General features: G+C 45.9%; 1 protein-coding gene across 1 annotated transcript; it reads left to right on the forward strand.

Moving 5' to 3' along the window:
- The first annotated feature begins 9,306 nt into the window (after window positions 1–9,306).
- On the forward strand, window positions 9,307–60,110 carry LOC139266246 (serpin I2-like). Its single transcript, XM_070884075.1, has 9 exons — window positions 9,307–9,814; window positions 17,400–17,660; window positions 17,835–18,065; window positions 31,387–31,581; window positions 33,834–34,026; window positions 52,171–52,268; window positions 54,030–54,116; window positions 59,382–59,468; window positions 60,003–60,110. The coding sequence occupies exons 1-9, from the start codon at window positions 9,307–9,309 to the stop codon at window positions 60,077–60,079; spliced, it is 1,737 nt and encodes a 578-aa protein (XP_070740176.1). The 3' UTR covers window positions 60,080–60,110.
- The last annotated feature ends 11,979 nt before the right edge of the window (window positions 60,111–72,089 follow it).

The following is a 72,089-nucleotide window of genomic DNA, read 5'->3' on the forward strand; positions in this document are numbered from 1 at the left end:
GCTTGCCCTCAACAATGTCTGACAGGACTGGATAAATGAGAGACAGCCGAGTTTTAAGTGTACGTTTCATGAGTAGTTCAGCTGGCGGGACTCCCGTGAGCGAATGCGGTCGGGACCTATAGGCCAGCAGGAGGCGCGATAGGCGGCATTGAAGGGAGGGTCCTTGAATCCAGTGCATGCCTTGTTTTATGATTTGGACCACATGTTCCACCTGGCCAATGGAAGCCGACTTGAACGGTGCTGTCCTGACATGTTTGATGCCATTACCCAACATGAATTCTTGGAATTCATAGCTAGTGAAACACGGGCCGTTGTCACTAACCAGGATGTCTGGCAAGCCGTGGGTCGCAAAGAGCGCATGCAGACTTTCCACAGTGGTGGATGTTGTGCACGAATTCAATATGATGCACTCGATCCATTTTGAATACGCATCAACAACAATGAGGAACATTTTTTCCCATGAACGAGCCCGTGTAGTCTACGTGAATACGTGACCATGGCTTGATGGGCCAGGGCCACGGGCTGAGAAGGGCCTCTCTGGGGGCATTGCTAAGCTGGGCACACGTCATGCATCTGCGAACAATGTTCCAGGTCTCAGTCAATTCCCGGCCACCATTCAGCTGACTGGGTAATGGCCTTCCTTAGCACGATACCTGGGTGTCGCTGTGGAGTTCCCTGATGAATGCTTCCCTTCCCTTCTGGGGCATGACTACCTGGCTGCCCCATAACATGCAGTTGGCTTGGATGCAGAGTTCATCCATCTGTCCGTAAAACGGTCTGACCTCCTCAGGGCATGCTCCGTGTGCGGGCGCCCAATCCCCAGTCAGGACACATTTCTTAATCATGGATAGGAGGGGTTCTGTTTGTCCAGGTTTTGATCTGGTGGGCTGTGATGGGGGAAAGCATCGACAGCCATGACCATCTCAGCGCTTTGCTCCGCTGCCCCCTCAGTGGTGGCCAGTGGAAGCCTGCTGAGCGCAATTTTCGTTGCCTGGCCAGTGCCGTATGGTGTAGTCATACGCAGCCAGCGTGAGAGCCCATCGCTGTATGTGAGCTGACGCATTGGCATTGACAGCTTTGCTGTCGGACAACTGGGATGTTAACGGCTTGTGGTCCGTTTCTAACTTGAACCTTCTGCCAAAAAGGTACTGGTGCATCTTTTTCACCCCGTAGACACATGCGAGTGCTTCCTTTTCAACCATCCCATATCCCCTTTCTGCTTGGGAGAGCGACCTGGAAGTATAAGCTACAGGTTGGAGTTGGCCCTCATCATTACTCTGCTGCAACACGCACCCAACTCTATAGGACGATGCATCACATGTCAAAACCAATTTCTTACAGGGGTTGAACAGAGTCAACAGCTTGTTAGAACAAAGCAGGTTCCGCGCCCGATTGAAAGCCCGTTCCTGACAGTCCCCCCAAAACCAATCGCAACTCTTATGCAGGAGCACGTGTAGCGGCTCCAACAATGTGCTTCAGTTCGGCAGAAAGTTCCCAAAATAGTTCAAGAGTCCCAGAAATGAACACAAGTCCGATGTGTTGCCGGGCCTGGGCGCGCGATGGATCGCCTCAGTTTTGGATTTGGGAGGCCGGATCCCGTCTGCAGCAAACTTCCTGCCCAAAAACTTGACCTCTGGGGCCAAAAACACACACTTAGACGTCTTCAGTCGCAGGCCTACCCGGTCCAGTCGGCGTAGCACCTCCTCCAGGTTGTGGAGGTGTTCCTCAGTGTCTCGACCCGTGATAAGGATGTCGTCCTGAAACACGATTGTTCCAGGGATGGATTTGAGCAGGCTTTCCATGTTCCTTTGAAAGATAGCGGCTGCTGAACGAATGCCAAACGGACAGTAGGCAAACAGCCCCTTATGCGTGGTGATGGTGGTCAGTAGCTTGGATTCTTCGGCCAGTTCTTGTGTCATGTAGGCCGAGGTGAGGTCCAACTTGGTGAACAGCTTACCGCCTGCCAGCGTGGCAAAAAGATCCTCCGCTGTTGCAAGCGGGTATTGGTCTTGTAGTGACACTCGGTTGATGGTGGCCTTGTAGTCACCACAAATCCTGACCGAGCCATCCGTTTTTAGGACAGGGACGATGGGGCTTGCCCAGTCGCTGAATTCAATGGGCAAAATTATGCCCTCTTTTAGCAACCTGTCCAACTCACTCTCAATGTTCTCCCGCAGGACATACGGCACAGCTCTGGCTTTGTGGTGCACTGGTCTGGCGTCTGGGGTGATGCGTATCACTACTTTGGTACCTTTGAAAGTACCGACACCAGGTTGAAATAGCGACTTAAACTTTTGTAGGACCTGTGAGTATGAACTTCGCTCCACAGATGAAGTGGCGTGCACATCTCCCCATTTCCAGTTCATCTCGGCTAGCCAGCTCCTCCGCAAAAGTGCGGGACCATTTCCGGGGACAATACAGAGTGGCAGCCGGTTCTCTGATCCATTATGTGTGACCATCAACATTGCACTGCCTAGCACTGGGATGATCTCTTTGGTGTACGTCCGTAAATGCATGTCAATGCGTTCTAGTTTGGGTCTGCTAGCTCTGATTGGCCATAATTTCTCGAATTGTTGGACACTCATAAGTGACTGGATGGCTCCTGTGTCCAGCTCCATGTGTACTGGGATGCCATTTAACAGTACTCTCATCATCATAGGTGGCGTCTTTGTGTATGAGCTGTGGATGTTTGCCACCTAAACCTGCTGAACTTCAGCGTCCATTGCTGTGTCCCAAGCATAACCCTGCCTTGCAGACCCCTCTTGTGGTTCATCTGCTTCGTAAACCAGCCTCGCTTCCTGCACATTCTGGCCAAATGTCCACTGAAGTTACAATTTCTACAGATAAATTTTTGAAACCTGCAGGTTTTCGCAGCATGTCTGCCCCCGCACCTCCAGCATGAGCTGAGATTGTTGTGAACAAAAGAGCTGTTACCAGGCATTCCTCTCTGATTGTTTCTTTGATTACTCTTGAACACTCTGTTAGTGGGTGTCAATGGCCCCATCCCAGGATGTATTGTCCCTTATGATGGTGTAATTGTCCTTTCGACCTGCTGTTGTCTCTGTTGAGGACCCACCCTAGAGTCTGTTGCTACCTGGGTGGTGTCGAATTGCCCTTGCCTGCCTGCGGGGTTCTCAGTCACGTTTACCATGTTAACTTCCTGATCCATCGCTGGAAGCAGAGTTGCACGCGTATATGATCTTGGTTTCCTCCTCCCCCGCCATGAAAGTTTGAGCCATCAACGCTGCTGCTTCCAAGGTCAAGTCCTTGGTCTCAATTAGCTTCCTAAAAATCCCAGCATGACCAATGCCCTCAATGAAGAAATCGCTTAACATCCCCCCCCTGCAGGCATCTGTGAACTTACAGAGACTGACCAAGCACCGAAGGTCCGCAACAAAGTCCGGTATGCTCTGCCCTTCCCGACGTCGGTGCGTATAGAATCGGTGTCGGGCCATGTGTATACTGCTTGCCGGTTTGAGGTGCTCACCGATCAGTTTGCTGAGCTCTTCAAAGGTTTTGTCCACCGGCTTCTCGGGTGCGAGCAGGTCTTTCATCAGCGCGTACGTCTTAGGTCCACAGCTGGTCAGTAGATGCGCCCTTCGCTTGTCAGCTGCTGCATCTCCCAGCCAGTCCTTTGTGACAAAGCTCTGCTGGAGCCTCTCAGTGAAATTGTCCCAGTCCTCACCAACACAGTACCATTCCTCTGTGCTACCGGTGGCCATTCTCGTCAGTCGTTGATTCCCATTTTTCGTCGCCAAATGTTATGTCCTTACACTCGACTGTAAATCAACATGAGGCACATTCTGCAGACAGGTCACTCTGTGACCTGTACCTTTATTCATAGGACCATGCGTGGGACCTCCCTTTATATACCTGGATGACCAGGTGAGGAGTGTCTCCCACAAGTTCACCCCCTGTGGTCAAGGTGTGCATTTCTTAGGTGTATACCATGTACAATGTTGTTACATGAAGGTTACAGTTACATGAAGGTTACATACATGAGAGTGGGAAAACCAGATAGAGTTAGGGTTGCAATGTTTATCACTGCCATTGGCAGCGATGCCCTCAATATCCACAATAATCTTCCCTACAAATCAGAGGAAGACAAGCAGGAAATTGAGATTATTTTGATGCTCTGGGAAGAGCACTGTAAAGGTAAAACTAACATCATCTATGAACAGTACCAGTTTAACAACTGTGTACCGGGTACGTAATATGTCCTTACTATACAGTACAAATGCACACGAGGCCCATACTTGAGAGAAGGTCACTCTGTGACCGGAAACCTTTATTCCAGCACTGAAGTGAAGGAGGTGGGTGGAGCTTCCCCTTTTTTCCTGAAAGTCCAGGTTAAGAGTGTCTCCCACAAGTTCACCACCTAGTGGTCAGTGTTCTCACGGTGTACAGCTTAGGTCAGTTTATACATGGGTTACAATGACAATTGACTACATGACATCACCTCCCCCCCAAAGTCTTATTGGGATCACAGGTTGAGTCTCTCTGGTGGTTTACGCTCCCTTGTAGAGCGCCTGAGTTGGAGCTCCGGTTGTTGGGCGCTGGCCTGAGTGTCTGCTATTTGCGGTGCCTCAGGGCTGTCCGGACTGCCCACAGTGACTGGGTTCTCCTCCACTTGGTTCCGGTGTTCGGTCACCTGTGGTGGAGTGAACTCTACATCGTGTTCTTCCTCTGCTTCTTCTATGGTTGCTGAACCTCCTTTTTGTTTGATCCACGTGTTTGCGGCAGATTTGTCCATTGGTAAGTTTAACTACCAGAATCCTATTCCCCTCTTTAGCAATCACAGTGCCTGTGAGCCATTTGGGCCCTGCAGCGTAGTTGAGGACAAAGACAGGGTCATTGACATCAATACATCGCGCCCTCGCATTCCCGTCCTGGTAGTCACATTGTGACCGGTGCCTGCTCTCAACAATTTCTTTCATGGCGGTGTGTATAAGGAATAACCTGGTTTTGAGCATCCTTTTCATTAACAGCTCTGCGGGTGGAACCCCTGTGAGCAAGTGTGGTTGGGATCTATTGGCCAACAGGAGGCGTGATAAGCGGCTTTGTAGGGAACCCCCTTGGATTCTGAGCATCCCGTTTGATTATCTGCACTGCTCGTTCCACCTGGCCATTTGAGGTAGGCTTGAATGGTGCCGATCTGACATGGTTGATACCATTTCCTGCCATCAAGTCCTGGAATTCAATGCCTGTAAAGCACGGGCCATTGTCGCTGACCAAGACGTCCGGTAAACCATGGGCGGCGAACATTGCCCGTAGACATTCTACCGTGGCAGAGGATGTGCTTGAATTGAGAATGTCACACTCGATCCATTTGGAGTAGGCGTCTACTACAACCAAAAACATTATTCCCATGAAAGGTCCTGCGTAGTCCACATGGATGCGTGACCATGGCTTGGCGGGCCAGGACCAAGGGCTAAGGGGGGTTTCCCTGGGCGCAGTGCCCAGCTGGGCACATGTGTTGCACCTGCGAACACAAAGTTCCAGGTCTGCATCTATCCCTGGCCACCAAATGTGTGACCTGGCAATTGCCTTCATCATGACAATGCCCGGGTGCTCTTTGTGGAGTTCTCAGATGAACACCTCTCTGCCTATCTGAAGCATGACTACTCGGTTTCCCCATAGTAGGCAATCGCCCTGAATCAAGAATTCATCCTTGCGTCTGTGAAATGGTTTAAATTCCTCAGGGCATGCCCCGTACGTGGCTGCCCAGTCCCCATTCAGGACACATTTCTTGACTAAAGACAGTAGTGAGTCTCTATTTGTCCAGACTTTAATCTGACGGGCTGTCACGGGTGAGCCTTCGCTTTCGAAAGCTTCAACAGCCATGACCATCTCAGCAGCATGCTCGGTTGCCCCCTCGGTGGTGGCTAGTGGGAGCCTGCTGAGTGCATCGGCGCAGTTTTCGGTGCCCAGTCTGTGCCGAATTGCATAGTCGTAGGCGGCTAACGTGAGTGTCCACCTCTGTATGCGGGCCGACACATTTGCATTTATGGCCTTGTTGTTGGCCAAAAGGGACGTTAGGGGTTTGTGATCTGTCTCCAGCTCAAATTTCCTGCCAAACAGGTACTGGTGCATTTTTTTTACTGCATATACACATGCTAGCGCTTCCTTTTCTACCATCCCATAGCTCCTTTCTGCCTGGAACAGATTTCTGGAGGCATAAGCTAACGGCTGTAACTGACCCTTGGCAATAACATGCTGCAACACACACCCGACCCCATAGGACGACACATCGCATGTTAAAACAAGTTTCTTACATGGGTCATATAGCGTTAACAGATTGTTGGAGCATAACGAATTGCGTGCTCTATCAAGAGCCCTTTCCTGGCTGTCCCCCCAGACCCATTCACGACGTTTGCGTAGGAGCACGTGTAGCGGCTCTAACAGCGTGCTCAATTTGAGAAGAAAGTTACCAAAATAGTTCAGGAGCCCCAGGAACGAACGCAGCTCCGTCGTGTTACGGGGTCTGGATGCTCTCTGGATCGCTTCCGTTTTGGACGCAATAGGTCTGATCCCGTCTGCTGCTACCCTCATCCCCAGGAATTCTACCTCTGGAACTAGGAAGACACACTTCGCCTTTTTCAGTTGCAGACCTACCCAGTCCAGCCTGCGTAGCACTTCCTCCAGATTGTGGAGGTATTCTTCAGTATCGCAACCCGTGATGAGGGTGTCGTTTTGAAAAACCACTGTCCTTGGAATCGACTTGAGGAGGCTTTCCATGTTTCATTGAAAGATCGCGGCAGCCGAACGAATCCCGAATGGACATCTGTTGTACTGAAACAACCCCTTGTGTGTCGTGATGGTGATCAGCTTCTTCGACTCACTTGCCAGCTCCTGGGTCATGTAAGCTGAGGTCAGGTCCAATTTTGAAAAAGGTTTGCCACCGGATAGCGTCACAAAGAGGTCCTCTGCTCTCGGTAGTGGGTACTGGTCTTGGAGTAACACCTAATTGATGGTGACCTTGTAATCTCCACATATCCTGACCGACCCATCCGCCTTGAGCACCGGCACAATCGGGCTCACCCAGTCACTGAATTCGACTGGCGAGATGATGCCTTCCCTCAGCAGGCGGTCCAATTCACCTTCTATCTTTCCCGCTTCACGTACGGCACCGCTCTGGCCTTGTGGTGTACTGGCCTGGCGTCCGGGTTTATGTGAATCACTACCTTGGTCCCCATGAAAGTGCCAATGCCGGGTTGAAATAGTGAGTCAAATTTGTCCAGGACCTGTAAGCATGAAATTCGCTCCACAGCTGAAATTGCATTGACATCGCCCCATTTCCAGTTCATGACAGCAAGCCAACTCCTCCCCAGTAGTGCGGGACCGTCCCTTGGGACAATCCAGAGTGGCAACCTGTTCTCCGAATCTTTGTGTCACGACTACCGTGGCGCTGCCTAGCACCGGAATGATCTCCTTTGTATATGCCCGTAGCTGTGCGTCAATCGGCACTAATTTTGGCCTCCTGGCCTTGGATGCCCACTACTTGTCGAACTGTTTGATACTCATCAGGGACTGGCTGGCCCCCATGTCTAGCTCCATTGATACTTGGATCCATTGAGGAGCACTTTCATCATTATCGGTGGCGTCCTGGTGTATGAACTGTATATGTGCTCCACATGAACTCGCTGAACTTCAACTTCCAGCGATTTCCCCCAGTGTCCATTTGGCCTCGTAGGGCTTACATCGGGCCCGTCCTCCTCGTACATCAATCTGGCTGCAGGCTTCCTGCACATATGCGTCAAGTGACCGCTGACGTTGCAGTTTCTGCAGGTATATTGCTGATATCTGCAAGCTCTGGCTGTGTGTTTACCTCCACACCTCCAACATGAGCCGTTGTTGGAAACAAAAGGTCCATTACCAGTCGATTGTCTCTGACTGTCTCTGTAACTGTCCTTAAGCGCATCATTAACAGGTGTTGATGGCCCCATTACTGGCCACATTGTCCCTTGCGATGGCATGAATCGCTGTTCAGCTAGCCATTGTCACTGTTGAATTCCCCCTTTGGGTTCGACTACATGCTCGGGCATGTCCGATTGCCCCTGTCTGCCTGGAGTACTGTGTGCCGCGTTAACAATGTTGACTCCCTGTCCATTTGCTGCATTTAAACCAAGATTTTTGTCAAACATCATTCTGGTCTCTTCCTCCCCTGAGATAAATGTCTGGGACATCAAAGCCGCCATTTCCAGGGTCAAGTCTTTGGTCTCAATCAGTTTCCTGAAAAACCCGGCGTGCCTGATGCCCTCAATAATAAAGTGTCACAGCATCTCTGCTCTGCATGCATCTGGGAACTTACATAGGCTCGCCAGTCGCCGGAGGTCTGCCACGAAGTCAGGAACACTTTGCCCTTCTCGCCGCCGGTGTGTATAAAACTGGTGTCTCGCCATGTGCATACTGCTCGCCAGTTTAAAGTGTTCCCCGATCAATTTACTGAGCTCTTCAAAAGTCTTGTCCGCCGGTTTCTCAGGCGCTAGAAGGTCCTTCATCAGGGAGTACGTCCTGGATCCACAAACCATCAGGCGATGTGCCCTGCGTTTGTCGGCCGAATCCTGTCCCAGCCATTCCTTAGTGATGAAACTTTGCTGTAATCTCTCAATAAAATCGTCCCAATCATCACCAACACAATACCTCTCGTCTGTGCTGCTAGTGGCCATGCTCGCGTGGTTTAAATCCCAGTTTCTCGTTGCCAATAATATGTCCTTACTAGACAGTACAAATGCATACGAGGCCCATGCTTGAGAGAAGGTCACTCTGTGACCAGTAACCTTTATTCCAGCACTGAAGTGAAGTAGGTGGGTGGAGCTTCCCCTTTTATACCTGAAAGTCCAGATTAGGAGTGTCTCCCACAAGTTCACCACCTAGTGGTCAGTGTTCTAACGGTGTACAACTTAGGTTAGTTTATACATGGATTACAATGACAGTTGAATACATGACAGTTCGAGTGGTTTGACAGATATCTCGTGCAAGAGAGAGAGCTAGCGTCATCATGTGATTTTGGCAATTTGAGGGATGATTTTATCAGAGTCCGCATAGTCTGAGGAATATCTGATAACACTGTGTAAGAGGCTGTTGCAAGGATCAAGCCTAACACTCGATAAACGTGTGATGCTCTGTAAAGCTACAGAGGCCACAGTTGTGCATATGAAATCCGTAAAGCTCACTAAAACAAACTCTGAAGATGTCAAAGCTGTCAGACAGAAACCCCGACCCACAAAGAAAGAATTTACAGAGAAAAGAGTTCATGAACAATTGCAGATATTGTGGCAAAAGACATGAGCTGTCAAAAACTAAATGCCCAGCATATGGGAAGACCTGCACAAGTTGTGCCAAACTAAATCACTTTTCTCAAAAGTGCAGACAGAATATGAATTCGATCACGCAAAAAGCTCACCAGAATATCCACAAAGCAACGGAAAAGTTGAGAACGTGGTTAAGCTCGTTAAGCAGTTAATCAAGAAGACGAAGAAAGACTGTGGTGACTTCTACATGAACCTTCTCATCTGGCGAAACACACCAATTGAAGGCTTGATGGTTTGCCAGCACAATGCTTACTCGGTCGCCACACAAAGACAAACATCCCAATCGCAAATTAACTACTCAAACGAGAATATACAAAATGTCATCGGCAACAAATGCCAAACAAGCACACTACTACAACAGAGGTGCTGCAGCACTTCCTACACTGCAGGAAGGAGAAACAATAAGACTCAAACAAACGCGAGAAAGCAGTGGCAAAAAGCTCAGGTTCAGAAACAAGTCGCATTCGATCATATCAAGTCATTACAGAAGATGGCCGTGAGTATCGCAGAAATAGGAAACATCTGAGAAAGAGCACTGAGACATTCATCGAAACTCCAGAGATCTCAGTAACACCCACAGATAATCCGCTGCCAACACAGCCAAATGACACGTGAAACAGCACTTCAACGACAACATGTGAAAACAGGGATATGTTGCTTGATATTTCCCCTCAGAGCATTGATAAAGGGACCAAAGCGATCAGTGTACAGAACATCACTGAAACAACCAGTTTGAGGCAAAGCAACAGAATCCGCACAACACCAAAATACCAGTACGATGTACAGAAATAAGAAATTATGGAATTGAACACTTGGATAAAGAATGAATAAGACAAGAGTTTTATTATTGTTTGTTAAACTTGTAGTTGTTTAATACATGTATTCATAAGAAGTTAACTACCTGTTTATATTGAAGCTAACTTTGATTCATTTTTGTTTCTTATTAAAGGAAAGGTATAATGAGATAATGTATAGCGCCCTCTAGCTAGGAGTTATAGATATAATGTATAGTGTCCTCTAGCTCGGAGGTATAGTGGACTGTATTGAGAGAGAGGGTCTGTGAAAGAACGTCATCTTAAGCTTCACATGGCTGGCTGAGATCTCCCAAATAAATAGAGTGAAGTTGAATTATGAGTGTTCAAGAGACTATAAAATACAGTTATATTTTTACTTATTTCTGTAACATCAATATTTTTGCAGTTATGATTACTTTAAAAGCTTTTTAACAAGTACATGTATTTTTGTAACACAGATTATATTGTGTTCCTAACACAGATGAGACTGCACACAGGGAGGTTAAAGTAACAGTGACCTCAGTCTTTATGAAGACACTCCAGAGTGAGGAACAGGCCTTAGGGGCCGGCTTATATACAGTGCTCCCAAGGGATGCTGGGATCTTTTGGGACTTCAGGGGATGCGCTCCCTGGTGGCGGAACATGGGAGTGCATGCTTTACAGATAAACAACATCACTCCCCCCCAAAGTCAAAGTGAAAACTATTTACAAGGTGAGGCGGTCGGGAGTCTTTCTTTCCCTGGTGGACCGCCTCAGTACAAATGTCTGTTCTGGTGTGTTGGCTGTGCCCTCGCTGGGCTGGCGTGTTGTTGGCCCTGCAGGGCTGCTGGATGAGCCTGGCCTTGCTGGGCTGTTGGGCGTGATGGGTTCAATTTCCTGGTCCGGGGTGGTGTCGTTGATCCTTTGGGTGTGTGTTGTGGGCTCGAAAAAGTGGTGTCTGCTGTGGGTTGTTCAGGGCAGTCTGTGAACCGCAGCCTCATTTGGTCCAGGTGCTTTCTGCAAATTTGTCCATTGTCTAGTTTGACAACAAACACCCTATTCCCTTCTTTAGCTATCACCGTGTCCACGATCCACTTGGGACCATGTTCATTGTTTAGCACATACACAGGGTCATTCAGATCAATTTCCTGTGACACAGTGGCGCGACCATCGTTTACATTTTGTTGCTGCCGCCTGCTCTCTACCTGATCATGCAGGTTGGGGTGAACCAGTGAGAGTCTGGTTTTAAGTGTCCTCTTCATGAGTAGCTCAGCCCGCACCCCTGTGAGCGAGTAGGGTCTCATGTGGTAGCTGAGCAGTACCCAGGACAGGCGGGTTTGGAATTAACCTTCTGAGACTCGTTTAAGGCTCTGTCTGATGGTTTGTACTGCCCTCTCTACCTGCCCATTGGAGGCTGGTTTAAATGGGGCCAAGGTGACATGTTTGATCCCATTGCGGGTCATGAATTCTTTAAATTTGGCACTGGTGAAACATGGCCCGTTGTCACTGACCAGTATGTCAGGCAGGCCGTGGGTGGCAAACATGGCCCTCAGGCTTTCAATGGTGGTGGTGGCGGTGCTTCCCGACATTATTTCACATTCAATCCATTTTGAAAAAGCATCCACCACCACCAGGATCATTTTATCGTGAAACGGGCCCACATAGTCGACATGGATCCTCGACCATAGTCTGGAGGGCCAGGACCACAAACTTAGTGGTGCCTCTCTGGGCGCGTTGCTCAACTGAGCACACACACTGCATTGCCGTACACAGGACTCGAAGTCAGAGTCGATACCGGGCCACCGCACGTGGGATCTGGCTATCGCTTTCATCATTATTATACCCGGGTGTGTGCTTTGGAGATCTGAGATGAATGTCTCCCTGCCCTTTTTGGGTAGCACTACATGGTTACCCCACAACAGGTAGTCTGCCTGAATGAACAGCTCGTCTTTTCGCCGCTGGAACGGCTTGATTAGCTCTTGCATTTCAACGGGGATGCTGGCCCAGCTCCCATGCAGTACACAGTTTTTTACTAGGGACAGCAGAGGATCTTGGCTGGTCCAAGTCCTAATCTGGCGGGCTGTGATAGGTGATTTATCATTTTCAAACGCTTCCATGACCATCAACAAGTCTGCGGGCTGCACCACCATCAACAAGTTTGCAGGCTGCGCCATTTCCACCCCCGTGGTGGGCAATGGTAGCCGACTGAGAGCATCCGCGCAGTTCTCGGTGCCTGGCCTGTGGCGGATGGTATAGTTATACGCTGATAGCGTGAGTGCCCACCTTTGTATGCGGGCTGAGGCATTAGTATTTATCCCCTTGTTTTCAGCGAACAGGGATATGAGGGGCTTGTGATCGGTTTCTAGCTCAAATTTGAGGCCAAACAGGTATTAATGCATTTTCTTTACCCCGAACACACACGCTAATGCCTCTTTCTCAATCATGCTGTTGGCCCTCTCAGCCTTAGACAAGCTCCTGGAGGCATAGGCGACAGGTTGCAACTTCTCCTCAATGTTAGCTTGTTGTAATACACATCCGATTCCGTACGACGATGCATCACATGTTAGCACAAGTCTTTTACACGGTTTATACAATACAAGCAGCTTGTTGAAGCATAAAATGTTTCTGGCTTTCTCAAAAGCAATTACTTGTTTATTTCCCCATACCCAATTCTCACCTTTACACCATAACACATGCAGGGGCTCTAAGAGGGTGCTTAACCCCGGTAGGAAGTTTCCAAAATAGTTGAGGAGTCCCAGGAACGACCGCAGCTCCGTGACGTTCTGTGGCCTGGGCGCATTCCTGATAGCCTCTGTCTTGGCATCTGTGGGCCGAATGCCGTCCGCCACGATGTTTCTCCCCAAAAACTCCACTTCTGTTGCCATGAAGACGCACTGCAACCTCTTATGCTGCAGCCCTACGCGATCCAGTTGCTGGAGGACCTCCTCCAGGCTTTGTAGGTGTCCCGACCCGTGACCAATATGTCGTCCTGAAAAACCACCGTGCGTGGTACTGACATGAACAGGCTCTCCATGTTTCTCTGGAAGATCGCTGCAGCCGACCGAATTCCAAACGGGCATCTGTTGTCGATGAACAGTCCCTTGTGCGTGTTGATGCAGGTGAGGCCCTTTGAAGACTCTCCAGCTCCTGCGTCATGTAGGCCGAAGTCAGGTCGAGCTTGGTGAACGTCTTGCCTCCTGCCAGCGTCGCAAATTGGTCGTCTGCCTTAGGTAGTGGGTATTGGTCTTGTAGCGAGAAACGATTAATAGTTACTTTATAATCGCCGCAAATCCTGACCACGCCATCATTTTTGAGTACTGGAACAATCGGGCTGGCCCACTCGCTGAATTCCACTGGGGAGATGATGTGTTGCAGCCTGTCCAGCTCAATTTCCACTCTCTCCCTCATCATGTGAGGTACCGCTCGCGCCTTGTGGTGAATGGGTCGTGTCTCTGGGACCAAGTGGATCCGCACCTTTACCCCGGAACAGTTTCCAATGCCTGGCTCAAAAAGGGAAGGAAATTTGTTGAGAACCTGGGTACGTGAGGCCTCATCGACATGTGATAGCGCTCGGATGTCATCCCAGTTCCAGCGGATTTTGCCCAGCCAGCTCCTTCCGAGCAGTGTGGGGCCATCGCTTGGGACAATCTAGAGTGGCAGTTCATGCACCGTGCCCTCGTAGGTGACCTTGACCATGGCGCTGCCCAGGACAGTGATAAGCTCTTTAGTGTACACTCTCAGTTTCGTGTGGATGGGGCTCAGGGCTGGTCTGAGTGCCAATATTGCACCACAGTCTCTCAAACATCTTTCTACTCGTGATGGATTTGCTTGCGCCAATGCCCAGTTCCATGGCTATGGATAAGCCATTCAATTTTACATTTAGCATTATAGGTGGACACTTCGTTGAAAATGTGTGCACCTCATGTACTTCAGCATCTGCCTCTTCTCTCTGAGGCTCGAAATTGCTTTGATGCACCATGGACCGATCTTCCTCTGCCATGTGGTGGTTAGCAGGTTTTGCAGAGCTTACAGCTCGTCTGCAAGCTCACTGGAGGTGCCCCATTGTTCCACAGCTCTCGCAAACATACCCTTTGAATCAGCATGAATAGGCTAAATGGAAGCCTCCACAACACCAACAAGGTGTGAATTGCCTTGCATTCATCCTTTATTGCGGACGCTGAGTCATTTGGGTCACCTGAGGTCTGCTGGCAGTTGCAGACTCGTGGTTTCTGTCCTGTACATTTTTGCTCGCAAACACAGTTCCAGTTAATTTATGAACATTGCTAGCACTTGTGTGCTGAGAGATTTGTTTGATGTTATCACTGGTGGACATAAACACCTCAGCTATCGCAATGGCCTTACTGAGGGTCGGTGTCTCTACAGTCAAAAGGTTTCGTAGGATGGTCTCGTGGCCAATGCCCAGTACAAGAAAGTCTCTGAGCATCTGCTCCAGGTAGCCATCAAACAAACATTGTCCTGCAAGTCACCTTAGCTCGGCGATGTAGCTCGCCACTTCCTGACCTTCAGATCGCTGGCACGTGTAGAACCAATATCTCGCCATCAGCACGCTCTCCCTCGGGTTAAGATGCTCCCGAACTAGTGTAAACAGCTCCTCATACGACTTATCTGTGGGTTTCACCGGAGCCAGAAGATTTCATGAGGCTGTAGGTCGGTGCCCTGCAGACCCTGAGGAGGACCGCTCTCCTTTTTGCAGCGCTTCCTTCTCCGTCCAGCTCATTAGTACAAAGTACTGGTCTTGCCGTTCGACATAGTCTTCCCAGTCCTCACCCACTGAGAACTTCTCCAGGATGCCCACTGTTTGCTGCATCTTTGGGTTAGATTTGTATACTCGTCGCCAGTTATTATGTTCCTAACACAGATGAGACTGCACACAGGGAGGTTAAAGTAACAGTGATCTCAGTCTTTATGAAGACACTCCAGAGTGAGGAACAGGCCTTAGGGGCCGGCTTATATACAGTGCTCCCAAGGGATGCTGGGATCCCTTGGGACTTCAGGGGATGTGCTCCCTGGTGGCGGAACATGGAAGTGCATGCTTTGCAGACACACAACAGATTATATCCCACTTTTAGATTGAATTTTGTCAAAAATTATTGCTGCCATTTATTTTTAGATCAGAAATTCTTTCCCTTTAGTACTTCCTTATTTAAAACATAATTGCCTGCCCACTCAATAGGGGGAAAATTGTGATTGGATGTTTCCTTCGGACGAATGCTTCTGACCCGAAATTTTTTTAATGAAAATACCTGGTGGTCACGGAGGCACCTTCGATTCCGGTTGGAGGCCTTCATTCGATGTGCAGCATATGGGAAGATGCTGGGCCTGGAAAACCCATCACATTAATAAAAATGGAATCTCCGTTTGTGTATATTCCCATTACTATCAATGAGAACCCCCCACCCCAAAACAAGAAACACAACATAATACATTTAAAAAACACCACACATATTTAAAATTAATTGAAATTAAATGTAATTAAATGTTTTAGAAAAAATATATATTTTTGGGATTCTTTTAAAATGTGTTTTAATAGGGTTAAAAATAAACTGACCTTAACAGACAGGGTTTTTAACATAAAGATGAACGATTAAATTTAATTTTTATATATTTTAAAACTCTTACGCTGGCAAAAATAAGCTATATGCCTTTTTTTAACCAGGTGTAAAAGTTTGAAGGACATTCGCTGGGCATGAGTTGGGCAAATAGCCCAATCTCTCTCGCTTTAATGTCCTTCTCCAGCGATGCAGAGGATCTTTCAAGAGAAATCTTGACAGATTGGAAAAGCCGGTTTTTGGCGTATGCGCATCTTGCCCCAAAAAACGGCATTTGCGAGGCCTCGTCGGGTCCATGCTCACTACGTACAGACTCAGTGAGGCCGGAATTTTTGGCCCAATGGATTATACGCTACATTTTCCAGTAAAGTAAACGAGCAGTTTTTTAATGGCTGTGGTGGCAACCAACCTCATTTGATGTATGAAAATTATGTTAATGGGGTCCATGCCAGATTTCACATTGTTCTTACTCCTCTCCTGTAGCACAGCTTTCACAATATAAAACAGCCACACAATTATTTGGCTGGCTTGGTTTATTCTGAATGTCCCTTCTCCTGAATTCCTGTTACTGTGGAGAGCATTTTTTTTACTGCTATATTAAATTGTTGACAGCTGCAAAATCAATTGTAGCAAACAAAGTTCTCAGGATGGGAATGCTCAGATGGTGGCTCAAATGAAACTATAGAATTTAGATGGGGAAGATAACTACATAAGAGACAATAGGGGCAGGTGAAATTACATCTTGGCCATTACCCACCGAACTTCAAAGTGGATGGTTTTATTCAGGGACACACAATGTTACCAAATTAATATCACACAATAGCTCAATAGATTTACTGAATATCATAATTATCTTGGATCAAGATTGTTCCCAAAACATTTACAATATTGAATTGAATGTTTAATGAACAACATCACAGTTTTGCATTATGTATAGGTGTGAAAGCTAAAAGAGTATTAATTGTACACCAAATAGCATTTACATCTTAAAGTTTCCTTACTGTTTCTGCTTTGCAGGTCACTTGTTATTAACAAACAGAATTCTGCAGTTATCATTTTGTATGCCCTTGAAATCATTCAAGCATCAGTTACTCAGAGTTTAATATATTACCAGCATTAGACATTACTGATAACGACACTGACAATGACCACCTGGTGGATTATAATATCAAAACAAGCCATTTATGTTTGTGGAAGGTTTCTGGAAAACTTGGACAGCGTATTTTTACAGAACTCAATAATTATGAGTTTGCACACATGTATGTATAAAATATTTTTGTACGGGAGAGTTTTGTAATGTGTAAATAGTGCAATGTGAATTTAATGTGTAACAAATTTCTAAAGCACGTTCTGCTCCACTTCTCACTGTGAAATGGATCTATAAATATCTGATCTGTAACAAGAAAAGAAAGGTTATGGCATTTCGGATGTCTAACCTTCATAGTATTTCTTAATTAAATTACAATTTTCTCCAAAATAAAGTTCTTATTAAAACATTAATCTGACCACATAAATCTAAAATAGTTATTAGTAGTTATTATCTGAAAGTAAGTAATGTTTTTTTTTATTATTAGAAGAAATTCTTTGTGTAGATAATGTTTCGTACAGCCAGTCATCCTCTAAGATCTATTAACCATTGTAACTGCTAGATGGAAAAAAAAGTTGTTGAATCCTGTTCATTATTGTAAAGGGACTAATTATTAAAATTACATTTAAAAGTGTATTTCTTATTTCCTTCACAGCAATGAGGACTATGCTGTTTATTAGTCTCCTGTTGCTCTGTGAAAAGATGCTGATTTGCAGCTCTGACTCTTTTCCTAGTGATATTACTATAGGATTTGCAGTTGATTTCTACCATGCCATTCGTTCAGTGCAGAAGAACCAAAATCTTATTTGTTCACCAATGTCTATCAGTCTGGGCCTAGGGATGATAGAACTGGGTGCAAGAGGGACCACTTTGCAACAGTTAAGAAAAGGTCTACATTTTGATAAAGCACAAGAAGGTAGGTAAAACTGTCTCTGTACTTGGTAAAGTAATCTAGATAGAAATGGATTTGCAATTGTAGAAAAAAGTTGCTTTCCTGTTCACCCAGATATTGCATGCATATAACATTGGCTAATAACCATTTATTTTTAAACGTCTGCTTAATCCTAAAGGATTGTGATTCTGATTTTAGGGAAGGAATTTTCTATGATGAAAAAGCAATCCAAAATCATCTCTACTAGTAGTAAGAAATACAAGCTAAAACTTGCCAATGCGATTTACATTCAGAATGGATACCGCCTGACTGAACAATATCTCCACAGCAACCAGGAATTCTTTGATAATACTGTAAGAAAAGTGAATTTTCAAGATTCCAATTCTGCAGCCAACATTATCAATACATGGGTAGCTAATCAGACCAATGGTAAGTGTTAGTATACTCATTTGCTACTAATAGCATTTTATCTAACAAAATGGTCTGTGGCTGGGGCATTCCAACTTAGGCTAAAGAAGATACTGCAATCCATCTACACCCAAGAAAGCATGTCTTGTTCTGATTAACTCGTACAAGAACATTAAACAGCATTTGAAAATAATCTTTCAAACCTATACGAGAACATTAGGAAGCTAAATGTATGTGAAGGGAATGTCTAAAAATAGTCAATCAAAATAGAATGAGATGCCAGTCCCAATTTTAAGTCAGAGCGAGTGTGCAGCTTGCAGAACGAACACCAGAATCGGAACATTTGACCTAATTGGTCTTGTGATAACACCGACCTGAAATACTATGCCCAACAGCAGTGGGTTGCAAGGAGTAGGTGCGGATGCTGCTGTCTGTGAAGAGTGGCAGTGAACCTACTTCCTTGATGTCCTTTACATAAGCGAGCTTCAGACATGGGGTCGGCCCCCTCTTGGTACTGCAAGATGGCTGCCAGAGATTAAAGTAACCTCAGGACTCTAAGGCTCCGAGGGAACCATTGCAACCACCCACTGCTCAAGCTCATCTTTTTCTGTGACAACTTTGTAGGCATAGTCAATTAGGAACTAAGCTACTTGGCACAAAGTGTAGGTATAGTTTTAAGAGTAGGTGCAGATAGGAATAATTGATTTTGTTGTCACTTCCTGGTGCATGTTGTTTAAAGTAAGGACAGTTTGATCAATTATAGTTGTAAGTTCATTTCTTTGTATGCTTTCAACTTTTGGGAATTGAGTAATGGCAGGTTAAGTGTAGACTTCTATCTTACAGAGGGCCGTGGCCAAAGTCTTGGAAAGTGGTCATTGCAAGTGAGAGTGTGGGTGGGTGTGGGTTTTTATATGCATGTGTGTTGGGGTGTAAAACAGGCAGTTGTGAAATGACTTTATTTGGTGAGTCATCCTTAATTTATTGAAAACTTTGGGCTATCAGTTATACAGCCCTTGTTCTGGGAGCTGGCTGCTGCCTCCAATTCCACTTCTCTCCTTCTTATGCATCCTCCTCATGCTGTGAGAATGCCTAAGTAAAACCACCTTGGTCTGTAGACCAAGTATTTATCTATAGAGAAGACATACCTTTGGTGATACCTGATTCCAACAGCCTCTAGCCTAGCCTCTTCCATTTCTTCATCCTCCATAATATCAAAATAAAGGTATTCCTATTGAGAAATTCATATCTGGAGTGCAAAGCGGTACTTTGAGTAGAGATGAGTAAAAATAGCAGCAAAAGTCCCAATTCAACCCCAAAGTATTAAAAAGAATTGCTGCCCAGGTAATGGGCTACAAACCTTCAGTAATACCATGAAACAATGGCCTCCTCGGTGTGCTATCCACCTCAGGGATACCTTGCATTATCTTGCAAGGCTTGCTGCTGCTGCCACTGATATAGTGACCCAATTTAAATGTGGTGCTGTGGGATTTTGGCAGACCTTAAAAGGAACTGGATGGTTTTGGAAGGGGAATGCACGTAGGTTTTGTTTTGTGGCAGAGTTGAGATGGTAGCCTTTAAGAATGCATTGTGCTCAGGTGGCAATTCAGAGGAGAATCCAAACCAGAGTTACAAAGCACAGTAGAACAGCTTCGCAGGTCGGGCTATAAAAGAGCTGGAGCGGCATACCACTTCAACCTCCAGCGCGAGCTGCTCCAAGTATGCGACGATTTTGAGATGGGCAACGTCATCAAAACCCTGGTCGCCATTTTGGAGTGTGGGCAGAACACCGGCAGAGCCCAGGTACAGAGGAGTGGGAAACATTAAAAAAATTCAAGCACAGGCATCTTCCACCCCCTCAATTGGAGTTCAGGACTGGAACATCGGGTCCTTCATCGAAACACCTGTGAACTCATGGAAGCAAGTTATCCTCATTCAAGGGACTGTCTATGATGATGAGTCCCAGTTGTACTTAATCTAGGTTTGAGTATAACTTAACTGTGTTTCTTTTTAAATTGTTCTTCTGTTAAAATTTCCATGTGTTTAATATTTCTACTCACTTTATTAACCAAATAGACCTCCTCCTTAAAAACACATGTAGCCATATGCTCCCAAACAGCCTCATGTTTATCCCTACACTAAAAGATAATTGGCAAAAATAAAATGGAAATTTTAAAGACCCAGGAGCATCTGTGTGTTTCCCACAGACAGAGTAAATGTGTAATTATGAATTGTGTAAATAAAGTTATCTTATGGCAATAAGAAGTTACTCTATTCCCACAGTCTGCAACGTATTTGGTAACCAATTGAAAAGTTAGAATAAATGTTGAAAAATAGTTTACAAAATAATAAATCATATCATCAAATCATACCTATAGTAGAAATAAATAGCATTTTACTGTCTGATGGTTTTAATTAGTGATCTAATCAAGAATAATTACTTTGGAACATTTTTTAACAATATTAGCTAATTTGGATGCAGTTATTCTAAAACTAATAGATAGTGAATGTTCCTTCATTAAATACCCTTTCAAACATAGTGGTACTTTATTGGCCTAAATAAGATGGTTGTATAACAAAAACAAAATGCTGGAAATCTGAAATAAAAAGCAGAAAATGCTGGAAACACTCAGCAGGTCAGACAGCATCTGATGCTTAAAATAACAGATAGCACAATGCAGAAGAAGAAAGTCTGTTTTCAATAAACTCAATCTGTAGATGTAAATTTACATCAAGTGGCAGAACAACAGGGAACAACCAGACACAGTTATGGAATCTTATTACTCAGAATACTGGGAATGGAGAAGTTGGCATATTAATTTCTCAATGGGATTTCCCAGCTCTGTAGGAAGTCAGTTAATTTGTGTTCACACTCTAACAACCCAGGGAGATATCCTGGCAGCAGAACTTTTCTTTGTGTATGAGCTAAAATATGATTACCTTTTTGGAAGAGCAGAAATTCTATGAAATTTCTGGTTAAAAAAATGTTTCTCAGCTTCAGTGTTTACCATCTAACTCTGGATATATTCAAATTTCTTCAACATTGCTATATCAGGGTGATCAGTCTTCTTATAAATTATCATGTGTGTACTGTGCCACCAAGTAGTATATGTTCATTTCTAGTCCAGGACCCTTGTATAGGAATGTTAGATGAAGTCCTTACTACTAGGGGGATCAAGGGGTATGGCGAGAAAGCAGGAATGGGGTACTGAAGTTGCATGTTCAGCCATGAATTCATTGAATGGCGGTGCAGGCTAGAAGGGCCGAATGGCCTACTCCTGCACCTATTTTCTATGTTCCTTTCTATGTTTCGATAATGTATACATTTCCCTCTATAGTGCATGATTTCTGGGTTATTTCATTATATACAGAAGATGCATTTTCTATAAGAATCATATTCTGCAGGCTTCAAGGATGTGGACAGCCACATTCAAGGTATCACATGATATTTGAATCACGCCATAGTTGTCTGGGAACTTAGACGTTTTGACATTGACATCGCTGCCCTAAGCGAGACCCGGCGGGCAGGGGAAGGCCCGCTCAAGGAACAAGGTGGAGGTTATACCTTTTTCTGGAAAGGAAAACCAGAGGAAGAATGCTGCCTTCATGGAGTCGGCTTCGCTGTCAAAAATGAACTGGGTTGGCCATCTTAAAGACTCCCACTGGGGGGTTAACGAACACCTCATGACCCTTCGCCTTACCCTATCCCAGAACCAATGCGCCACAGTCATCAGTGCATATGCCCCAACACTCGATGCAATCGATAAGGCTAAAGAGGGTTTTTATTCTAACCTCGAGACATCCCTGTCCCGTGTCCCCACAGACGACAAATTGATCCTCTTAGGTGACTTTAACACCAGGGTCGGCAAAGTCACAGCCCTCTGGGAAGGCGTGATTGGCAGAGAGGGGGTAGGGAAATCCAACTCCAGTGGTACCCTACTCCTGACAAAATGTCTAGAACACGAACTCCTCATCACCAACACCCTGTTCCGCCAGAGGGACAAATACAAGGCATCGTGGCAACACGCTTGCTCCAAACACTGGCACCTGCTGGACTATGTCATCATCCGAGCCAGGGATCGCAAGGATGTGCCCATCACCCGCGCCATGACAGAAGCTGACGACTGCTGGACGGACCACCGTCTAATCCAATCCATCATCAATATTAACATAGACCCAAAGCAGTGAAGACAGCAAAAGCATTGCTGCAAAAAAGTTAACACCGGGGCACTTAAAGACCCAGCTAAGAGAGCCCTATATTGTGATGTATGTAGCACACAAATCACTGACTCCACATGGTCTGGTGTTGTAGTAACTGCAGTGACCTTGGTCCTTTATTGTTCAGCTCCAGAGTGCCTCTCAGGTGTGGTGGGCAGCCTTTTATACTGCCTCTTGCAGGTACTTTCAGGTCTCCTACCACAGCGCCCTCTGTGGTGCACCATTGTACTTATATTATACATTTAATGTACCTGGACAATACACAATATCTCACTCCCCCCCCACCACAGTTCCAAAAGCCGTTGCCGGTAACCTCGGCCTTGTTTGTCCTGGTGGGTTAGTGAGTGTGAGTCCATGACCATCCCATGCAGGGATTATTAGGTGCAAGCATGTGGTGTTTGCAGTCTTCGCATGGGTGATGAAGTGTCGGGTATAACCTTCAACAGAAAACAGGTATACATAGACGGTACATTAATATGGTACATACAATATGTGGTACAACTGGTATGTCAAAAGATTACAGGTGCACTGAACAGTTGTTTAATCCCAGCTCTGCTGGGTAAGGTACAGTGGCGGTATACTGCCCCCTTTTTACTGGGCTGCGCTGAGACAGGGTATCGCAAAAGGTGCGTTGCCTCTGTGCTCAGTAGTCACCTTAGCGGTTCATCTGCATCCACTGAACCCTTGCATTATTTGTCACGGGTCCCATTAACCCTTTTACTTGTTTTACTGTACCCCGTGATATGACTCTTTTCGTAAATCATTCGTGTCCATCATTTTTAAACGCTGTACCCATTTAGCATTGTAAATCCTTCATCCCTCGTTTCACCTTTTTAAACACAGTAACCAACCAACATCAATACAAAAAAATTTAACTCTTATCCACACATGTCACCATACCAGTCTCATTACTCCTCTAGACTTGCTCTTGCCTTACAAAAGTCTCTTTGTGGGGACCACCAGTGGTGTGGGGCCCTTTTAAGGCTCTCGGGTGCATTGCCCTTTTAAGACGCCATCTTATGGTTCCCTCGAGGCTTTCTTTGGGCTCTGCCATTTCAGTCGCTCTGCTGGCCTTTGTCTGCCGAGCACTGCTGCCACAAGGCCGCCGTCATCTTGAGCTCGCTGACAAAGAAGAAAGAAAGTATAAAATCACGCTTGATGGGGGGGGGGAAATTCTGGCCTCGGCTCCAGCATTGCAGGTAGCACTGATAATCCACACGTTGGTGATGGTCCGAGCCCTCTCATTACAACAACCATGGTAGGAGGGACTGCGGTGGAATGATTGCGTCCTTCGGGTAGTTGTTGTAGATGTAGAAAGCAGTGGAAGCTTTTAAGGAGGCTGGATCGATTGTGCGATTATGCGTGCGGAGAGGGAAGCCCGTCTGGAAAGATCTTAGAATTGAAACTTGTCGCTTTCTCCCAGGTCATACCAGCCGCCGCTGTAGCCTCCTCTCCTGCCGTTCCAGCCGCCGCTGTAGCCTCCTCTCCTGCCGTTCCAGCCGCTGCTGTAACCTCCTCTCCTGCCGTTCCAGCCGCCGCTGTAACCTCCTCTCCTGCCGTTCCGGCCGCTGCTGTAACCTCCTCTCCTGCCGTTCCAACCGCCGCTGTAACCTCCTCTCCTGCCGTTCCAGCCGCCGCTGTAACCTCCTCTCCTGCCGTTCCAGCCGCCGCTGTAGCCTCCTCTCCTGCCGTTCCAGCCGCTGCTGTAACCTCCTCTCCTGCCGTTCCAGCCGCCGCTGTAGCCTCCTCTCCTGCCGTTCCAGCCGCCGCTGTAACCTCCTCTCCTGCCGTTCCAGCCGCCGCTGTAACCTCCTCTCCTGCCGTTCCAGCCGCCGCTGTAGCCTCCTCTCCTGCCGTTCCAGCCGCTGCTGTAACCTCCTCTCCTGCCGTTCCAGCCGCCGCTGTAACCTCCTCTCCTGCCGTTCCGGCCGCCGCTGTAACCTCCTCTCCTGCCGTTCCAGCCGCCGCTGTAACCTCCTCTCCTGCCGTTCCAACCGCCGCTGTAACCTCCTCTCCTGCCGTTCCGGCCGCCGCTGTAACCTCCTCTCCTGCCGTTCCGGCCGCCGCTGTAACCTCCTCTCCTGCCGTTCCAGCCGCCGCTGTAACCTCCTCTCCTGCCGTTCCAGCCGCCGCTGTAACCTCCTCTCCTGCCGTTCCAGCCGCCGCTGTAACCTCCTCTCCTGCCGTTCCAGCCGCCGCTGTAACCTCCTCTCCTGCCGTTCCAACCGCCGCTGTAACCTCCTCTCCTGCCGTTCCGGCCGCCGCTGTAACCTCCTCTCCTGCCGTTCCAACCGCCGCTGTAACCTCCTCTCCTGCCGTTCCAGCCGCCGCTGTAACCTCCTCTCCTGCCGTTCCAGCCGCCGCTGTAACCTCCTCTCCTGCCGTTCCAGCCGCCGCTGTAACCTCCTCTCCTGCCGTTCCAGCCGCCGCTGTAACCTCCTCTCCTGCCGTTCCAGCCGCCGCTGTAACCTCCTCTCCTGCCGTTCCAACCGCCGCTGTAACCTCCTCTCCTGCCGTTCCAACCGCCGCTGTAACCTCCTCTCCTGCCGTTCCAGCCGCCGCTGTAACCTCCTCTCCTGCCGTTCCAGCCGCCGCTGTAACCTCCTCTCCTGCCGTTCCAGCCGCCGCTGTAACCTCCTCTCCTGCCGTTCCAGCCGCCGCTGTAACCTCCTCTCCTGCCGTTCCGGCCGCCGCTGTAGCCTCCTCTCCTGCCGTTCCGGCCGCCGCTGTAACCTCCTCTCCTGCCGTTCTGGCCGCCACTGTAGTCTCTACCGCCGCCCGACTTTTTCTCTGCGTGGACCCCCCCGGTTTGTCGGCCATCGATGGACCTCCCGCTCATCACCTGCAGCGCCCCGCTGGCTCACACCCCAGCAATCGGCCTGCACCTACAAGACTGCTCTTTGGGAACCCGGGGAGCAGCAGTCTGTGGAGCAGTCTGTGGAGGACTTTCCCCATCCATCTCCTGCCGAGTAGTGTCGGCCCATCGCCTGCAATAACCCACAAGGGTAAACCGTGCGTCTCGCCCCCATGAGATACCTGCACGTCCGCTCTGCCGAGAACGGGTATCAGTTCCTTGGTGTAGGTACGCAGCTTCACCGTGACCGGAACCAGCTTGGGTCATGCAGCCGGGTTACCCCACAGTTTTTCAAAAGTTCTCTGACTCATCAACGACGGACCCGATCCCGTATCCACTGCCATACTCACTGGGACTCCGTTGATTTTGACTTCCATAATCACGGGGGGCGAATCGTCGGTGCACGTATACAGTCCCAACACCTCATCTTCTTCTACCTGCTCCTCGCTGAACAGTGGATCATCCCCCATCTCCTCAGCCACGCGGTGAGTCAGATTTCTTTTACACATACGTTGAAGGTGGCCTTTAATGTGGCAGGTATTGCACGTGTACTCCGCAAACCTGCACCGGTGAGCCCCATGGCTTCCTCCGCAGCGCCAGCATGGTGCTGCTTGATTGACCCCCCTCAGCGGACTCTGAGTTCCAGGACCTCGAAGTCCATGCTCTCTTCCCCCGGCAAAGCCACGTTCTGCAGTTTTGTCCGTGGTGGGCGCTATCCTGTGGACAGTGCCTGCCGGGTTCGAGACTGTGTGGATCATCTGCTTGGTGCTGCAAGTCGAGGTCATAAATGCCCTGCTGGTGGTGATGGCTTGCTTCAGGGTGACTGTAGGTTCCATGGGTAGCAGCTTGTGAAGGAGACCCACATGGCCAATCCCCATAACAAAAACGCGTCTTCAAGGTGTGTGCCAAAATCACACGGCGCCGCGAGTCTCCTGAGGTCCGTAGCATATTTGGTGACATCCTGGCCCTCAGGTCTGCAGTGGTGGTAAAATTTGTACCAGGCCGTGAGGATGCTCTCCTTCGGTTTAAGTTGGTCACGAATGAATGCGACCAGCTCCTCATACGACTTGCCCCTGGCGCTCCCGTGTGCCAGCAAATCCCTGACGAGATAGTAAACCTCATCGCCACAGCTGGAAAGTAATATCGCCTTACGCTTCTCTCTCAGTGCATCCGTGTGCCCCATCAGGTCGTTTGCTGTGAAGTAGTACTCGAGCCTTTCCGTAAAGACCTCCCAAACATTTCCCACCGTAAAATCCTTTAACGAGCCCAGAGTAGCCATAGTTGCGTGATGCATGAAGTTCGTCCGTGTCCTCGTCGCCAATGTGATGTATGTAACACACAAATCACTGACTCCACACGGTCTGGTGTTGTAATAACTGCAGTAACCTTGGTCCTTTATTGTTTAGCTCCAGAGTGCCTCTAAGGTGCGCTGGGCAGCCTTTTATACTGCCTCTTGCAGGTACTTTCAGGTCTCCCACCACAGCGCCCTCTGTGGTGCACCATTGTACTTATATTATACATTTAATGTACCTGGACAATACACAACATATATAGCCAGCGCCTCACAGCCATTCTGGCATGCCTTGATGAACTTGAGATGCTCAATGCCCACAGCGCTTGGTCTGCCCTCCAGGCCTCCATAACCAGTACCTGTGAAGAGACACTTGGTTACTCAACCAGGAAACACCAGGACTGGTTTGATGAAAACGATCAGGCGATCCAAGAGCTAATAGATCGTAAGCGCAGAGCATTTCTGAGCTTCAAACAACAACCCAACTCTGGAGCTACAAAGCAACGTTACAGACTGTAAAGTCCTGACCCTGCAGTACAGACTTACACGAGGCACCTGCTGAAGTCAAGGTCACTCTGGACCTGCACCTTTATTTCACAGCTCTCGAGTGCCACACTTGCCTGAAAATTGCCTTTATATACCTGTGTGGAACAGGTATGCAGTGACCTTGGTCCTTTATTGTTTAGCTCCAGAGTGCCTCTAAGGTGCGCTGGGTCATATCTAGTTACAGTCATGTATAGCATGGTAAGATACAGTTATATACAGTAGTGTGAGATACATGACACAGATGGCTCAAGGCTGAGATCCAACAAAAAACGTGGGACCTAAAGAACAGGTTGTGGATGGAGAAAGTGCAGGTGATACAACAACTAGCTGACAGCCACGACACATGAGAATTATTCATTGCAGTCAAGGCCACCTACAGTCCAAACTCCCAAGGCCTCACCCCACTCCTGGCCAAGAACGGGGAAACACTCATCAAGGACAACAAGGCTGTCAGGGCCCGCTGGAAGGAGCACTTTGAAGATCTCCTCAATTGAGACTCTGCCTTTGACTCAAGTGTTCTCAACTCCATCCCGCAGCATGTGATCCGCCACCACCTCAGTGAAACCCCAACGCTGCATGAGATAGGAAAAGCCATAAAACAGCTCAAGAAGAACAAGATTACGGGAGCGAATGGAATCCCTGCTGAGGCGCTAAAATATGGCGGAGAGGCATTGCTGGTGCGGATACATGACCTCATCACTCTCATTTGGAGGGAGGAGAGCATGCCGGGAGATCTCAGAGATGCAGTGATCGTGTCCATTTTTAAAAAGGGGAACAAATCCGACTGCGGCAATTACAGGGCAATCTCCCTGCTATCAACCACTGGAAAGGTTGTCGCCGTCTTCTCCCTGTGGCCGAGGAACTCCTCCCGGAGTCACAGAGTGGATTTTGTCCCCTACGGGGTACAACGGACATGATCTTTGCAGCACGACAACTGCAGGAAAAATGTAGGGAGCAGCGCCAGCCCTTATACATGGCCTTTTTCGATCTTACAAAGGCTTTTGACACTGTCGACCGTGAGGGGTTATGGAGCATCCTCCTCCGTTTTGGATGCCCTGAAAGTTTGTCAACACCCTTCGCCCTGCTCCACGACGACATGCAGGCTGTGATCCTTACCAACGGATCTATTACAGACCCATTCCACGTCCGGACCGGGGTCAAACAGGGTTGTGTCATCGCTCCAACCCTCTCCTCAATCTTCCTCGCTGCCATGCTCCACCTCACTGTCAATAAGCTCCCCGCTGGAGTGGAGCTAAACTACAGAACCAGTGGGAAGCTGTTTAACCTACGCCGCCTCCAGGCCAGGTCCAAGATCACCCAAACCTCTGTCGTCGAGCTACAGTATGTGGACAACGCCTGCGTCTGCACACATTCTGAGGCTGAACTCCAGGATATAGTCGATGTATTCACCGAGGCATATGAAAGCATGGGCCTCACGCTTAACTTCCGTAAGATAAAGGTCCTCCACCCCAGCCTGTCCTCGCCGCACAGCACTGCCCTCCAATCATCAAGATTCACAGCGGGGCCCTCGACAACATGGACCACTTCCCATACCTCGGGAGTTTCTTGTCAACAAAGGCAGACATTGATACGGAGATTCAACATCACCTCCAATGCGCCAGTGCAGCCTTCGGCCACCTGAGGAAAAGAGTGTTCGAAGACCAGGTCCTCAAACCTACCACCAAGCTTATGGTCTACAGGGCAGCAATAATTCCCACCCTCCTGTATGGATCAAAGGCATGGACGATGTACAGAAGACACATCAAGTCGCTGGAGATATATCACCAACGATGTCTCCGCAAGATCCTGCAAATCCCCTGGGAGGACAGACGCACCAACATCAGTATCCTTGCCCAAGCTAACATCCCCAGCATTGAAGCACTAACCACTCTCGATCAGCTTCGCTGGACAGGCCACTTAGTTCGCAAGCCAGACACGAGACTCCCTAAGCAATTGCTCTACACAGAGCTCCTTCATGGCAAACGAGCCAAAGATGAGATCCTCAAAGCCTCCCTGGTGAAGTGCGACATCACCACTGACACTTGGGAGACCCTGGCTGAAGACCGCCCTCGTTGGAGAAAGTACATCCGAAAGGGCGTTGAGCTCCTTGAATCTCAATGCTGCGAGCGTGAAGAGGTCAAGTGCAGGCAGCGGAAGGAGCATGTGGTAAATCAGTGCCTCCCCCCGCCTTCCCCTGATGAATATCTGTACCACCTGTGACAAGGTCTGTGGCTCTCATGTTGGACTGTTCAGCCACCAAAAAACTCACTTTAGGAGTGGAAGCAAGTCTTCCTCGATTTTGAGGGACCGCCTATGATCACAGGATGGAAGAGTTCCCTTTCAAGTACAGAATGTGACCTCTGGTTCTAACAAGAGAAGTTAAAGATAGTATTAGATCAAAGGAAGAAGCTTATAATGTTGCCAAAAAGAATAGTAATCCTGAGGATTGGGAGGATTTAAAAATTCAGCAAAGGAGGACCAAGAAATTGATTAAGAAAGGGAAAATAGAATGAATGTAAACTAGCGAGAGACATAAAAGCTTCTATAGGTACGAAAAATGAAAAGATTAGCGAAAGTAAATGTGGGTCCCTTACAGGTGGAGACAGAAGAAAGTATAATGGGGAATAAGGAACAGGCAAAGAAATTAAACAAATAATTTGTGTCTGTCTTCACAGAAGAAGACGCAAAAAAACTTCCCGGAAATAGTGGAGTACCAAGGGTTTAGCAAGAATGAGGAATTGAAAGAAATTCATATTAATAAAAAAACAGTACTGAAGAAATTAATGGAACTGAAAGTCGATAAATATCCTGGTGGCCTACATCCTAGGGTTTTGAAAGAGGTGGCTGTAGAGCTACTGGATGCATTGGTTATCAGTTTCCAAAATTCCATAGATTCTCGAACGGTTCCCGTGGATTGGAAAATAGCAAATATTAACCCCACTATTTAAGAAAGGAAGGAAAGAGAAAACGGGGAACTGTAGTAAGGAAAATGCTAGAATCTATTATTAAGGATGTGGAAACAGGGCACTTAGAAAATAATAATAGAATTGGGCAGAGTCAACATGAATTTATGGAAAGGAAATCATGTTTGACAAATCTGTTGAGTTTTTTGAGGTTGTAACTGGCAGAATAGATAAGGGGGAACCGGTGGATGTGGTGTCTTTGGATTTTCAGAAGGCATTCGATAAGGTGCCGCACAAGAGGTTATTAAATCAAATTAGGACTCATGGGATTGGGGGTCATATATTAGCATGGATTGAAGATTGGTTAATGGACTGGAAACAGAGAGTAGGAATAAATGGGCCATTTTCAGGTTGGCAGGCTGTAACTAATGGGGTACCGCAAGGATCAGTGCTTAGGCCTCAGCTATTCACAATATATATCAATGATTTGGATGAGGAGATCAAATGTAATATATTCAAGTTTGCTGATGATACAAAGCTAGGTGGGAATGTGAGGAGGATGCAAATAGGCTTCAAGGGAATATAGACTGACCAAGTGAGTGGGTAAGAATACGGCAAATGTAATATAATGAGGAAAAATATGAAGTTATCCACTTTGGTCGGAAAAATAGAAAAGCAGAGTATTTTTTAAATGGTGGGAAATTGGGAAATGTTGGTGTTCAGAGGAACCTGGGTATCCTTGTACACGAATCACTGAATGTTAACATGCAGGTAGAGCAAGCAATTAAGAAAGCAAATGGTATGTTGGCCTTTATTACAAAAGGATTTGAGTATAAGAATAAAGATGTCTTACTGCAATTACATAGGGCCCTGGTGAGACCACACCTGGAGTATTGTGTACAGTTTTGGTCTCCTTACCTAAGGAAGGATTTACTTGCCATTGAGGGAGTGCAACAAATGTTCGCCAGACTGATTCCTGGGATGGTGGGGATTGTCTGATGAGGAGCGAGTGAGTAAACTAGGCCTTTGTCCTCCAGAGTTTAGTTCTAAAGCACTTTTACTATTTTTTAGGCAGCTTTAAGACTGCCATTTGGGAATTATTTTTAATGTTTATTTTTTTCAGAAAGCAGTTGAACTCTAAGGGCTAAAGACTGCCTATTTTTAAATGATTTTTATTATTTTCATTTTAGAAAACAGTTCCGCTTTAATGGACTGATACTGCTTTCTAAAATTACAGCTTTGCTTTAAGACAACACTGCTCTTGCTGCAGGGACACTACTGCAGAGAGTACCATCGGAAATCCAGTCATGCATTCCAGGTTTTGCGCTGTGCTAATTTATATTAGCAGACAACACCAAAATACCAGTGATGCCTGCGCTATTATTTCGGATGGCCATTAAGTTAAGCCCGCAGCGGCACTGGCAGTTTTTGGCGTACTCCAATCTCTAGACCATGGTGTCATCATAAAATGTGATTAAAATCGTAAATTGTTTTAAAAACAACATGCTGCCTAAATACATTGTTTATTTTCAGGTAAAGTCAAAAACTTGGTTTCAAGTCAATCTTTCAGTCCTTTGACAAAGCTGGTTTTAGTGAATGCCATTTACTTCAAGGGGACATGGAAACACAAATTTAATTCAGAGTACACCAGACTGATGGAGTTTATCAAGCGAGATGGCTCTGTAGTTGAGATACCAATGATGCACCAACAGGTGACAAGTAGATTTGGTAAGTGTTATCAAAAAATACACATTTTATCAAAATCAGTTATCTAAAGTAAAAGAGAGACTTTGTGTCGCTATTACATATGAACATACAAAAAAGACTGACAGTAAAAGACTAGCTGATCCATCAAACCTATCCTATTCTGTCATGTTGCACCTAAGCATCATGACCCTCAATGATTCATCTCCACCTACCAGCAGCCATGTGACCTCCCAGGAGAGGCAAAAAAAAGATTTTTTAAAAATCATGCGAAATTCATGGAAAAAGAATTCTGGGAAATTCCTCTCTGATCCCTGATGGCGATCAAAAGTGAGTTCCAGGAGATGACAGTAATCACAAAGGTACTTCCCCCAACATCCCACTTACCTTTTGTATGCAGCAATATCAGCCTCCTGTAAGAACTCGTCCAGCTACTTTTGGAATATTTGTAGTGAATCTGCATTCACTGCACGAGCAAAAAACGAATTCCAAAGGTTTATTACTGTCTACAAAAAGCAAAACCTGCAAACATCTAACCTAGTTCTGTGCTTACGTAACTTTTATGCATGTCCCCTCGTTTTTCCAAACTTATCTAATTCAAATAATCTATCCACATGGGCACTGTCTAGTCTCTTCATCATTTTAAATACTCCAATCAAATCATTGGCCCTTACCTACACTAGGTTTATCTAAATTAAATGTCAATTGCCAGATGCAGGCAAATTCCCCAACGCACCTAGATCCAATTACAAATGTTTTTCTCCTGAAGGGTTCCAACACTGGCACAAAGCTTTGTTGTCATCTGTGAACTTGCAGATAGTATCTCCAATACCTTCACTTATTGAAGCAGTCATGCACTAAATTAATTTTATTCAGTGTTATGGTGAGGATTGGGGGAGTGGGACTAGCTGAGGTGCTCTTGCAGCGAGCCGGCTTGGGCTCGATGGGCCGAATGGCCTTCATTGATGTAACCATTCTATGGTTCTACGATTGCTAATGTCTCATCATATAGTAATAATAAATTCTTGTCTTATTTATGTTTTGTATATTTGTGACTCAGCATTTTAATAAAGTGATATAAGCAATGATATAATTATGAATGTTACAGATCATCTTAAGAATTGTTTTTCTATTACTATTTGTGTATTACAAGGTTCTTGAGTGTAACCTATGATTACCCAGCCCAGAGCACCTACCTTCCTTTTGGGAAATAATTGTTTTCTATTTGTCATCTTTTAACCAAATGGTTGAGATTGGAGCTTACCATTTTGAGTCTTGCTATATCATCATGGCCCAATTTTCTTTAAGGTATTCTGCTGAAAATGGAACTTACAGGGATTACTAGGTTTTTTTTTTAAAGTTAAAATTTACTACTAAATACTGTAAGCATTTTTATGCAAATTGGCAATCTGAAATAATGACTGCACCTTATAGCAGAATTTCATTCCTCTTTATCACTGTTGACTACTGTTAACATGATATGTGATACTCAAGCTTAACATTGGAGCTCTGAATCACGAACTTATCCCCTCCATTTATGTTTTAGTATTTTTAACTCTCATTAGTCCCTTTAAAGCTTATACAGCTAGAACTGCCAACATATTGTATGCTTTTTCAGTGATACACAGGTCATGATCTGGTTGCTTATTTATTCAGATATTAGAAAATAAAGCAAAAATAAGAGGGAGAGAAGGATATAAACATAGAGAACTGCTTTATGGATTGAGCTACAGTTAAGCAGCAAACATGCTCACTGTAAGACAAAGCTTAATTGTAATTGCTATAGGTGATAAACATGTCTTGAGTAGGTGACAATGGACAATCTATAATAGTGAGCTTGTTTAAAACATACATGTAATGCACCATTTTACTTGTAAAGTACACCTGGAGAAATATTTCATATTGAATTGTTTAACTGATAAAATATAATAGACTCATACAGCATTGAAGGAGACCATTTAGCACTTCCTGCCTGTCCCTGTCCAGGCAATGGCATAAACAAGACATCTTTTAAGGATAATTTGCAATTGGTACTTTTCTAAAGTTCGATGATGAACTCATCTGGTTCATATGACTGAAATATTATACAGGATTGCTCATTTTACAATTACTTGTACCTTCATATACAATGGTCTTCATTATTTGTGGATCCCTGGTTAATGAGCGATATAAAAAATTCCTATTAAAATGCCAACTTGGCTTTTGAGTGTCTGATTCGGACAGTATTCTGCTGATTGGCAATTATATTATCTGATTTATAAATTGTCTTATTGCAGGTTATTTTACAGCTGGTAAGATGAGTTACCAGGTTTTAGAAGTACCTTACAGTGGCGATGAGGCCAGTGTAATCCTGGCACTTCCAGCAGAGGGAACTGATTTAGCAGAGTTGGAAAAACTTATTACACCACAAACCATCCAAAATTGGCTTTCCACAATGACAGAAGAAGACATTGAGATTAACCTTCCAAGGTTGGTTAGCAAAACTTACCATTGTTCATTTCTGTTGGCATTGTTACAGCAGTAACATCTCGTTGTTTGCTGTTGGTTTGAATGGAATTTTCCTAGTTTTGTAGAAAAAAATTAAATATTAAGAGATGAAAAATTGCTGAAAAGCATACATTAAATATATGTATGAATATATTTTTATGGTGCCTGTTTGGATGTTGGCATGGAGATCTTGGAAAGCCAATCAGAAAATGTTTGCACAGCCAGAATAGACTGCAGGCTCTGCTCTAGTGAAGTTGCAACTGGAGCCCCTACCTTTATGTAGAAGTGATTTGCATATTTATTCTGAATTATATGTATGTGCACTGATAAGATTCAGTCTCCCATCAAATACCTAAACTGCAGTAATAATCAAAAGCAGGTATTGTTAAAAGCTCAATAAATCAGTTTGTTTAATAGAGACATAGACATAGAAAATACATGCAGGAGTAGGCCATTCGGCCCTTCAATATGATCATGGCTGATCATGTAACTTTAGTACCCCATTCCTGCTTTCTTTCCATACCCCTTGATCCCATTAGCTGTAAGGGCCACATCTAACTCCCTTTTGAATATATCTAACGAACTGGCCTCAACAACTTTCTGTGGTCGAGAATTCCACGGTTCAAAATTCTCTGAGTGAAGAAGTTTCTCCTCATCTCGGTCCTAAATGGCTTACCCCTTAACCTTAGACTGTGACCCCTGGTTCTGGACTTCCCCAACATCGGGAACATTCTTCAGAATTTTATATGTTTCTATGAGATCCCCTCTCATTCTTCTAAATTCCAGTGAATATAAGCCTAGTCGATCCAGTCTTTCTTCATATGTCAGTCCTGCCATCCTGGGAATCAATCTGGTGAACCTTCGCTGCACTCCTTCAATAGCAAGAATGTCTTTCCTCAGATTAGGAGACCAAAACTGTACACAATATTCAAGGTGTGGCCTCACCAAGGCCCTGCACAACTACAGTGAGACCTCCCAGCTCCTATACTCAAATCCTCTTGCTATGAAGGCCAACATGCCATTTGCCTTCTTCACCGCCTGCTATACCTGCATGCCAACTTTCAATGACTGATGTACCGTTGCACCTCCCCTTTTCCTAATCTGTCACCATTCAGATAATACTCTGCCTTCCTGTTTATGCCACCAAAGTGGATAACCTCACATTTATCTACATTATACTGCATCTGCCATGCATTTGCCCACTCACCTAACCTGCCCAAGTCACCCTGCAGCCTCTTAGCATCCTCCTCACAGCTCACACTGCCACCCAGCTTAGTGTTATCTGCAAACTTGGAGATATTACATTAAATTCCTTCGTCTAAATCATTCATGTATATTGTAAATAGCTGGGGTCCCAGCACTGAACCTTGCGGTACCCCACTAGTCACTGTCTGCCATTCTGAAAAGTACCCGTTTATTCCTACTCTTTGCTTCCTGTCTGCCAACGAGTTCTCTATTCACGTCAATACATTACCCCCAATACCATGTGCTTTAATTTTGCACACCAATCTCTTGTGTGGGACCTTGTCAAAAGCCTTTTGAAAGTCCAAATACACCACATCCACTGGTTCTCCCTTGTCCACTCCACTAGTTACATCCTCAAAAAATTCCAGAAGATTTGTCAAGCATGATTTTCCTTTCATAAATCCATGCTGACTTAGACCGATCCTGTCACTGATTTCCAAATGCGCTGCTATTACATCTTTAAGTGTCGCGTTTCTCCGCAGAAGAGATGATAATCCAAAGAGTTTTCTTTATAAAATCCTCCCAATGGTTCACTAAGTTCAACCACCAGACCTGGACGGTCCCAGGCTTGATTGAACGGTCTGTGCTGAGTTAGGTTTAAGCCAGGTCAACAGTTGATCACAGTGCCTTTGGGTTAAGGAGGCAAATATCAGCCAGGGTTTTCACAATTGATTTCAATCCAGTAACTCCTGATGGAAGCGCATGTGTGAGGATGTCTGATAAGGACAGGAACCAGCTTGGGTGTGATGCCTGTGACTCTAAATAATCTATCAACACTCCAAATCAAAAGTTTCCTTTATTCGGTAGATGAAGGATCAGCAGAATTCTCAGGACTGACAGTACTTGGAGGTAAAAAGAAAAAGGAATTTTGAGTATTAGGTGTCAAGTGTGAGAATGAATCTCAAAAGCATATATGCATGTGATTCAAAATAAAAATGCAAATCACTTCTTGGTTTTCTGTATCCATTACAAAATCTATCTCAATTTATGGGATCAACCATCCAATTCCTTGACACAAAGGTAGCTGTTCGAGTTGCAAGCATACTAGAAGAGAGCCCACAGAATATTCTGATTATATAAACATTTTCTGATTGACTTTCCATGATCTCCATGGCAACAACCAGAAAGGTATTCATGAAAATGTATTGATAAATATATTTTTTTAAGATATCCTATCCGATGTATACTTTTCTGCAATTTTGTTAGAAAACAAAAATAGAAAAAGCTGGAAATACAAGTCAAGGGGCCTGAAATTCACCGTCCCCGAAGGAACGGCCACCGCGGAGTTTGGGCGGTCGATCGAAAAAATCGATTGGCCGCCGCGGTCGGGTACTTTTCCCTCCCCGAGCCATATTCAGCTATGGGAGGATTTCAGTGGTGTTAACTTCCGTTGGAAACAGCGCGGTGAAGTTGCTGTAAAGGAAGGTTTCCAGCGGTGAGCTCTGCAGTGTGTGGGCTACCACAGCAAGATTTACTGAGGAAAAGGTAGGCCTTTTCCCGGCAGTGCCCCCGCGAGGTTTTCGATGCGGTGCTCGAACACGACACCGCCGGGGTCCTTTGGTAGGTAAAAAGTTTTATTACTTATTATTGTTTTTATTTCATATTCCAGCATGCATCCACAGTATTTATCTTTGTATATAGTTGTATTAATTATTAGCGTTTTAATTTCATTTTCCAGCATGTGCAGTATTTATCTTTTCATATAGTTTTATTAATTGCTTTGGTTCCATTAAACCTGCTGAGTGCTGCTCAGAGGTTTGCACATACCTCTGTACTTTTGTACAACTTTCAGGCCTGACTCTTTAGTGGAGTCCTGTGGGCTGCAGAGACCTGCTTGGCAGGGTTCACCCTGAGGATGGGAAGAGTGTTGGGAGGGCGACACCTGGTACATCTGGTCAGAAGCAGGGCGGCATGCAGGAGAAGGCGTCACCGTCAGCACCATGCAGACAGGCAGCGGGCAAGGGAGGCAGCAGACATGATTCGTTCATTCTGCGCCAGACCAGTGTGCCTGCCGTCTTCACTGGCCCGAATCAGGATTGTGGTTGGCTGCTTGGGGACAAGGGATATCCCCTGTCCACTTGGCTGCTCACTCCACTGTGGAACCCCAGGACAGCGCCAGAGCATGCATACAATGATGCTCATTGTGCCACCAGGTGCATCATCGAGCAGTGCATAGACATCCTTAAGCAGAGGTTCTGGTGCCTGGTGGCACCTTGCAGTACTCTCCTCAATGGGTCTCCATAATCGTTGTGGTTGGCTGCATGCTGCACAACCTGGCCATCATTAAGGGACAGCCACTGGAGTTCGAGCCAGCAGTACTGTTATATATGCAGACTATAGAGATACTCTCTGTGTAGTCACTGTATAGTTGCAGAAGATGGAGATGTGTTTACCTGATGTACTGTCAACAAGGTTTACACAGTGTATATACATGCTGGTACCACTAGATGGTGCAACTAGTGGAGACCGGGGTTTCCTGTCCTGCCCTGGTGGCAGGGGCTGTATAAAAGGGGAGCCACCATGTGGCTGCCTCACTCTGGAGTTAGGAATAAAGGACCAAGGTCACTACAGTTTGAGTACAACACATTGCCTCATAGGTACAGTACAAACATAATAACTAGCGATGAGAATAAGGACTTTCACATGATATTATGGCTACCTTTGGCACACTAAAAGACTTCGCAGAGAGTGATGATTGGGATGCCTTCACAGAAAGGCTCGAGTTATATTTTGTGGCAAACGATTTGGCTGGGCAGATGGACACATTGGTGGAGAAGCGCAAGGCTATACTGCTGACCAGTTGTGGGCTCGAGGTCTACCGCCTCGTTAGGGACTTGCTGGCACCCACGAAGGCCAAGGATAAAACATACGATGAACTGACTGAACTAATTCACGACCAACTTAAACCAAAAGAGAGCATCCTCACGGCCAGGCACAGATTCTATACTCACCGCAGACCTGAGGGCCAGGTGATTGCAAAATATGCAGCTGACCTCAGGAGACTTGCAGCACTGTGTGATTTTGGCACGCACCTCAACGAAGCATTGCGGGACATCTTCATTATAGGAATTGGCCACAAGGGTTTCCTTCACAAGCTATTATCTGCCGATACCACAGTCTACCTGCAGAAAGCCATCAGCATCAGAAAGACGTTCGTGACCTTGACCTGCAGCACCAAGCAAATTATTTATCCGTGGACTCAAACCCAGCAAGTACTATACACAGAATGTGCCTTTCACAGGCAAGACTGTAGAACGTAGCTCTGCCCAGGGCAGAGAGCACAAACCTCAAGGTTCCAGAACTCAGAGTCTGCCGAGGGGCGCTAATTGAGTAGCACCATGCTGGCGTTGTGGGGGAAACCATACGGCTCACCAGTGTCGGTTTGCTGAGTACGTATGCAAAGCCTGTAACACGAAGGGCCACCTCCAGTGTATGTGTAAAAGAAATATGAGATAAGCATAACAGAGGAGTCGGTAGATGACTTTGAATCCAGCAGGGAGTATGATGATTTGGCCAGAGAGGCAGCTCAGCCCCAAGAAGAAGTGTATACCTGCACCACCGATTGTCCTCCAGTGAAGATGGAAGTCGAGATAAACGGCGTTCCAGTCTTCATGGAAGTGGACACGGGAGTGAGCCAGTCAGTAATGAGCCAGGATGCTTTCGAGAGGCTATGGAACGAAAACCGACCCGAGCTTGTTTCCAGGAAAAGTTGCGCACCTACACCAAGGAGCTTGGTAGTGCGGATATAAGTGTAATCCATAATGGCGTGGTGCACAAGTTATCTCTGTGGATTGTTGCAGGTGATGGTCCAACGCTACTCGGAAGAAGGTGGTTGAGGAAGATCCAGTGGAAATGGGAAGACCTCTTCACTCCAGCAATCGATGTCCCCCATGCTCGGAGGCCGAGCAAAACCTCACCTTCGCTTGGGCCAGGCACCAGTGAACAGACCAGCGCAGCACCTGAGTCACAGACTGTCCATCATGGCTGCGTGGGAATGACCTAAAAGTACCTTCCCGGCTCCAGTGGCAGGACTCCTGGGGAGGAAGATCGAATTCACAGGCACTCTTCCAGCTTTTGTGGCAGAATCGCGGGAGAGATGCATCAGGGCAGTCGACCTCGAGGACAGAGGCAAGATGGCAAGAAGCAGCGTGGCGTGGCAGGGTTCTCTTAAAGGAGACCTGCAACCAACTGAACTTAAAAAGACATTGTATGTATGGCAATCAATGTAACGAACCGATTAAGAATGTAAAGAACAAAATGTTGCGAGATGTCAGGAACAGCAAGCGAGTGAATTCAGGAGGTTAAAGATGCCCTGCCCCAGGTGTCCCCACAAGTTATAGGTCAGTGACCTCAGGAGGGTGAAGGCACTGATCCTGATACCCTGTCCCAGATCTATCCCACGCTGCAGGCACCCGTTGGCACTATTTACCACGGATCTGGAAATGAAAACGGCGGCAATACGTGCAGTCGGCCACCGTTGCCCACCACCCGGGTGGAGACGGCGCAGCTCCCAGACCCAGTCGCTACCTCGGCCATGTCAGGGAGCGAAAGGTCAGAACCAACGAATTCTCCAAACGGGACCTGGAACAGCCAGGTTCCCAAGACCGTTAGAGAGCAGGCAGAAGATTCTGCAGCCCTCAAAGGAGGACAGGGAGGCCACACACATCTGTGGTTTTGCCCACCACTAGGCAACGGCAAAGGCCCTGAGTCCTGGCAAGGTGAGCGAACCAAGCCCACCCCGCTAGCAGGGGGCGCTGTGGCGCCATCAGACGACTAGGACCCCGTCCGGTTGCTCTGGAACTAGCGTCCTCGCATACCTGTACTGCTACCTCAATACTGACCAAGACTGAACTAATTATGGAATCTACCCAATCCTGGTGCACGACCGTAAAACGTAACGAATGTAAGTCACTGAACCAAGGGTCATGATACAAACTGTAAAAATGTTTTTTTATTTTCTTCCTTTCTTTGTACTTGCACTGTGTCTGATCCTATATGTTTATGTAACGGGCCAGCTGCATGATCTCGCTATGGAGTGGGGTGGGGGGCAGTGGTGGGGGGGAATGGATGTATGTAGCCATGGACACACACATGAATCACACCCAGAACCCTCTTGAGCCTCCACTGCATCATCGAACCATCCAAACTGGTAACCACTACCCAATGTTGTGGCAAAAGGACTTGGGGGTTAACAGGGAGATAGCCAAGTCAAAGCACAGCCAAGGGGCAACGGCTATTGGCACTTAAGTCTGGGGAGAGCTAAGCCAGAGCACATAATGCAAAGATAATTGGCACAAAGGACTTGGGGGAGAGTGATGTTACATATGCAGACTATAGAGATACTCTCAAGGTCACTTCAGTTTGAGTACAACACATTGCCTCGTGAAGTCATTCATAGGTATAGTACAAACATAATAAGTACCAGCTGAGGAGGAGGAGGAAGAGGAGGAGGAGGCGCAGGAGGAGGAGGATCCCCATCACCCCAGAGCCAGGAGGCGTCGACACATCGCCACCCTGGAAGGGGTGGGTGCAGACTGGCTAGCACCCTCCTGGGTGGGTGCATCCACACATATATGGAGGTGCCTGACACTTCCCCTGCAATCTCCCTCCATGCATTATGTACTGTCTGTCTGCCAGGTCTCCCCACGTCAGGAAACAGTATTCTTCTTCTGTCCTCCACACCGTCCATTAGTGTCTCCAGCTCCATATCAGTGAACCTGTTGGCTCTCCTTGCACCTCTTACACCAGCCATCCTTCTAACCACCTTCACCCCTCAGGGTCTTGCTGCAAACCCTCGCCTTTAAAAAGGCCAGGGAGCAGCTGGCTCATTAGAAACCCTTACCTGCATGCTGAATTTCTCAGTGGTGATAACACTCAAATTAAGACAGCCACACTGCTGAAAAATCCACTTTGGAAGGGTTCATTAGCGCTGGAACCCATTTGTTCATTTTTGGAGCTGAATATGGGGTGGTCCAGCCACGAAAAAATTTAGGCGCTAACGGCCACAAAAAGTGCGGGAGCACCAGCTTTCCAGCGGTACTGAATTTCGGGCCCAAGATCTGTAACTTTAACCTGTCTTTTTCTTTCAGCTGCTGACTGACCTGGTGGGTAGTTTCAACATGTTCAGTTTTATGCTAGTGCTCTTTCGATTCTTTAACAACTTCCTCTACCTATTCAGAACTCCTGTGCCATTATCAGTGTCTTTTTTCCTTTTAGGAAATCATACCAACCCAGAGGGCTGTGGATGCTGAGTTTCTGAATATATTCAAGGCTGAGATAAATATATCTTTGCGTCTAGGGGAATCAAGGGATATGGAAATCGGGCAGGAAAGTGGAGTTGAGCTTGGTGATCAGCCATGATCTTATTGAATGGCAGAGCAGGCTCGAGGGGCCGTATGGTCTACTGCTGCTTCTATTTCTTATCATCTTATACAGCATTGTCATTTACATTTTAACACCTTTTTGTGTAGTTCTTTTAACATTGGGAAACTTTTAACTTGAAAACATTGAAAGGTGATGACAGCAGGGAAAATTATATTAAAAGAACATCTATTATAAATTAAGAATAGTAAGTGGCCTCACAATTCTAAAGGTACTGCACTCTTTCTGTACCTGATTTGACATTGATTTCACCCGCTCTCAATTACACGTCCTTCTGCTATTTATTTCACAATCCTTCAATTTGATTGGTGAATACACAGTTGGTTGCCCTGTTCACTCAGATCCCAGATGCCCCTTTCCCTCGCTCTGATGTTATCAGCTCACAGTTTCAGCAACTTACCATGCAAAATATTTAAAAACCTTAACGTAGAAGAGCAAGTCTAACTAACAGCAGATTCCATTAGATGCCCTACTACAGCGAATTCTGGCCCAATCAAGCACCACCAAATGGTGCCCTGATTAAATCCAAGAATTTGTGCTTCAAATTAGAGTGGTAATAACTCAATAATAAACAGATAATACTTTAAGGGCTAGATTTTCGATTATTTTTGCATGCATCACGCCCACTTAATATCCATTTTAAAGCTGAAATGACGTGTAAAGCCCAGATATCACCCATTTAGTCACAAAATGGAAACTGACGCCCATTTCTTGGTCACTTATCGGCAAGTGTTACTTTCCACATGTGTGCAACGCTGAGAAAAAATAACAGTGCCCGCCCACTTTTTTTGTGTGGAATCATCAGAATGGGCGATCCCAACGCCCATAATATCGGCCAGCGTTACTTCGGCACGTAATTAACGCTGAGATTTAATAATACCGCCCAGCCACGGTTTTTTGTCGTAAAGATCACATTTGCCGAAACTAACGCCCGGTATAGCGCCCATCCTTACTTTTGGCACCTCGCACACATCTTGCCGACAATTTCGCTCACCGAAAAAAACACTGGGAAAAAGTGGAACTAACCGGAACTACTCACTGCGGTATGGACGCCATGTTCTAAATTGCATGTCGCATCATTTAAAAGGCTGCTCTGTTTCAACCTCAGAGGAGTTCGGATGTACTCTGGAGGTCTTTGGAGGTGATGTGAACATCTGAACAAACATCTTATCATACTGTGGACGATTGGTGTTTACTAGGTGTCTTAGTGGGGACACTCATTCTTTGTATACAATCGGTGGAAAACAGATAGCTATTGGAATGGGGCCTGTCCTTTCTCACCCTCTCTTGATGACCACTCATGTGCTGCAGACTCGAGATGGCAGAAGGTATGCTCAACAGCATAATGTGCCCAATGTAAGACAGACTAATGAGGAGGACCAGACGTTACAACCCCTGCAAGTAAAGGGAGAAGCAGTCTTACCTCAACTTGTGCAACACCACCTGCCTTTGGAGACTGCACTTCCACAAAGAGGTTATCATTGAGATCTGCCAGCTCATCAAGGGAGATTTGCAGTCTGCCAGCACCATCGGAACTGCACTATCCGTCGAGGTCAAGGTCACTGTCGTTCTACACATCAGGTTCCTTTCAGGCCTCAGCGGCGACATTTGCAGTATGTCCCAGCACGCCACACTTTGCTGCATTAGATAGGTCACTGAAGCCCTGTACGCATGCAGGATGGATTTATCAGCTTCCCTATGACCAGGGAGGTTCAGACTGAGAGGGCTTTAGGATTCTACCGAATTGTTAACTTCCCCAAGATGCAGGGAGCAATAGACTGTATGCACATTGCGATGCGGGCACCTTTTCAGGATACAGAGGTTTTCAGGAACCGCAAGGGATTCCACTCCCTGAATGTGCAACTCATTCTCGACTGTCATGTATGTAACCTCTATGTAACAGCACTGCAATACTGTATATACTTAAGCAATGCACACCTTGACCACAGGGGGTGAACTTGTGGGAGACACTGCTTACCTGGTCATCCAGGTATATAAAGGGAGGTCCCACGCAGGGTCATCAATTCTTGGTCCTGTAAATAAAGGTTCAGGTCATAGAGTGACCTTATCCATAGAATGTGCCTCATGTGGATTTTGTGCCATTGAGTAAGGACATTACATTGGCGACGAGAAACTGGAATCAACGACCCATGAGAATGGCCACCGGTAGAACAGAGGTACGGTACTGTGTTGGTGAGGACTGGGACGATTTCATTGAGAGGCTCCAGCAAAGCTTTGTCACGAAAGAATGGCTGGGAGGTGCAGCTGCCGACAAGCGAAGGGCCCATCTGCTGACCAGCTGCGGACCTAAGACTTATGCACTCATGAAGGACCTACTAGCACCCGAAAAGCCGGCGGACAAAACCTTTGAAGAGCTCAGCAAACTAATCGGTGAGCACCTCAAACCGGCGAGCAGCATACACATGGCCCGACACAGAGTCTATACCCACCGACGTCGAGAAGGACAGAGCATACCAGACTTCGTTGCGGACCTCCGGCGTTTGGTCAGCCTCTAAGTTCACAGACGCCTGCAGGGGGGAGATGTTAAGGGACTTCTTTATTGAGGGCATCGGTCATGCGGGGATTTTACGAAAGTTAATTGACACCAAGGACTTGACTTTGGAAGCGGCGGCATTGATGGCTCAGACTTTCATGGAGGGGGAGGAGGAAACCAACACAATATACGCGCGCAATTCTGCCTCCAATGCAGCGGGGGATCAGGGAGTCAATATCATAAACACGACTCAGAGCCCCGCAGGCAGGCAAGGGCAGTTCAACACACCCCAGGCAGCAATAGAACCCAGAGTAGGTTTTCAACAGAGACAATGGCAGGCTGAACGGACATTTACGCCATCACAGTGGACAATGCGATCCGGGATGGGGCCATTGACACCCACTAACAGGATACTCAAGAGCAGTCAAAGGGACAATCAGCGAGGAATGCCGGGTCATAGCTCCTTTGTTCACAACAATGGGAATCTCAGCTTATGCTGGAGGTGTGGGGGCAAACACTCTGCCAGGACTTGCAGGTTTCAACAATTTGTCTGCAGAAATTGCAACCTCAGTGACCATTTAGCTCGAATGTGCAGGAAGCCTATAACCAGGCTAATTTATGAGGCGGATGGACCAGAAGAAGGGTCTGTGAGGCAGGATGACTCTTGGGACAAATCAATGGATGCTGAAGTTCAGCAGGTTCATGTGGCAAACATTCACAGCTCATATACCAAAACGTCACCAATGATGATGAAGGTTTTATTAAACGGCATCCCTGTATGCATGGAGCTGGACACGGGGGCCAGCCAGTCACTCATGAGCGTTCAACAATTCGAAAAGCTATGGCCACTCAAAGCCCAGTGGATCCAAACTAGAACGCATTGAGACACAACTACGGATGTATACCAAAGAAATCATTCCAGTACTAGGCAGTGCAATGTTGGCGGTCACACACAATGGATCAGTGAAGCGACTGCCGCTTTGGATTGTCCCGGGCAGTGGTCCCGCACTGTTGGGGAGGAGCTGGTTCGCTGAGATGAACTGGAAATGGGGGGATGTGCACGCAGTGTCATCTGTGGAGCGAAGTTGGTGCTCACAAGTCCTACAACAATTTGAGTCACTATTCCAACCTGGCGTCAGGACTTTCAAAGGTATCAAAGTAGTGATACGCATCACCCCGGACGCCAGACCAGTGCACCACAAAGTCAGAGCGGTGCCGTATGTGATGCGGGAGAAAATTGAGAGCCAATTGGACCGTTTGCTGAGAGAGGGCATCATCTCGCCCGTTGAATTCAACGACTGGGTGAGCCCCATCATTCCCGTCCTAAAAGTGGATGGTTTTGTCAGGATCTGTGGCGCCGACAAGGCCACTATCAATCGGGTGTCCCTACAAGACCAATACCCGCTCCCGAGAGCGGAGGATCTTTTCGCCACGCTGGTAGGCAGCAAGCTGTTTACCAAGTTGGATCTCACTTCAGCCTGCATGACCTAAGAACTGGCCGACGAATCTAAACTACTGACCACCATCACTACGCACAAGGGACTGTTCGTTTACAACAGGTGCCCATTTGGCATTCGATCAGCGGCCGCAATTTTTCAAAGAAACATGGAAAGCCTGCTCAAATCCATTCCTAGAACAATCGTTTTTCAGGACGACATCCTCATCACGGGTCGTGACACCGAGGAACACCTCCTCAACCTGGAGGAGGCGCTACGCCGACTGGACCGGGTAGGCCTGCGGCTCAAGAAGTCTAAATGTGTGTTTTTGGCTCCTGAGGTTCAGTATCTGGACAGGAGGGTTGCTGCAGATGGGATTTGGCCCACCGAATCCAAAACAGAGGCGATTCGACGAGCGCCCAGGCCCGGCAACACATCGGAGTTGCATCATTTCTGGGTCTCTTGAAATATTTCGGGAACTTTTTGCTGAACTTAAGCACGTTGTTGGAGCCGCTTCACGTGCTCCTGCGTAAGGTTTGTGATTGGTTTGGGGGGAACTGTCAAGAGCGGGCTTTCAATTGGGTGCAGACCTACTTTGTTCAATTAAGTTATTGACCCTGTACGACCCCTGTAAGAAATTGGTTCTGACATGTGATACATCGTCCTATGGGGTTGTGTGCGTGTTGGAGCAGAGTAAGGCTGAGGGACAACTACAACCGGTGGCTTATGCTTCCAGGTCGCTCTCTCAAGCAGAACGGGGATATGGGATGGTTGAGAAGGAGGCACTCGCATGTGTCTATGGTGTAAAAAAGATGCACCAGTACCTTTTTGGCAGGAGGTTCGAATTAAAAACGGACCACATGCCGTTAACATCCCTGTTGTCAGACAGCAAGGCTGTCAATGCCAATGCGTCAGCTCGCATACAGCGATGGGCTCTTATGCTGGCTGCTTATGACTACTCCATCTGGCACTGGCCCGGCACCGAAAATTGCGCTGACGCACTCAGCAGGCTTCCACTGGCCACCACCGAGGGGGCAGCGGAACAAAGCGCTGAGATGGTCATGGCCGTTGATGCCTTTGACAGCGCAGGCTCCCCCATCACAGCCCGCCAGATCAAAATCTGGACAAACAGAGATCCCCTCCTATCTCTGATTACAAAATGTGTCCTGACTGGGGATTGGGCGCCCGCACACGGAGCATGCCCTGAGGTCAGACCGTTCCACAGACGGATGGATGAGCTCTCCATCCAAGCTGACTGCCTACTATGGGGCAGCCGGGTAGTCATGCCCCAGAGGGGCACGGAGGCATTCATCAGGGAACTCCACAACGAGCATCCAGGCATCCTGCTGATGAAGGCCATTGCCCGGTCACATGTTTGGTAGCCGGGAATTGATTCAGACCTGGAACACTGTTCGCAGGTGCACGATGTGTGCCCAGCTGAGTAATGCCCCCAGGGAGGCTCCGCTCAGCCCGTGGCCCTGCCCCACCAGGCCATGGTCACGTATTCATGTAGACTACGCGGACCCGTTCATGGGAAAAATGTTTCTCATTGTGGTAGATGCGTACTCAAAATGGATCGCTTGCATCATTTTGAATTTGTGCAGAGTCTACGTGTGATCTTTGCAACCCATGGATTGCCGGACATCCTGGTTAGTGATAATGGCCCATGTTTCACGAGCTACGAATTCCGGGAGTTCATGTCGGGCAATGGCATCAACCATGTCAGGACAGCACCGTTCAAGCCGGCCTCCAATGGCCAGGCGGAATGTGCGGTCCAAATCATTAAACAAGGCAAGCTCAGGATTCAAGGACCTTCCCTTGAATGCCGCCTATCACGCCTCCTGCTGGCCTATAGGTCCCGACCACATTTGCTCACGGGGGTCCCGCCTGCTGAGCTACTTATGAAATGAGCACTCAAAACTCGGTTGTCCCTCATTCACCCAGTCCTGACCAACATAGTTGAGGGCAAGTGCCAGTCCCAAAAAGAGTACCATGACGGAAATTCAAGGGGGAGATGTATAGAAATAAATGACCCCATATTTGTCCTCAATCATGCTTTGGGGCCAAAATGGCTTGAGGGTACTGTAATAGACAAAGAGGGGAACAGGTTCATCATGGTTAAACTTAACAATGGGCAGATATGCCGCAAGCATCTGGACCAAGTAAAAAAAAAGGTTCAGCATGAACACTGAGGAACCTGAGGAAGATCATGAGATGGTGCTCACACCACCGCCAGTGAATGAGCAACAAGAACATTCAGCAGCATGCATAGTCCCTGCAGTCAGCCCGGACAGGCCGGAATCACCACAGATGACAGACACGCATACCAAGGCTCAACAACCAGAGCCCCAACTGCAGCGCTCCACGAGAGAGCGCAGGCCACCCGAGAGACTTAACCTATGATCCCAATAAGATGTTGAGGGGAGGTGATGTCATGTATGTAACCTTTATATAACAACATTGCAATACTGTAAGAAATGCACACCTTGACCACAGGGGTGAACTTGTGGGAGACACTCCTCACCTGGTCATCTAGGTATATAAAGGGAGGTTCCACGCAGGATCATCACTTCTTGGTCCTATGAATAAAGGTTCAGGTCATAGAGTGATCTTGTCCATAGAATGTGCCTCGTGTGGGTTTTGTGCCATTGAGTAAGGACATTACATCGACCACCAACAAATTATTCTGGCAGTGAATGCTAAATTTCCGGGCAGCATCCATGATGCTCACATCCTGCGTGAGAGCACTGTATCTGACTTGTTTAACAATCAGCGACAAGGTCAATGCTGGATGCTTGGTGACAAAGGATATGGCCTCACCACCTGGCTGATGACCCCCCTGCGTGACAGCCACACCGAAGCCGAGAAGCGATACAATGAAAGCCACAGATCCACTCGCAATATCGTCGAGAAAACCATTGGAGTGCTTAAGCAGCGCTTTAGATGCCTGGACCACTCAAGAGGCGAGCTCCAATACCACCCTGATCAGGTAGCTCAATTTGTGGTGGTGTGCTCCATGCTGCACAACTTGGCTATCAGGAGGAGACAAGAATTGCCAGAAGGGTCTGACGGTCCACCTCAGGAGAGGAAGAGGAGGACGAGGAGGTGGACGCTGACCTCGGGCCAGACAATCAGGCTGACGCTGAAGCCATGCCCCCCCCCTCTGTAGATCGCAGGAAAGGGCCCGTGGTGGCTACATAGCTACAAGAGTCTTGCGTCAGGAGCTCATAAATGAGCGCTTTGCTTGAAAGAACGTTGGTGGTATTTAGAAAGCTGACACACTGCTGGGTGTACAGGTCATACATCAATGGTGGGTATCACCTTGGTGACAGTTAAACTTGAAGTTGATTCAACTGTAATTATACCCTTTGATGTTCAGGAATCACCAGTGTGTAACGGTGCAGCTATCTGAGCCAATAAGGTTATGTTAAATAAAAAACATTAAAACCGACCATTTGTCTGAAATCATAAGTATATCTGTAAAAGCCGCTCCATCTCACCCCTGCCCCAGCCCACAACAAATGTATCACATTTACATCATTACAATGGACCCCATTTCCCACAAATGCAAGCCAACAAGGTAGCCCCCTCACCCCGACCCTCCCACCAAAATAGCAGCATCAACCTAAAAATATGCCCCAGACAACACCTGCGGCCATGCACCTCACTTTCCTTTCCCCGTGCCCCCCTCCCCACTTCTCTCCACCTCGACCCCTTCCCCTTCCCCTTCTGACTCCAAGCTGCCTGGCCGTGGAGTTCCTCAGGTGCTGCTTCACTGGGAGGGATGACGGCAGAACTGCCGCTTGGATGGATACGGGAGAGGACGGTCCCAAGGTGGGAACATGATCCGAGCTAGAGGCAAGATGTTGCTCCTGGCTCTCATGTGTCGTTGGCAATGGGGGTACGGCATCTTGGGGATTTGAGTATAGGAGCAGGGCGGTCTTACTGCAGTTGTAGAGAGCCTTGGTGAGGCCACACCTGGAATATTGTGTTCAGTTTTCGTCTCCTAATCTAAGGAAGGACATTCTTGCTATTGAGGGAGTACAGCGAAGGTTCACCAGATTGATTCCCGGGATGGCAGGATTGACATATGAGGAGAGACTGGATCAACTGGGCTTGTATCCACTGGAGTTTAGAAGAATGAGAGGGGATTTCATAGAAACATATAAAATTCTGACGGGACTGGACAGGTTAGAGGCAGGAAGAATGTACCCGTTGCTGGGGAGTTCCAGAACCAGGGATCACAGTCTAAGAATAAGGAGTAAGCCATTTAGGACCGAGATGAGGAGAAACTTCTACACTCAGAATTGTTAACCTGTGGAATTCTCTACCGCAGAAAGTTGTTGAGGCCAGTTTGTTAGATATATTCAAAAGGGAGTTAGATATGGCTCTTATGGCCAAAGGGATCAAGGGGTATGGAGAGAAAGCAGGAAAGGGATACTGAGGTTGAATGATCAGCCATGATCTTATTGAATGGCGGTGCAGGCTCCAGGGACCGAATGGCCTGCTCCTGCACCTCATTTCTATGTTTCTATGTTTTCTATGTGCAGTGCCACGCTCTGGGACCACTGGGAGCCCTCTGCCACCAGTGTTCCTGGCTAACAGCTCCAGGCCTCCTCCATCCCTTCCATGTTATGCATTATTTGTTGGTCAAAAACTCGGTACCAACTATGTTCTTGGTGCTTAGTAGGCTTTTTGCTGCTGGTGAATCTCCCTCGTGCCTCCCACAACAGCCAATCAAGAACACACCATACCCACAGATGCTTTCAGTCCCTCTCTGCTCCCTCTCTCTCTGTCTCCTCTTCTGCGCATGTAATGATAACCCCTGACCTCCTGAATCGCGGGAAATGAGCGTTGCCATGCTGTTGCTAAGGATGGCAACACTTTACAACAGAAGGTCAAAGAGATTTAACGCTAACGCCCATTTCAGATCGCTCGCGGTAATACCCGATTTTTAAAATGGAGACAAGGGGCTTTGAAAATGGGCGACAGGCTGGTGATCTGAAAACCCATTTTTACCACCCATGCCGGAAATACCGCCCATTTTTGGACGATCTGCACAAAAGTGTAAAATCTAGCCCTAAATCAGCTTAAGAGAGCATAATTCAAAGCACCCATTGTTAAAAGTAAAAGCCTAAAAAAAAATCACAAAAATACAAGCCAGTCATATATGGACAGCTGCACACAGAGAAAATAATGAAAACTGTTGCAATTCAGGAAAATTTCCATTCCCCACCTTCTAATCCTGCTTGACCTGAAAAATTTCCAATGGTCCTGAACACCTCATTGCAATGGCACAGAAAATCGATTTGTATTTTGTGTAGTGAAAATGCTGATATTCTCTTGTTTTGAATATTTAAATCATTGAGCAAAATATATTGTAAGGGTTCCATTTTCTTGTTTTTCCATTCAGTTCAGTTTCTTTATTCACTATCACTTTAATTTTAAGCAGGAGCGTATTTAAAATAAATGGAAATACAACTTGGTTATTGTTCCAATATCATTCTATAGAGTGATGGCCATGTGCTTCGAATTCTGCTGTTTTGATAGTTGAGAACTAGGGTGCTTCTCCACAAGGAAAAAGGAAGAAAGCAGTAGTTATGTGTTAATCTAGACCACTCTTATCCAACTCATAGCACCAGACACCAAAGCAGAATTTTAATAATTCTGGCAAATACTCTTTTAGTATGGAAATAATACAAGGTATTGTAAGGCCAAAAATGAAATTAATACAAATATTAGGAAGGACAATAATAAAGTAAATTTAATCTACAGAAATGTAAGGGTGCATATGTACTGAAACACGGCAAAACAGTTTAGATTTTGCACAAATGCCATTGTAGCAGCATAATACTGGGAACCAACCCGACACTGATGCAGTGTCAAACTCAGTTTGAAAAATGTTTTTTGGCTGTTTATAAACTTACCCAGGGCTTAGTTAAATGTATTGAGTATGAAGGCTTCCATCTGACCTGTTAATATACATTTAAAATCTAATGCCTTGGACACCTGCACATATATAGCTTGGGAGCCCAAATCTTAGCCAATCAGTATAAACAAGGCTCTGCTGGCTGCCAATGGTTAATGCAGCTACTGATCTGAGATTGATAGCTGTAGTATAACTGCATTCCAAATTGCCATTACCAGTGTAAATGTACCCAAGGAATGGAAGGAAAATCAGCATACAGCTTTCCTTGGCATTTAGAACTCCGTTTCAAATCAATTTCAACTCAGTAGCTATGTATATCTATAACTCTGATAACAGTTTAGTACAGCTGTATGAGTTTCAAGCTGAAAAAAAAGTGCTACGAAAATGGTTTTGCCTGATGCATGTAAAAGTTAACAAAGAAGTGATCTTACAGCAGATCCCACATTTTCTACACGGAAACTGCTCTCAAAGGGAGAATGGGCTTGAGATAAGAATACAAAGTTGTAGCCCTGATTCTGCAAGTCCAGCTCCCTGCTGGGAGAGCAGGATCATGGAATAAATCCTAATATAAAAAGAACTGTGCCATTTTGCATGGTTTGCTTTAAGACTAAGGTATTAATGGTTTACATTCTCATTTATAGGTTTAAAATTCAACAGAAGTTAGATTTGAAAGAACCACTCGGAGTCCTCAATATCACAGAAATATTTGAAAATGGAAGTGACCTTTCTGGGATCGCAAGTATGAATATTAGGGCTACTTTTGCATTCCTAGCTAAAAAGTCACAAGGACTGGATTCTGATATAATGTGCATATTGGAATGGTGAAGAGCTAGGATCTCAATACCTGCAAGCCCAGCTCACCAATATCATTTAATAATGCTTGCTGTGTCACTTGTGGCTTGTGTAAAGTAGGTGACTATGCAATATGAAATGAATAAGCAACCCTTAAAGGAGTATGGCTTAAAATGAAAAGGATGCAGCCACTTACAGAGACATTTGTGGGGATAAAAATGTTGGAGCCTTTTCAAAGGAGTCACGCCTGTCAGGAGCACATATTGGGAAATCATGTGCATGGTTCCTATTATTTTCCATCTATTAAAATGAATGGACTGAAAATTATGGGAAATGTGTGTGCAGTTTCCTGGTGGTGAGGCTCTGCACTGGGGACATGATTTTGTAAAAGTGACCTTAATGTGTAAATGCTAATATGTGGTTGTCTTAAAATTCTGTTTATGACAATTTTGCAGTTAATTTCATGTGTGAAATTCTATTACAAATAACTGTGATAAATCACTCCACATGCTTTAAAGAAAGACAGATAGGATTCTTAATACTTTTGGGAAATTAAATACATTTTGGGGCAACCTTTTTAATCCACACAGAAGTTGATTGAATTCTGTATCGCAAATTACACTCTGGGGTTTTTAGGTGAGGATATTTTTTTATTTGAATGTATAGATACTGCCTGTACCAAATGCTGTACCTTCCCTAGCCTCTCCCTATGCCATTATGCAACTAGCCATTAGGAGATAAAGGCATTACAGGTTGAGCGTCCGAAATCCAGAGTTCCAAAATTCGGAATGTTCCAAAATCCGGACATTGCGCTGATCCATGGAGGGGCCGTCCGGAATCCGAAAAATGTTCCGAAATCAGGACATTTTTTTAAACCGATTACTACTGTCAGTTGGGCCTGGGGAGGGGGGAAATTAGCCCCCCCCCCAAAAAATTATAAAAAACAAAAATTAAAAATTCACAAAACATTCACAGAACCCTTACCTACTAAATCGCTGAAAAGAATGAAAAAATAAAAATGTTAACTTACCTTTTTTGCAGGATTTCAACGCAGGTTTTTCCTGGCCGCCGACCCCTGACCCGCAGCACCGCCAACCCTCCGCCGCCGGCCCGCACCCTTCGCTGACGACCCTCCGCGCCGCCCCAGACCCTCTGCCGTCCCCCGCCCCCCCATCCGCCGACCCTTCACCCCGGACTCCCCTCCACTGTCCCGGACCCTTCGCCGACCCCCACTCCCCTCCCCTCCGTTGCCGCCTGGATCCTCCGCCAACCCTCCGTTGCCGCGCCCCGGACCCTCTGCCGCCGCAGCACCCTTACCTTGGCCCAGATGTTTCCAGATTCGGGACATCGGAAAGGTGTTCTGAAATCCAGAAATACCCAAAATCCAGAGCGGCCTCGGTCCCGAAGTTTCTGGATTTCGGATGCTCTACCTGTACCATTGTTCATCCACCCATTGTGCCTGTGTCTCTGTGACACTCTACCATTTTGTGGCATAGAACAGTGGTTGGCACGCTATCAGCTGTTCTATTTTGCCACCTTCAGTAAAAGTAATCTTAAAAAATGACACCTTATTGGTGAATAAGAGAATATTAACTAATGAGAACAGAAGCACAAACATAAACAATAGCATGTTCACCTTAAATACTCAAGAAAAGTTCATATTTGACGATAATTCATTACTAAATGTTATAATTGCTCATTTCAATAGATTCACCTGACCTGTACATTTCTCAAGCAGTCCATCAAGCATTTATTGAAATAAATGAAGAAGGGAGTGAAGCAGCAGCTTCAACAGGTATATGATTGCTTTATCAAATTTAAATCAATTTCATATTTAGTATGTGTTTCAGTTGGTTTTCTTCTGTGTTTTTTAACAAAATAAAAACTTGTCTGTAGACAATGATGTAACAAGTAGAAAAAAGGCAAATACTGTTGACCTGTCATGGTGGATTTTGAAAAGACCTTGTTTCAAATTAGCTATTTTCAGTTGAATAGGACTGTCTTATGTATACAATAAATTAGTAAATTGTCACATAAATTAAAGAAAGAATTTCATTAAACATCTCAGAATGATGTTTGTAAAGAAATAACATTATCTTTCATGGCCTCAGAAATTCCCAAAATGCTTCACAGTCAATAAAGTATTTTTGAAGTGTAATCATTATTGTAATGTCGGAAAACACCCCAACCAATGTGCACACAGCAAGGTCCCACAAATATAAATGATGTAGATTTTTGAATAAAGCTTGGCCAGGATATCAGGGGAACTCGCTGCTCTTTTTTAAATAGTATGATGGGATTTTCTATGTCCATCTGGGAGGGCTGACGGGGCCTCGGTTTAACATCTTATCTGAATGACAGCACCTCCAACAGTGCAGTACTCCCTCAATCCTGCATTGAAGTTTCAACCTGGATTATATGTTCAAGTCTCTAGAGTGGGGTTTGAATTCACTACCTTCGTGGAATCATAGAATGATACAGGACAGAAGGAAGCCATTCGGCCCAGTGTGTCTGCCGGCTCTTTGAAAGAGCTATCCAATTAGTTCCACTTCCTGCTCTCTCCCCAAAGCCCTGCTAATTTTTTCCCTTCAAGTATTTAACCAGTTCACTTTTGAAAGTTACTATTGAATCTGTTTCCACCACCCTTTCAGTCAATGCATTCCAGTTCACAACAACTCGTTGCATAAAAAAAATGTTTCCTCATGTCGCCTCTAGTTCTTTTGCCAATCATCTTAAATCTGTGTCCTCTGCTTACCAACCTTTTTGCCACTGGAAACAATTTTTCCTTATTTACTCTATCAATACAGTTCATCATTTTGAACTCCTCTATCAAATCTCTTCTTAACCTTCTCTGCTCTAAGGAGAACAACTCCAGCTTCTCCAGTCTCTCTACATAATTGAAGTCCCTCATCCCTAGTACCATTCTAGTAAATCTCTTCTGCACCCTCTCTAAGACCTTGACATCATTCCTAATGTATGGTGCCCAGAATTGAACACAATACTTCAGCTGCCTAACCAGTATTTAATTAAGGTTTAGCTTAACATCCTTGCTTTTGTACGCTATGCTTCTGTTAATAAAGCCAATGATCCCATATGCATTTTTAACAGCCTTCTCAACTTGTCCTCCGACCTTCAAAGATTTGCAAACATACGTCCCCAGGTCTCTCTGTTCGTGCATCCCCTTTAAAATTGTACCATTTAGTTTATATTGCCTCTCCTCATTCTTCCTACCAAAATGTATCACGTCACACTTCTCTGTTAAATATCATCTGCTATGTGTCTGCCCATTTCACCAGTCTGTCTATGGCTCCGTGAAATCTGTTACTATGCTCCTCATTGTTTACTACATTTCTGAGTTTCGCGCCATCTGAAAACTTTGAAATGATACCCTGTATGCCCAAGTCCAGCTCATTAATAGATATGAAAAAGAGCAGTGGTCCTAATACCTACCCTTGAGGAACACCACTGTTTACTAACCTGCAGTCAGAAAAACAACCATTCACCACCACTCTCTGCTTTCTGTTCCTTAGCCAATTTTGTATCCATGCTGCCACTGTCCCTTTAATTTTGCATGCAAGTTTATTATATGGTACTTTGTCAAATGCATTTTGAAAGTCCATATACACATCAACTGCACTACCCTCAACAACCTTCTCCATTATTTCATCAAAGAGTTGCTGGGTTTAGCCGCTCCTCCTTTTTGAAATGGGTGTTAACATTTGCAATCCTCCACACCCATATATAAGGATTGGAAGATCAAGGGCTAGAAATTGGCTGCCTTTGCACCTCCCATTAGCGCCTCTGGGAGCGATAACGGGACGCTAATGGTTTTGCGCCCGGACGCGGCAAGATCAGCGATCCCTGTCATATTCAACAGGAGTTTTGCGGCAGTGCTATGGCATTGCGCCCCAATCTCCTTCGCCCGGAGAACGTGATGTAATCGCCGTGCACATTGCCCAAGACCCGAAATTGCATTCCGCCCCCTGCAGCAGTGCCAGGCGAAAACAGCGACAGCTGCAGGAAGCGTGCATTGGGCGGCCAGTCGCTTCGGGGATGATGCTTAAAGGCAAGGTGGCTGAAGTAAGTAAAAAAAACTTACCTTCTATCTTGCAGCTTTTTTCGCAGGTTCCTGCCCGAGATCAATCAGTCCGGCATTCTGTTTGACTGCCAGGCTGATCATGCAGGATTGCGGCTGCCGTCGTGGAGAAGGTAAGTTGTTTTTCCTTTGCAGAGCCTGCAGTGAAGGTCTTTTCCTTTAAGGGAGGGAAGGAGCTTTTCAAAGCGGCAGCACTGCACATCCCAGAATGCTGAACTCACCGCCTCACCTGCTGCCGATTGCGCTCCGGGAAGGAAGTGGAGTGCTTCATTTAGTACTGCACTTCCTTCTTGGAGCACAAACACCAATTTAAAAAAAAAGTTTGAAATGATTAGCGCCTGGCGTTAACGCCCCAAACGGGGCGATACTCAATTTCACTCCCTTTGGCTAGAGCCTCCGCAATTTCCACCCTTACTTCCCTCAGTAACCTCGGAGGCATCCCATCTGGATCAAATGACTTTCCTACTTTGAATGCTGCCAATGTGTTAAGTACTTCCTCTTTATCTATTTTTATCCTACCTTCTTTACTACCTCCTTATTTACTGCTACAACTATTTTCGTTGTAAACATTAATCAAGTGCCCCCTGATTAAAGGTGAGGGGGAACTAAAACCGACAAAATAAACCAATTGAACTTTGGACGGTAAACTTAAATCAAGTTAAAATTTGGTTTCCGGGGGTGATGATGCACTCCAGTCCCTCCAGTGCCCACCTCTCGCGGAAGGCCGAGAGCGTACCGATGGACACCGCGTGCGCCATCTCCAGGGACACCCTGGCTCGGATGTAACCGTGGAAGAGAGGCAGGCAGTTGGGCTGAACGACCCACTTGACCGCCCGCTGCCTGGACTGGTTGATGGCCACCTTGGCTATGCCCAGGCGCAGTCCTATGAAGAGGTCTTCCAACCTGCTCATTCCCCTCCGCACAAGGTGCCCAAAGATCAGGAGCATGGGACTGAAGTGCAATCAGAAATTGAGGAGCAGCCCCTTCAATTAATGGAAGGGGCCTGCAACCTCACAAATACGACATAAACATGGAACATGGACTCTTCTCGACTGCAGAAATTACAGGCAGCCTGGGAGTCCGTGAACCGACTTAAAAACTTATTGCACGGGACTGCTCCATGCAACACCCTCGAGGCCAAGTTCCCAATAAATAAAGGGAGAAGTCCTGCATAGAGAGCACTCCATTGGGGACCCCCGCCTCCTCCGGATGGCAAGATGGTACGCCATGGCCTGTCCGGACGGCAGACGAGGATGGCAAAATGGAGAGTGTGCAAGAGCAGCCCGTACAGGAATCCCCTCTGCGCAGAACTGAAAGGCACGGAGGGGATTTCCTGGAGGAGGCTCAAGTTGTGAGGCGCCGGCTCCCGAGGGAGGTTTCGGGGCTTGGCACTGATGAAGAATTCCATCTGGGCGGGGGTCAGTTCGGAGGGGATCACCCCACGTGCTTGAGCATCCTCGACACACCTAACGGAGTCGGGCCCAGTGCTGTTTTTAGCGACTCGATGGCATCGGCCGCGCGCCGGACGTCGGCCCAGGATAGTCTCCGTGCCAGCTCCTCTGGCGCCATCTAGCCCGCTCCTCCGCCATCGAGCAGGTCCCTGACCCTCGTCACCTTGCCAAACACAGCCCTCTCATCCGCCTGCCACCTAAAACCGCGGTCGTGGAGGTACAGATTATTTACTGCTACATTGGCAATATCCTCTTCTGTAATGAAGACAGCTGCAAAGTACTCATTTAATACCTCAGCCATGCCCTTTGCCTCCACAAGCAGATCTCCTTTTTGTTCCCTAATCCTTTTTGTTGACTAACCTTTTACAATTTATATATTTATAAAAGACTTTTATGTTAGCCCCTAATCTATTCTCATACTCTCTTTTTGGGAAGATATCTTCTCTGTATCCAAACTATCTCCTCTTTGAAGGCCACCATGACTGTTCAATTACTATTTTGCCTACCAATTTTTGATTCCGATCCACCTAGGCCAGATCCTTTTTTAACTCACTGAAATTAGCCCTCCTCCAGTTAAGTATTTTTATGCTTGATTGTCCCTTATCATTTTCTATAACTATTCTAAACCTGATGTTATGATCACTGTTCCCAAATGCTCTTCCAGTGAATCATGTTTCATTTGCTCCACTTCATTCTCTGTAACTAGATCCAGCACTGCCTCCGTCCTCATTGGGCTGGAATCACAATGAACAAGAAATTTCTCAGTTTCAAGAATTCCTTCCCCTTGTTACCCTGTACACTGTTACTATCCCAGTCTATATTAGTCTAAAAAAAAGACTTGCATTTATAAGCACTTTACAACCAATGAAGTACTTTAAAAAAAAGTGTAGTCACTGTTACAATTTAGAAAACACGACATCAAGCTCCCACAACAGCAATGTGATAATGACCAGATAATCATTTTTTTTTGTGATATTGATTGAGGGATAAATATTGGCCAGGACACCGGGGATAACTCCCCTGCTCTTCTTCGAAATAGTACCATGGGATCTTTTATATCCACCTTAAAGAGCAGACGGGGCCTTCATTTAACATCTCATCCATTAGATGGGACCTCTGACAATACAGCACTCCCTCAGTAGTGCACTGGAGTGTCAGCCAAGATGCTTGTGCTCAAATCTCTGGAGTGGGACATGAACCCATAACCTTCTGATTCAGAGGAGAGAGTGCTACCAACTAAGCCACAGCTGACCCTATAGTTCTTGCATCTTTCTGTAATTTGCCTGCAAATTTGCTCCTCTATCTCCTTCGTACTATAGTATATAGGCTTAGGCAAGAGTGCTACCACGAAGCCAAGGCTGACACCTAATGTTATTAATAAGAAGGGGAGAAAAATAAAATTAATACAGTCTTGGTGCAAAATAAAATCTATTTTAGATATTTTTTGTTGTTTGTTTTCCAAAGCTATGTGCAAACTGTGGTAAATCTCTGGATATTGGATGTTTTCATGCAGGTATGACAGCAGCAACCATGAGCCTTTCTCGGCATCAATTTATGGCTAATCGTCCATTTGTGTTTCTGATACGGAACAACTTGACAGGTAATGTTCCTCTGATTTAATTTGTTTATTCACGTCATTTGTTGGAATGTTTTTGAGAGCTTAATTACTTTTTATTAAACAATGCACCTTGCTTTCTGCTCTCCCCAAAATTGTGTGTACTTACAATCATGAAACTAGTTTTTTTTTATATCAATCTGGAGCAAGCAGTTAATATTGAATAAAATAATCCTGAATAAACATACATACTATAATGGTGATATTTTTAATTTAATTATTTTGTGAACTTTTGCTTTTGTTGAAAGTACCTTGGTTTTGACGAACAGATCTGTACTTCAAAAATGATCACAAATCACATCATTAACAAATCTTCCCAAGAACTGCTTTCTCAGATACGTTTTTGAAGATTTCAAAAGAACTTGAAATACATAAATACAATATAGCAGATACCACCCACCATTACTAGTGTTCAGCTCAGACTAATAGGTATGAATTGTATCAAATCTAGCCAGCTGTCAGTGGTAATAGGTATTCCACCATTTTCTTTGCCTTATTTTAAATATTTTTGATTTTCAGGTTCAGTTTTATTTGTGGGAAGAGTAATGGACCCCGAGATGATGAATTCCTATGGGAGAGATAAAGAAGCACTGTAAAATAAAATACAAACAATGCTGCATAAATTAATACCACTGAATTTGTTTTACTTGTATTGGTTCAATCTAAAATATACTGATATACCTTAAACAGAAACAAAACTGGAACTGTTTTAGAATGGACTTATTTTCCAGAAATCAAATCACACAAACAAACATTATCAAAAGGAGCAGAGCAGACCATCTTCAACTGCAGGGTTAGGAAGGTGTCCTCCTTCATATACCAAAGGCTGAAAATGCAATCTGTCTTTTGTAATATAAATTGTGACCCCAAGAAAGGTATGATTCTTAAACCATATTAGTATATAAAAATATAAGCATAATTTCACAGCAGATTGTTAAATAAAATTCATTTCAAATTTTCTAACAAAGGTTGTACTTTCAATCTTGCAACCATTGTTATATTGTTTAAGATAAGTGACAGATTTTAATTTTTGTTCAGGGAGAAACTCTGGTGATCAGCTCTGCACAATCAACTGTATAGTGAGTCAGACAAAAGAACAACAACAATATTTTGTATATTGCATATTAATTCCTGTTTAGCATCCTCTAACTATGGCTCAACAACATACATATTGCGGCAATTTTTTGTAAAGCAAAACACAATCACAGAACAATCTGAATACAGTTGCAACTCATAATCATAATATCAGAATAGTTACAGCACAGAAGGAGGCAATTGGGTCTGTCGCACTCCTGCTGGCTCTGTGCAAGAGCACTTCAGCTAGTCCCACTCCCCTGCTCTTTCCCCGTAGCCCTGCAATTTTTTTCCTTCAGGTACTTATCCAATTCACTTTTGGAAGTCATGATTGAGTCTGCCTCCACCACCCTTTCAGGCAGTGAATTCCAGATCTTAGCCGCCAATCATGATTTTATAATAACGCTTCTACTCCAAGATGGAATGAGATTGCTTTTTCCCATCCATATTTATTTATTTGTTCATTAGCAGATCTCTCGTGGTATTGCTCATAGGAAGTTAGAGCATATAATTTCTTTCTTACCTGTCTTTTCCAAATTTAGAATCATATAAACTTACAGCACCGAAAGAGGCCAGTTGGCCCGCCATGCCTGTGCTGGCTCTTTGAAAGAGTTGTCGTGTTTAGTCCCGCAAAACATCCATCTACCACTATCCTCTGCTTCCTGTCACTGAACCACTTCCGTATCCATACTGCCACTTTCCCCTTAATTCCATGGCATTCTGCCTTCCAAAAGTCCTTATATACATCTACTGCTCTCCATTGATCAGCCTCCTCATCAAAGAATTCAATCAAGTTAGTCAGACACGATTTGCCTTTAGCAAATTCATGCTGGCTCTCCTTGATTATGACTTAGATGAAGTGACTGAGTGTAATGTATCCAGGCTTGCTGATGATACAAAGTTAGGTGGGAAAGTAAGTTGTGAGGAGAATGCAAAGGGACATAGACAGGCTAAGTAAATGGGCAAGAAAATGACAGATGGAATATAATGTGGAGAAATGTGAAGTTACTCACTTTGTAAGGAAAAATAGAAAAGCAGAATATTTTTTAAATGGTGAGAGATTGGGAGATGTTGGTGTTCAGAGGGACCTGGGTGTCCTTGTACACGAATCACTGAAAGTTAACATGCAGGTACAGCAAGCAATTAGTAAAGCAAATTATATGTTAGCCTTCATTACAAAAGGAGTGGAGTATAAGAGTAAATAAGTCTTACTGAAATTATAAACGGCCTTGGTGAAACCACACCAGGAGTACGATGTACAGTCTGGGTCGTTTTATCTAAGGAAGGATATACTTGACTTAGAGAGAGTGTAACGGAGGTTCACCAGATTGGTTGGGGGGACTGTCCCATGAGGAGAGATAGAGGAGACTAGGCCTATATTCCCGAATATTTAGAAGAGAGATGATCTCATTGAAACATATAAAATTCTTATAGGGCTAGACAGGGTAGATGCTGGGAGGCTATTTGTAAGAGGTTTTATACCTCAAACTTAATGATTCGGACGTAACTCCATGTTGACAGAGGTAGATGTTTTATTGGTATAGAGTGGAAAATCAATACAGCTGGCAAAGACTAATATTAATCGATAGTAATTTACAGTTTCAAAGGATATTACCAAATTTGGTCCCTGGACAGTAGAGCATGTGATGTCTCCATTGTTTCTTTATCTGGTCCAATGGTTGTCTTACTAGCAGAGAAGAGTGTTAGGCTTTCGCCAGCATTGATCTGTTCCTTAATACCAGCATACTAGGGAAGCGTTAAGCGCATTTGGCTAACATGGATCCTCTTCTATAGGTACCGTGGTCCTTCTCGCTACATCTGCACTGAATGTTCACAATCTCTCCTTTATCCTTCAAAGTTCTGAACAGCTGACTTAAAAGGTCCAATTGTGTTTGTCCACTTAATGTTTAAAGTATTGGGTTTTTTTGCTTAACAAGCAATTCTGCACCTCTTGAGCTCAGCGCACTAGACATCTCTAACGTACTCATTTCATCCAACATCTTGGATAACCATGCTCTGGTGCTTCCTTTTGTTCTTCTTGACCGCTCTGTGACATAGGCTTCGCAACGGCTTTCATCGATAACAGGACGTAGCTGCTGGTTTAACGCTTACTCCTGCAAAAACTGCACATTTGCAAAATAGCTTAGTTTTGCAAAAGCTTATTGGTATTAATTCATTACATTCTTACATGTTTCCCCTTGCTGGGGAGTCTAGAACTAGGGTCACAGTCTCAGAATAAAGGGTCAGCCATTTAGGACTGAGATGAGGAGAAATTTCTTCACTCAAAGGATTGTGAGTCTTTGGAATTCTCTACCCCTGAATGCTCAGTCGTTGCGTATATTCAAGACAGAAATCGATAGATTTTTGGATATTAAGAGAATCAAGGGATATGGGGGTAGAGTGGGAAGGTAGAGTTGAGGTAGAAGATCAGCCATGATCTTCTTCAATGGTGGAGCAGGCTCGAAGGACTGAATGGCCTACTGCTATTTCTTATGTTCTTATGATTAACCCATGCTTTTCCAAATGAAAGTTTAATTGGTCCCTGATAATGGTTTTCAGTAACTTCCCCACCACTGTTGTTAGGTTGACTGGCCTATAGTTTCCAGGTTTATCCCTCTCCCCTTTTTTGAATAGTGATATAATATTCACAGCTCTCCAGTACTCCAGCATTACTCCTGTATCCAATGAGGATTGAAAGATTGTGACCATTGCCGCTGTTACTTCTACCTTTTCTTCCTTCAGCAACCTAGGATGCATTCCACCTGTCCTGGTGACTTACCAACTTTCATGAATGCTAATCGCTTTAGTCTTCTCTATCTATTACTATCCTGTCCATAACTTTCCTCTCCTCTTAGTACAACCTTCACATCATCTGCTTCCTTCATGAAGACAGATGCAAAGTACTCATTTAATAATTTAGCTATGTCCTCTGCCTCCAAATGAAGATTTCCCTTTCGGTCCTTAATAAGCCCAATTTTTTCCACAACTACCTCTTGCATTTTATATGTTTATAAAATATTTTAGGGTTCAATTTAATGTTGCCTGCTAATCTTTTCTTATAACTTCTATTTGCCTCCCATATTAACTTTTTCAATTCCCTCCTGTATGTTAATATGGGGTCAGAGGGTCTAGTAAGAAAGAGGAACTGAGGGAAATCCTTATTAGTCGGGAAATTGTGTTGTGGAAATTGATGGGATTGAAGTCCGATAAATCCCCAGGGCCTGATGGACTGCATCCCAGAGTACTTAAGGAGGTGACCTTGGAAATAGCGGATGCATTGACAATCATTTACCAACATTCCATAGACTCTGGATCAGTCCCTATGGAGTGGAGGGTAGCCAATGTAACCCCACTTTTTAAAAAAGGAGGGAGAGAGAAAACACGGAATTATAGACCGATCAGTCTGACATCAGTAGTGGGTAAAATGATGGAATCAATTATTAAGGATGTCATAGCAGCGCATTTGGAAAGAGATGACATGATAGGTCCAAGTCAGCATGGATTTGTGAAAGGGAAATCATGCTTGACAAATCTTCTGGAATTTTTTGAGGATGTTTCCAGTAGAGTGGACAAGGGAGTTGATGTGGTGTATTTGGACTTTCAGAAGGCTTTCGACAAGGTCCCACACAAGAGATTAATGTGCAAAGTTAAAGCATATGGGATTGGAGGTGGTGTGCTGACGTGGATTGAGAACTGGTTGTCAGACAGGAAGCAAAGAGTAGGAGTAAATGGATACTTTTCAGAATGGTAGGCAGTGACTAGTAGAGTACCGCAAGGTTCTGTGCTGGGGCCCCAGCTGTTTACATTGTACATTAATGATTTAGACGAGGGGATTAAATGTAGTATCTCCAAATTTGCGGATGACACTAAGTTGGGTGGCAGTGTGAGCTGCGAGGAGGATACTATGAGACTGCAGAGTGACTTGGATAGGTTAGGTGAGTGGGCAAATGCATGGCAGATGAAGTATAATGTGGATAAATGTGAGGTTATCCACTTTGGTGGTAAAAACAGAGAGAACCTAAGAACATAAGAACATAAGAATTAGGAACAGGAGTAGGCCATCTAGCCATTCAACAAGATCATGGCTGATCTGGCCGTGGACTCAGCTCCACTTACCTGCCCGCTCCCCATAACCCTTAATTCCCTTATTGGTTAAAAATCTATCTATCTGTGATTTGAATACATTCAATGAGCTAGCTTCAACTGCTTCCTTGGGTAGAGAATTCCACAGATTCACAACCCTCTGGGAGAAGAAATTCCTTCTCAACTCGGTTTTAAATTGGCTCCCCCGTATTTTGAGTCTGTGCCCCCTAGTTCTAGTCTCCCCAACCAGTGGAAACAACCTCTCTGCCTCTACCTTGTCTATCCCTTTCATTATTTTAAATGTTTCTATAAGCTCACCCCTCATCCTTCTGAACTCCAACAAGTAAAGACCCAGTCTACTCAATCTATCATCATAAGGTAACCCCCTCATCTCCGGAATCAGCCTAGTGAATTATCTCTGTACCCCCTCCAAAGCTAGTATATCCTTCCTTAAGTAAGGTGACCAAAAGAGACAAACTATTATCTGAATGGTGACAGATTAGGAAAAGGGGAGGTGCAATGAGACCTGGGTGTCATGGTACATCAGTCATTGAAGGTTGGCATGCAGGTACAGCAGGCGGTTAAGAAAGCAAATGGCATGTTGGCCTTCATAGCAAGGGGATTTGAGTACAGGAGCAGGGAGGTGTTACTACAGTTGTACAGGGCCTTGGTGAGGCCACACCTGGAGTATTGTGTACAGTTTTGGTCTCCTAACTTGAGGAAGGACATTCTTGCTATTGAGGGAGTGCAGCGAAGGTTCACCAGACTGATTCCCGGGATGGCGGGATTGACATATCAAGAAAGATTGGATCAACTGGGCTTGTATTCACTGGAGTTCAGAAGAATGAGAGGGGATCTCATAGAAACGTTTAAAATTCTGACGGGTTTAGACAGGTTAGATGCAGGAAGAATGTTCCAAATGTTGGGGAAGTCCAGAACCATGGGTCACAGTCTAAGGATAAGAGGCAAGCCATTTAGGACCGAGATGAGGAGAAACTTCTTCACCCAGAGAGTAGTGAACCTGTGGAATTCTCTACCATAGAAAGTTGTTGAGGCCAATTCACTAAATATATTCAAAAATGAGTTATATGTAGTCCTTACTACTTAGGGGATCAAGGGGTATGGCGAGAAAGCAGGAATGGGGTACTGAAGTTGCATGTTCAGCCATGAACTCATTGAATGGCGGTGCAGGCTCGAAGGGCCGAATGGCCTACTCCTGCACCTATTTTCTATGTTTCTAACTCCACAAGACTGAGTACTGTGAGCTAAAATCTTTTTCTCTTTAACAGAATGCCTAAGCAGCATGGCAGACATCCTTTTATACTCCCTTGCACGAGGTGTGCAGGTGACCCTTGGGTCTCCAACAGTTGTGCCCTCTGGTGGCAAGTCTTACACAGTTACAATGTTTACATATATAACATCACTCCCCCCCCCCCCCCACAAAGTCTTTGATACAATTATTTACAAGTTGAGATGATCCGGGGCCCTATGTTCCCTGGTTGATCGTCTGAGTTCAAACTCTGGCATGGATGAGTTGGTCGGACCATTGCTGGACTGCAGTGTGGCTGGTCTGACAGAACTGTTGGGAATGGTGGGTTCATCCTCTTGATTGACAGTGAGGTCGATTGCTGTTTGGGTGTGTGTTGGTGGATCGATGATGGTGATGTCCTCTTCAGGTTGTTCCTGGTTGTCGGTGAACCGCAATTTGGTCTGATCCAAATGCTTTCTGCACGTTTGTCCATTCAGTAGTTTGACTATAAACACTCTATTCGCCTCCTTGGCCAAGGCAGTGCCAGCAACCCATTTAGGACCATGACCGTAAGTAAGGACAAACACAGTGTCGTTAACATCAATGTTACGCGATACAGCCGCGTGATCGTGGTACATGTATTGCCGGTGATGCCGGGTTTCCACATGATCATTTAGATCTGGGTGGACTAGGGAGAGCCTGGTTTTGAGTGCTCTCTTCATTAACAATTCTGCAGGGGGAATCCCAGTGAGCGAGTGGGGTCGCATCCGGGAGCTGAGCAGAACCCGAGATAAGTGGGTCTGCAAGGAGCCTTCCGTCACATGTTTCAAGCTCTGCTTGATAGTTTGGACTGCCCGTTCTGCTTGACTGTTGGATGCAGGATTGAACGGGGCAGAGCTGACATGCTTGATGCCATTGCAGGTCATAAACTCGTTGAATTCTGAGCTGGTGAAACACGGTCCATTGTCACTGACAAGGACGTCAGGCAAACCATGGGTGGCGAACATAACCCGGAGGCTTTCAATGGTGGCAGTGGATGTGCTGGATGACATGATTATGCATTCAATCCATTTAGAGTAAGCGTCCACTACAACTAAAAACATCTTTCCCAGAAAGGGGCCAGCAAAATCTACGTGGATCCTGGACCATGGTTTGGAGGGCCGTGACCACAGACTCAATGGAGCCTCCCTTGGTGCATTGTTCAATTGTGAGCACATGTTGCACTGGTGTACGCATGACTCCAAGTCCAAGTCAATGCCGGGCCACCAAACATGCGACCTGGCTATAGCCTTCATCATGATTATGCCTGGGCGGGTATTGTGTAGGTTGCGTATAAATGTTTCCCTGCCTTTTTTTGGCAAAACCACACGATTACCCCATAAGAGACAATCCGATTGGATGGACATTTCCTCTTTGCGTCGGTGAAACGGCTTAATTTCATCTTGCATTTCCCCGGGAACGGCCGACCAGCTCCCGTTGAGGACGCAACTTTTTACAAGTGATAGCACAGGATCCTGGCTGGTCCAGATCCTGATCTGTCCAGCAGTGACGGGTGACCCCTCGCTCTCAAAAGCATCCATGAACAGAGGCAAGTCTGCGGGCTGTGCCATTTCCACCCTGGTAGTGGGCAATGGTAGCCCACTGAGGGCATCAGCATTGTTCTCCATGCCTGGTCTGTGGTCGATAACATAGTCATAGCCGGACAATGTTAGTGCCCATCTCTGGATGCGGGACAAAGCATTGGTGTTTATACCTTTGCTTTCTGAAAACAGCAAAATGAGCGGTTTGTAGTCGGTTCAAGCTCAAACCGAAGTCCAAATAGGTATTGGTGCATTTTCTTAACACCATATACACATTCTAACGCCTCTTTCTCGACCATACTGTAGGCTCTTTCAGCCTTAGACAGATTGCTATACACGTATGCAACTTGTTGAAGTTTGCCTGATACATTGGTTTGTTGTAACACACAGCCGACCCCATACGAAGGTGCTTCACAAGCTAGCACTAATCGTTTACGCGGGTCATACAGTACAAGTAACTTATTAGAACAAAATAGGTTTCTGGCCTTCTAAAAGGCTGTCTCTTGAGAGTTACCCCAAACCCAGTCATCACCCTAACGTAGCAACATGTGCAACGGTTCCAGCAAAGTACTTAACCTGGGCAGAAAGTTACTAAAATAGTTGAGGAGTCCCAGGAACGAACGCAGCTCCATCATATTCTGTGGTCTGGGTGCATTCTTGATGGCCTCTTTCTTTGAGTCTGTGAGTCTGATGCCGTCTGTCGCAATCTTTCTCCCCAAAAATTCGACCTCTGACACCAGGAAAACATACTTGGAAAGTTACAGCCTGAGTCCCACTCTGTCTCGTCGACTTGGAACCTCTTTCAGGTTGTGCAGGTGTTCGGTGGTGTCACATCCAGTGATCAGGATGTCGTCTTGAAACAACGGTGCGCGGAACCGATTTCAGCAGACTCTCCATGTTCCTCTGGAAGACAGCAGCAGCTGAGCGAATCCCAAAAGGCCACCTGTGCGTATTGATGCACATCAATTTTTTCAAAGATCAGCCAGCTCCTGTGTCATGTAGGCGGAGGTTAGGTCCAACTTGGTGAACGACTCCTCCCCCCGCCCCCCCCCGTTAATGTTGCGAACAGGTCATCCGCCTTGGGTAGCGGGTACTGGTCTTGTAACAAGACTCAGTTGATCGTTACCTTGTAGTCTCCGCAGATTCTGACCGTGCCATCGCTTTTCAACACCGGAACAATCGGACTGGCCCACTCGTTGAACTCGACTGGTGATATGATTCCCTCTCGTTGAAGTCTGTCCAGTTCAATATCGACTTTTTCCCTCAACGTATATGGAACCGCTCGAGCCTTGTGAACGGGCCTTGCATCGGGGACTAATGGATCTGCACCTTGGCACCTGTGAAGTTGCCGATGCCTGGTTCAAATAGCGACGGAAACTTGCTCAGCACTTGGGCGCACGAGGCATCATCCACTGAAGATAGTGCTTTGATGTTGTCCCAGTTTCATCGAATTTTCCCAGCCAGCTTCTGCCGAATAGCGTTGGGCCATCGCTATCCACAGTGATAAATCATACTCCATCGTACGATACCTTAACTGCCGCGCTGCCAGTGATTGCTATGAGCACTTTGGTGTAGGTGCACAGCTTTGTCTGAATCGCGCTCAGTTTGGGCCTTTGTGCCTTGTTGCCCCAGTTTCTCAAAAGCTTTCTGGCTCATAGTTGACTGACCCGCCCCCGTGTCCAACTCCATTGATACCGGAATACCGTTCAATTTGACTTTCAGCATGATAGGAAGGCTCTTGGTGGTGAAGGTGTGTACCCCATACACGTCTTCCTCGGGTTGAGTTGCATCTCTTGCTTGTTCTGCATGATCCGGGCCGGATCGATCATCCTCTGCCGACTCTGCCACGTGGTGAGTCGCAGCACTCTTGCACATTCGCTGGAGGTGCCCCATTGTTTCACAGCCTTTGCTTGAATCGAGATTGATGGGCTCGATGATTACCCCCACAGCGCCAACATGGTGCTAATGGATTTGCATTCACGTCCGATGGCGGACTCTGAGTCATCCTAGGTCTTGCAGATGTGTAGGCCCTGCCATATGCAGTTCTGTCTGCTAGCGACGTTATTTTATGCACAGTACTTGCCGGTGAGCTTCGATGCTGGGAAGATATCTGTCTGGTATTATCGCTCGTGGATATGAATGCCTGGGCTATCGTGATGGTCTTGCTCAGGTCTAGGGATTCAGCGGACAGCAGCTTGCGAAGAATGACTCGTGGCCGATGCCAAGCACAAAAATGTCCCGCAGCATTTCCCCCAAAAATCCAGCAAATTCGCAAGTTCCCGCAAGGCGTCTCACGTCAGCGACATAACTCGCCATGTCCTGGCCCTCGGAGCAGTGGTGCGTGTAGAAGCGGTACCTGGCCATTAAGACTTGAGGTGGTTCCGAACCAGCGTACACAACTCTGTATATGTCTTCTCCGCTGGTTTCTCCGGTGCTAGCAGATTCTTGATGAGGCCGTATATTGTGGACCCACACACGGTGAGGAGAATCGCCCTGCTCTTGATCGCTTTATTGTCCTCATCCAGCTCGTTGGCCATGAAGAACTGGTTGAGATGCTCAACGAAGGCTTCCCAATCATCACTCTCTACAAATCTCTCTAAAATACCAACGGCAGCCATGACCGCATGAAAGTTCGTAATCTGTTACTTGTCGCCAATTGTTAAGTATGGAAGAGCTCCACAAGACTGAGTACTGTGAGCTAAAGCTGATGTTACCTTAGTCTGTTTAATACACTCCAGAGTGCCTAAGCAGCATGGCAGACAATCTTTTATACTCCCTTGCATTAGGTGTGCAGGTGGCCCTTGGGCCAACAGTTGCGCCCTCTGGTGGCAAGTCTTACACAGTTACAATGTTTACATACATAACACTGTACTTTCCACAATCTTCCTGGTTATTAACTGAATCTTACTCCTGCCATTCCTTTATCATCCAGGATGCATTAGCTTTGGATGCTCTATCTTTCCCCTTCAAAGGAATATGCTTCCCTGAATGCCTTCCATTGTTCTGTTACTGATTTACCCTGCAATTGCTTTTTCCAATCTATTGATGCTATGGCCCTTCTTAAATCACTGAAATGAGCTCTTCCCCAGTTGAGCATTTATACCTTTGCTATTTTCTGGTCTCTATCCATAATTACTCTAAACCGAATTATATTATGGTCACTGATAGCTAGATGATCTTCTAGTGTAAGAAACTTCACTTGGCCTACTTCATTTCCCAGAACCAGATCCAACATTGCTTCCGACCTTGTTAGACTGGAGACGTATTGATCGAGAAAGTTCTCCAGTACTCATATCAGAAATTCCTCTCCTTCCCTATCCTCAGTACTATATTTGTGCTGATGTTTGTCTCCATGTCTCTTTTTCTGTTTTTCCCTCAATGCTTTTCTATTTTTTGCTTTCTTTTCTGCGTGTATCTCCCTTTCTCTTTCTTGTCAGCCGTGGATCAGTTGACAGCACTCTTATCTCTGAGTCAGAAGGTTGTGGGTTCAAGTCCCACTCCAGAGACTTGAGCACACAAATCTAGTCTGACATTCCAGTGCAGTACTGAGGGAGTGCTGCTCTGTTGGATGTGCCATCTTTTGGATGTGATGTTAAACCAGGTCTCTTCGGTGGACATAAAAGATCCCATGACATTATTTCAAAGAAGAGCGGAGGAGGTATCCCCAGAATTCTGGCCAATATTTATCCCTCAATCAACATCACTAAAACAGATTATCTGGTCATTATCACATTGCTCTTTGTAGGAGCTTGCTGTGCACAAATTGGCTACATTACAACAGCGACTACACTTCAAAAGTACTTCATTGGCTGTAAAGTGCTCTGGGATGTGCAGTGATTGTGAAAGGCACTATATAAATGTAAGCCTTTCTTTCTTGTCATTTCCTTATTTGCTTTTGGCTGCAGATGCCAAGGCATTAAAATTTGAATGGGTCAGAAAATCTTTTGCATTATCTGAGATGGAGAGAGTCATAAATCTTTTGCAGCACTGGGACCAATGTAGCTCTAAACTAGTTGGGGGCATAAAGCAGTGTAGCTGGTGGGAGAGTTTATATGGCTTGAGATCAGAGGGACGCATTAAAATTGGAAACTAGAGAAAGCATAATTTGAGGCCAGTGGGAAAAAGCTTTTGCAACATTGGGGATGGTGGGGGGGGAATCAAAAACAGCAGGGCCAAATAAGGTGAGTGTGAAGCAGAAACCAAGCAGGAGAAAGGTCTAATAGAATAGCAGTGAGACACAAACAGGCAGGAGTGGCTGGAGGAGTGGCCATGTTATTTCAAATCTTCTCTATCAAAGACTACCTACTTCCACTTCATAACATGGTTCACTTCCTTGCCTCAGCCCTTCTGCTACTGAAACCTTCATTCATGCCTTTGTCACCTCCAGACTCAATTATTTCAATGCTCTCTTGGATAGCATCTTATACTTTGCCCTCCAGAAACGTCAGGTTATCCAAAACACTGCTATCTATATCCTATCCCACATCAAGTCGTATTCACTGACTTAAGCACAAGTTGTGCTCTGGGTCCTTCAATTTCTTAAATTGTAAATTCTCATCCTGATGTTTAAATCCTCCATGAGCCTCACTCCTACCTGTCTTCATAACCTTCTCCACACAT

This window comes from Pristiophorus japonicus, chromosome 6, assembly GCF_044704955.1.
Source record: "Pristiophorus japonicus isolate sPriJap1 chromosome 6, sPriJap1.hap1, whole genome shotgun sequence".
In the NCBI taxonomy this organism is placed as follows: Eukaryota; Metazoa; Chordata; class Chondrichthyes; family Pristiophoridae; genus Pristiophorus; species Pristiophorus japonicus.

What these genes read in the sequence shown, in the direction of transcription:
- LOC139266246 (XM_070884075.1), top strand. Translation starts at nt 9,307, where the DNA reads ATGCCCAGCATATGGGAAGACCTGCACAAGTTGTGCCAAACTAAATCA. An exon ending in ATTACAGAAGATGGCCGTGA is followed by an intron (nt 9,815 to 17,399) that starts GTATCGCAGAAA and finishes TTTCCTTCACAG; the next exon opens with CAATGAGGACTATGCTGTTT. An exon ending in ATTGAGATTAACCTTCCAAG is followed by an intron (nt 34,027 to 52,170) that starts GTTGGTTAGCAA and finishes TCTCATTTATAG; the next exon opens with GTTTAAAATTCAACAGAAGT.